The sequence below is a fragment of the Eschscholzia californica genome, unplaced genomic scaffold, assembly GCF_041429995.1.
Source record: "Eschscholzia californica isolate CP2 unplaced genomic scaffold, dmEscCali1.0.p SCAF_1, whole genome shotgun sequence".
Lineage (NCBI taxonomy): Eukaryota > Viridiplantae > Streptophyta > Magnoliopsida > Ranunculales > Papaveraceae > Eschscholzia > Eschscholzia californica.
In genome coordinates, this window is record NW_028238198.1 from 74,667,208 (window position 1) to 74,738,622 (window position 71,415).

The following is a 71,415-nucleotide window of genomic DNA, read 5'->3' on the forward strand; positions in this document are numbered from 1 at the left end:
GCCAAGTATGGAGAAATGCATGATTTCACTAAGAAAAGTAAATACTATGAAATTCTTATAAGAAAAGTGTGGTCTAAGACTTTGTAGGTTGGTCTTCACAATAAAATTCACAAGGGTATCCATTTGACCCTTTCCTAATGCATTTTTATACAAAATCTTAGGTTCTCGGTGCCTAATTGTATGCCTCAACTTCAATTAAACAATTGACTGGATTAGCCAATGAGGACAGAGGGCTGGTATATGTACATACCCCAAAGACCTATTTGGCTTGGGGAAAACATCATATTGGCCTACATAAACCCAACCCTAATTTCAAACCAACAGCTGGAAGGCAAAATTCTGAGTATGCGTTCGACTCGAGAACATGAGATTGTCATACTATACATTTAAAATTTTTGATCGGTAATACTCTCTTAATTTTTTTAATCTTTGTAAGCACCATAGTTTCTTGATGGTAACACTACTCGAAGAAGAGCGGTGGTGTCGGTCACTCAGTGGACGGTCCTGAGTTACTTGGACGACTTGGCGGCTACCATTACTAATAAGTATTACCTTCTCGCACAATGTTAATACTGAATGTTGGAAACATGAACCCTTTATGTTACTAGCGTTCTCTTACTAATTAGTATCATCACTGTTCCATGGATCTTCCTAGTCACGGATCACTGGATTCATGTGTACACTCAACACGGATCATGTGATCCGTTGGCCCTTCTATAGGGCCTCGGATCACTGGACCCGTGACCTAAGAGATGACCGGACGGATCAGGTGATCCTTCTGGTCCTTCGTGTCGCCAATTTTTGATACTTCTTTATTTTTATTTTGAAAAGAAATAGAGCTTTTTTTTATTTTGGAAGAAGATGCGAACAAAGTTAAAAACTGGTGCTTATAGAGCTAACAGCCTATTGGCCCGGTACCTTTAGAAGCACCCTTCTCCAAGGCATAGAATCACAGCCTATTGGCCCGGTACCTTTAGAAGCACCCTTCTCCAAGGCATAGAATCGCAGCCGTTGACTGCTTCAATCACCACCATACAATCTCCTTCAAATATAGCACCCCAACTTCTTTCTTCCAAACCTAGTAGAACTGCTAACGTCATCGCCTCAACTTCACTTTCCATTGCCGTGCGAGCCTTCTCTGATCACCAAACCTGTTAGGTTTTTTTGATTAAGGCCGCTGCTGAGTATCCACCATTTCGGCGCTGTTGGTTGTTATTTTTATTTCTCATTTTTCCATCCCTCTCTTCCTCTCTGTCTCTGCTTAGTTTCTTTTTTATTTATTTTTTGCTGTTGATAGTTTCATTTCGAACCTTTGTTGATTTGTTGGTTGATTTGGTGTTTTTTAAGTTTTAGGAGTAAGATCCGATGATGGCATGTAATCTTTGAGACCTGATTATCTCTGATTTGATGAAATCTATAAGCATTTTCTGAGGATCATCATATATAAAGTTATTTAGGATTGATTTATTTGTAATTCTCAATTAGGGCGAATATTTTTTTTTATTCTATTTTGGTGTTTGATTCATATGTCGGATCTGAAAACTAGGGTTTCTGGTAAATGATGAAGAATGCACTGGGCTCTGAGTAGATTAATCTGCAATATTGATGGAAATGCAGCCTAGAAAGCTAATTCTGATACCCTTTTATTTTTAATTACTAATAAATGATTTTGTTGATAAAACAAATTTGAATCATGCTTATTGACGGTCTAGTGCTGATTAGAAGAATAAACATCAGGACTTAACATATTCATAAGCTATATTTCTGTAGCCACTACGTGTTTCAGTTTTCCCTCTTTTCATTCAAAAGAGAAAGCATTCGCAAAGAGGCTTATATTTCTTCACAGGTTATCCCTACAACTGTTTAGGTCTAAGCATAGACATTTTTTGCCGATAATTTTTCTTCTTAGGGTCCGTTTGATACGTGAGAAAAGTGGAAAATCAGTTTCTGCTGTTTGATTGGTCCTTAAGAGTGAGAAAACTGAATTCTTATGAAAAAAAAAGTGGAAAAAAAGGTGTTTTATTTGCCCACAAAAAAGGTGGGAAAATTCCCACCCTCTCCCATAACGCGCTCTCTTTCCTCATCCGGCTCTCTCTCAAACTCTCAGGTTTCTCCTTCACATCTTGGCGTACGAATCTACACCATTTATCCAAAAACTCATAAAAAAAAGAACAAGATGAACAAGTTATAACAAAAAACAAATAGAAACCCTAATTCAACTGAATTTTGGGTCAAGAATGATCAAGACGAACAAATTAAAACAAAAAACAAAGAAAACCTTAAAACTTTGTTTCAACCGACCTTTGCGTCAATGGAGTTGTGCTTTAATCTAGCTGAACGAACTCTAAACGATTTTGTGAAGAGGATAGGTAACCTGCTTTGTAGGTAGTTCTTCGATCTTCATCTCTCTCTGTGCTCTGCGTTTTCTCTCTCTAGTCTTACGGTTTATTGAGAGCAATGGGATTTTGGGAAGAAAAGCTGCTGAAATTCTAAAGGCACCCCTCAATGCCTAACACTACATAACCTTCTAAAGGCACTCTCTTGATTTTCTAACTTCCCCGTTAAACACCTAAACTTTGGTTTCACATATGAACAACTTAGTTTTCTTATCCCCGTTCGAAAAACTTAGTTTTCTCATCCAAGTACTTTCTCACTTATCAAACGGACCCTTACATTTCTTCTCGCACACTCATGATCTTTCTTTGGTTTGTGTGTGTTAAACTTTTTTTCCATCTAATCTTTCTCTCTCACTGTATCTCGAGGCCCAAGGGAGAGAGATTTGAGAGAGATCATACATGGGAACCAGAGATCGAGAAGTAATGTTTCACTTGTTTTAAGTGTTATAGGTTACTTAGTGGCAAACTTTTTTGTTGAGGGACTTATTGGCAAACTTGATAGTAAGTTTGTAGAGGAAGGAAGCGCTTTTAATAACACTTACGGGAGGCAAGTATAAAAATTCCTTTTGAATTTTGGAGAATTATGACCTAAGTAATCATCACCTAAGTAATCTGACCTCTTTCATAAAAAAAAAAGTAATCTGACCTAACTAATTTGGTCTAAAAATGTAAATAGATAGAGAGATCTGATGGATTGTGGGCCAGCGCTTTGGGGAAAGCTAAATAGTTTCTGGGGTGTGAAGACTTGGTCAAAAATTGGTCAATTTTGTTTGACAATTTTATTTAGGGGGAAAGCAAAATACTTCTCCACCTCACCTCTAAGTAAGGAGAGGGAAGAAGCGAAAAAGCAAAACGTAAAGCTATAGTTGAAATCAGAACTGAAGTTTACCAAATAACGATGTCAATCGTACGCCACACAAATGGGTTATTGTTCTCACATATCCTGGTGATATTTATCGAGGATGTTCATGTCAATCTCATAAAACCTCACAATGAGACTTCTCGGAGATTTTTAATCAGTTATGATTTCTACTAGTAACAATTACAGTATATAGTTACATGTTTTTAATTCAAGTAGGTCAGTAAGTCTTTCTTACCATTAGTAACAATTTAATTAGGGTGCCAATACGTGGACAACTGTTTTTTTTATATTGACAACTATTTTCGAGTCCGGTGCGAGTCAATTATGCTTGACTTAGTTGACTTTGATTTAATAAGGGGACAACTCCATAAAGTCTTAAATACTATAACAGTTAATAACTTGTGGACCATTAACAAAATAATAGTTCAAAATTGAAAACCTAAGTTGTCTTCTTCATCATCATCTTCCTTCTTATTCTTATTCTTATTCTTGTACTGCTACTAAAAGTAAACTATAGTTTCCACCACTTCCTTTTGTTTTTTATCAAACCCTAGATGAATGAAGAAGATAAAACTCATCAATCTGCACTCCCCTTATTTTTTAGTAAACTATAGTTTCTACCACTTCTCTTTGTTTTTTTAGTGAACTATAGTTTTTACTACTTCTCATTGTTTTAATCAAATCCTAGAAGGGTTTAATCAAACCCTAAAAGGGTTTTAATCAAACCCTACATTGATGAGGTAAAACTCTAACTTTTTTAATTTTATTTTGTATTTGCGTTTGGGTAGTTTGAAAGAATACAAAACGATTTTAAGGCAAAAAATCAAAGTGAAGAAGAAATTCCCAGAATTTCGTGGGAAATCCACGAAAATATGCTAGATTTTCAAGGTAAGTTTTCTTCTGTCTTGCCAAATTTTCGTAGGAAATTTACGAAATTGGCAAGTCATTTTTTTTTTTTTACAAAAGCTCAGAAATTAAGATATCTCGTGTTTTGTCGATTTTCCACGAAGCACGAGCAACTCTACTTGTTTGTAAGAAAATTTAGGGTTTTGAAATTTTTGATTTCTAGGGTTTAAAAGTTTAACGGGTTTTAGAGTTTTTATATGTGATCTTTCTGGTTAGGAATATCATTCAACAATTCCCTTTTCTTTGTTTGATGTCATAATCTTCTCCAAAAAAATTCTCTCTCTAAAATTTTGGGTTGATGATGAAGATGAAGTAGTAGAAGAAGACCAAACTTACTTAGGGTTTATGGAAAAAGAGGGAAGTGTTAAAATAATACATCTAATTATAAGAGGACTTGAGTGAAAATAATAGGGGCCATATAGGAATTAACTCTTTTCAATTCCAGTTGGTCATAGTTGTCTTCCTTTTTTTTTTGTTAAACTATATTCATAAAACTTAAACCATAATGTTATTACAGTATTTATTAGCTAAGATACAAGGGACATTTCTCCACACTTTATTCTTTCCTTTTTTCCTGGCCCATCTAGCCAGAAGATCTGCATGAGAATTTAACTCTCATCTGGTGTGCGTGAATCTGATCGTCTGGAATTCCTTCTTTAATTCATAGTTGTCTTCCTTACCATCAATAACAATTAAATCAAGAATAATGAATGGGTTTTATGTTTTTAATTCAAGTAGGTCAAATACGTCTTTTTGATTAATATTCTTTGTGCCAGTAACAATCATTCTTGTCATTTTCTTTGGGTCTCAGACTTAGAATTTTAGTTAAGGCTACACACTAGGCAATGCTATATTATAGCGTTCTATTGGCCTCAATCCGTGCTCTTCAATCACAACATGGATTAAGCCCGGTCCAGATACCTTCAGACTTGACTAGTCCCTGATGTCTGAAGAGAGAAAACGGGTTTGCATAAAAAAGATGGATGCCCCGTTTTCCACAACCAAAAAAGTCAAGAGAAATGTCTAAAAGGAAATCGTCATCCATCCCATAACCAAAAGCTCCCACAATAATTTCGTCAAAAGGTTTCATAAAGATTTTGAATCTAACCTTTGGTCTGTGTTCTTCTTTTTAAACATGCCTTCAAATCCATAATTATTTTTTATTATATAACAGCGAGAACTGAAAAGAAGGAAATGCATATTTAATGTCCTCGAAGCCTTTTAATTAGTTTAATTCCTTATCAAAAAGAGAACTAACACAAGAATAAGACCAAATAGGTGGAACTCTTCCCTCCCTTTGTTTTTCTTTATTAGGGTTGTTTTCTTTATCTCATCATCATCCACAATAGTTTGGCACTTATGACTATTCTAAGTATAGATTGGATGTGATGGGATTATGTACAGTTTCCAAAATATTATTAGTGATCCATGAGTGTTTCAGACCAATGCTTTGCGTGGGTAATGGATGTTCCAATAAATTAAATTATATCTCTTTTCCCCATTATGAACAAATAGCCGTTAATTTTAATATATTTGCCCATCTTATTTGACTTAAAAAGAGAGAGGTAATCACCTAGCAAAGTATGAAAAATACCAACATCTTTTCATTTTGTAATAAAAGGGAAATTGATTTATTTTGTGTTCTTGAATAATAAATTCGATAATCCAATTGTTTTACATGAATAATTCTCACATGGAAGATGATGCTAGTAAGTAAATATATACTTTCAACAAAAAAAAAAAATAGTAAGTAAATATATAATATAATGTTTATACTTTATAGCATCTCTGCTTGTCACCAATTAATTTTGATCTAACTTCAAATACAAGTATTCAACATGGTAAAAATCAAAGGGTAACTACTAAATATACTCACAATTAGTGGCTAACATATTCAGGTGGTGAGTTTGTGATATACTCTGCCTACATAGATGTAGATTTTTTATTTGAAAAAAAAATTAGATTAGAATATAAGTTTATGAAATTGTAAATGGAAAAATAAATGGCGGTGCCTCATTACATGGGAATCACTTGACCTATTATTTATAAAACTTACAAAACTTGTTTCTCCTCTGTTACGTCCAATTTCTCTATGTGAAGTGAAACATATGGTTTATTACTTGTTTATATATTATAGGGCGATTAGAAATAACAATACTTTAGTAAGGTGCTGTTTGTTTTTTGTTTTTGATCTGAATCTGAATTTCGCTGAATCTGAATTCGCTGAATTGGATTGGTTGAATCTGAAATGTTGAATTATTTTAGAAGTTAGTTTGTTTGTTTTTAAATCTGAATTATCAAATCTGAATTCTAATTTTGACATTTGTACCCCTGTTTTTATTTTTGACAAACAAACCTAAGCCCTAATTTCTCATACTCCCTAGTCCAATATAAAAACAAAAAGAAAACCTAAACTCTATCCTCTCTGTCTTCATCCTTCTACCGTCTATCTCCCTCCCTCTCTCCAACAGAATATCATCTATGGTTTGATAATTAGGGAAGTAAGTTTTTCAACATTTGATGATATGCTTGAGGAAATGAGATTTTGTACGGAGAAAACAATTAGGGATGAAGATTTTCTTCGTCACGTAAGAGGAGGTATGTTGAGTGAGATGATATTCCGATGGAGAAAAGGTGAAATCGAAGAACTTGAAGAAGAAGGAGAAGACAACAACTGAAATGATGAGATGAAAAAAGAACTTCTTCTGAACTTTCATGGTGGTCTTTGAATACTCAAGTCCGATTTCTGACCTTGTATTTGTATGTACGAAAATCCGGCGAGGGTTTGTTAGGGCGTCCAAGATCTAGGGTTTCAAATGCTATTTCAGTAAAGGGTGTATCTAAGATCTAGGTTTTTTTGTATTGAAAGATCTATGGTTTTTTGTATGGAAAGATCTAGGGTTTTTTGTATGGAAAGATCTAGGGTTTTGTTGAAACCTAACCAGATTTATCAAACATTAGGGTTTCTAATAATCCCCTATTTTCTTGTAAATCTATAGTTGAGTTTTTAGGGTTTATTGGTGGTGGTTGTGGTCTGACTTAGGTGGTGGCGGGGTGGTCTGACTTTGGTGGTGGTGGCGGTCTGACTTTTGGTGGTGGTGGCGGTGGTCTGACTTTTGGCGGTGGTGGCGGTGGTCTGACTTTTGGCGGTGGTGGCGGTGGTCTGACTTTTGGCGGTGGTGGCGGTGGTCTAACTTTGGTGACGGCGGTGGTCTGACTTTGGTGGTGGCGGCGGTGGTCTAACTTTGGTGGTGGTGGTGGTGGTGGTGGTGGTCTGACTTTGGTGGAGGTGGTCTGACTTTGGTGGAGGTGGTCTGACTTTGGTGGAGGTGGTCTGAATGGGGTGTTAAGAAATATTTGGATGAGAATTTTTGGAAATCAAAGTGGGTATAAGGGTCATTTGACCTATTTCAGCATTTGAGTCTCTTTTTCAGACTTGTTTTGAAGTCTGAAATATGTGGGCTCTTTTTCAGCCCATTCAGACCACAATCTAATTCAGCTACATTTTCAGATTTTATTAAATTAAAAAACAAACATCTGAAATCTGAAATCTAATTCAGCTACAGTTTCAATTCAGATTTCAGATCTGAAAAAAGTAAAAAACAAACAGCACCTAAGAAAACAAGTGGGCGTGTTTATACAAGTTTGTCTTTATACCATTACAATGATGTTTGTGATGACGAATTATTGATTGCTACAAGATTTGTTAAATATATGTTGTGCTAGTTAGGACTTAGGGCCTGTGGGTTTGATGTTAAGAAATAAGAGTAATGACTTTGAAGTCCTCGTAAAAATTGATAATTAATTAGTCCAACAAATTATTTTATAAAAATTAAGTACTGAGAAAAACAGGAAGGAATAAACCTGATAAATAATGTGTTTAATGACAAAAAAAAATCATGAGTTAAGTTTGATGTCCTTATCATTCAAATTTTATTCATTTCATGTAAATTATAAAATACTAGAAGAAAATTAAAAATTTCGATGCAACATGATAGTTTCCACCATTGAACATGATTTTTATTTGATATGTATCACTTTGGCCTCTTATAATATTATCCTCGGCGGTGTCTTGTCCACTAAATAAATATGAGCTGTTCAATCAGAATTTTTCCACATTAATTCCAATGTGCACCGAATTCTTTTCAAATTTCATAGGTACATCTTCATGAACCTAGGAAATAAAAACAGAAGTGCAGTAGTTAACCCAAATTTCCCCATTCATAATAGTACGTAATAAAAGAAGAAGGTTGAAAGTCATATTTCATTGAGCATAATGGTTTCAATCACTAACTTTTAATATATACTTACGAATTGGAGTTAAAGGAAGATACCTAAAAAAACCTAATATGCTGATGTTTGATATTGGAATGTCCGTATGTTCTATCCGTTCAGGAAAATATATCCAGTACATATATAGTGTTCAAATATTACCTAAAAAAATTTAAAAGGTAAAATGGTCTTTGGTTTTGTAAAGTTTAGGTGTAAGTTTATGATGGTATCATAATCTTTTTTTTGTTGAAGATGATGGTATGGTAATTGACTCCATTTTTTCCCTTTGTTGAAAGTGTTGAATTAGATATGATGATATTTACTTTCTATTTTTAGATTTTGTGGCTCATGTGCCCTATTTATCTAAGTAGTTGGTAAGTCTTGAATGCAAACAACTTGGGTAAAGGTGTCTGAACTGTTTCTACATTGTAGCATTCAATCGGATATGGTCTCTGTATATGGAGAATACTGGCGAGATATCCTGGAATCATCCTATGATTCCATCTTGCAGACACCCTTGTTTCTTTCAGAAATTTTGGGTGTGTGTTTAACCCATTTTAAGTGTTACAAGAAGTTAGATACGAGCTTCATCTTTATAGCTACCAGACGGACTCTCAAGATTAAATATGGTATCTTACTCAAGAAGAGCTGCCAGCCTTGCAAGCTACAGAACGAAGACTGCTCTACAAACAGAAGTTATACAATGCACCTCTTCAGTTATGATATTTTGATGTATTACGTTACTTACTGTATTTATGTTTTTCCTCTTAGTTTACTGTAAAAGACTCTTTTATGTTAATGTATTCCCTTCAACAAAAAAAAAAAAAAAAACTTGTGTAAAATATATATATGCATAAAATAAGTCCATACTTAGACATTTCTAGTATAAGATATTCCAAATAACTGTTGTCTCTTGAACTAGAAAATTCAGATTAAGACAAGATCAATAACATGTGATACTTTCAACAAAAACTAAATAAAAAAAATAAGATGGCATAAGTACGATAGCCGCCGAATTTAAGTCTTGAAAGAAACGAGTCTAAAATCCAGCTGAATAGTGCTCTAAAATCCAACTAAATTAATGACCTAAAGTCAATCTAATTACATTATTTACCTTTACCGAAATTCAGTAAACCAATAGTTTCACTTCCATTGGGAATTGAACTTAGGACCTCTAAAGTTTAGGAATACATGCATTACCAATTGAGCTATCAGTTGTGGACAATTTTTTTGTTTGTTTGAGAAGCCCCACCTTTTCGAGATTGGCTGAAAAAACATTCGAGAAGAAACTATAAGTAGATTTCGGGGAAGAAAGGAAGTCTAGGGTTTTCATGTGAAGGTTTCTAGGGTTTCGATCTAAAAGTTTCTAACCTCCACTCTTTAGGTAACGAACGAAAATCCCAACTTCTTCGCTATTCTTCCTTCTATCTGACTGCTACGTTTCTTCCTCTAAAAATTCAACCCCAACAAACTATGGTCGGTTTGAGGTTCTTTGAATTCAACCTGCTCAAAGATAAACCACAGTGTGTTTCTTTCTTACTTTTGGTAATGCGTGATCAATTAAACTAGTTATCAAGAACTTTTCTTGTTTTTTTTTTTGCCTTTTTGGTTTCATTACTAATTTCTTGAATTTGATTTGATAATGGGTGTTTAATGTATAGGTATGAACTTAAGGTCCTGCCGTCCTGGAATTAGCAAGGATTGAAAGAAATTTTCAAGATAAAAGTACAAATTCCATCTTTGAAGTGTTTAAATTTTCTTCTTTCGTGGTTTCTTCTTCCCTCGACTAGGGCTTTTCTTCAGTCTACTTGAGTTGTTCGCCTAGGTTCCCTCAAGCTAGAACTGGTGAAACTAGAGGAAATCAACTTTCAAACCTTCAACAACATAGTCAAAATAGGTAATTAAGATATATCTGACTATATAGATACAAAAACATACAATATTCTTCAAAAAATTATCTCTAGATAACAACAGATTTGAGTACATGCAAATAGTAAGAAAAAACAAAGGAGAGGGCAAATTGCTACTAGGGTTGGGGAAAAAGTCCGCAAACCCCGAAACCCGCCACGGGTACCCGTGTACGTTAGAGCACGCGGGTACCCGAAATCCGAAGGCGGGTTAGCCAGACCGACCCGATGAAATCAACGGGTCGGGTACGGGTTTTGAAGTGCTACACGACATCCCGCCCGATAATCTTTACCCAACATACCCCGCTTAATAATGTCATCTATTTATACGATAATACCTATACACATTATATGTATACTTGCTTATATGTATTTATGTATGCATGTATAACATATATATATATATATACATTTTTTAAGTATTTGAAGTGTATAATATATATATATATATATATATATATATATATATATATATATATACATATATTGTTGTCCAAGTGCGGAGTGCCCTTGACACAACATTGTTAAGAGAAACCTAATTAAATTTTAGTTTCGATACCATCGAAATAGAAATATTTTGGTCATTTCGACCGAGATATTTTGAAACTTTAGTGAAAACCCGATACTCGAGAAATCCGAAAAGTTTGACGGACTTGGAACAACCCGATGAATGACATGAACCCGACCGATCCAACCCGGACTGATTCCCAGCCCTAATTGCTACAGGTAGCCACGATTCTTTCGGATCTCACCTTCCCCTCCCAAGGTTTACTCAATCCAACAACCATCCAATTTTTAATACCAAAAAACCTAACTTAGCCAACTCATTTTCTCTCTATAAAAGCCACTTTTCCAAGTTAACAAAACTTTCTTTCCAGTCGTTTCTCCTTTATTTCGTAAATCCCGTTCCTTGTTTTCTTCCTATTTTAATCCCCCATTTGCTTCTAGGGTTCTTCACCTTTCTTGCTCTTTCAATCAAGACGACCTCGTCCAGCTAAGTTTCTTCTTCATTTTAGATTCATATCTGGTTTATATTTCCAAAGTTTTATTTGGGTTTTACATTTCAGATTCAAAGCTAGGTTTTTTTTTTTCTCTTTCAGTTATTATTCGTGATCGTGAATCAAACTACTTATTCTTGTAACGATCTTCAATGATTTTAGGTTTATTTGATTTGAAATCCTCTACCTGATCTTTATGAATTACTCAACTCTTTTACGCCGGATACGCCTTCTTCAATCATTCTCAGTTGTTTTACTCTACTGGTTTTACAATTTCTCTTGAACTGGTTCTTCTTTCTATTTGATTCCCATTTTTTGCAAATACCCACATTAGCTCATTCAAATTCATAATCTGGGTTAATGAGTAAAAGGACTATATCAATGGCTCAAACTATGAGTTCAGGATCAGAGGGAGGAGATCCACATATGGTTCTTGATGAAAGGAAAAAGAGAAGAATGTTATCGAATCGAGAATCGGCTAGACGATCCAGAATGAGGAAGCAACAGCACTTGGATGATCTGATTAACCAAGTAACTCAATTGCAAAAAGAAAACAATGAAATTGTGAAGAGTATCAATGATATTACAGAGATTCACATCAAGGTTGAATCAGAGAACAACATTTTGAGAGCTCAAATGACAGAATTGACTGATAGATTGCAATCTCTGAATTCTGTATTGAGAATTATAGAGGAGGTTAGTGGGTTTCAAGTGGATATCCCAGAAATTCCTGATCCTCTTCTTAAACCCTGGCAGTTTCCTTGCCCATCACAACTAATCATGGCATCTGCTGATATGTTTCAGTATTGAATTTGAATCATCTTTCAGCAGCTAAGTTGGGTGAGAAAAAGTTATGTTCTTGTTCTAGTTTTTATTTCCCTTAGTCTATTATGTATTAGTATTTTGAACCTGTTTAGTGTTTTAAGTTGAATCTTAGGGTTGGTAGTGGTCATGCTGTTCTTATCTATTTATGAGTATATGGTGTTTTACTAGTTGGGTATGAAAGTGGTGGTGTTTCTGTATTTGGATTTGCATATAATATATAGTTGGATGCTTATAAAATAGTTTCGTGATTCTAACGTTTTAAGTTCCATTCATTCTAAAATCTTGTTCATTTAAAGCTCTAAACACGGGTTATTCTTCTGTTTTGAATCACCAAAACAAATACTGATATACTACATCAAGGGAAATATTTATAAACATAAAACACATGTTTGAGTAGTCGTTTCGGGTACATCTTCCTTCGTTCCTAGTGAACTTGAACAAGGGAGTTGCTTGGTTGTGGGTGATGTTGCCGGAGCATACATATTTCTTGGGTTTTAAGTTTCAGATGGAAATCTCGGCCGAGTTCAATTAGGATATCTCAGAACTTGTAAGTTAGTTATGATTGATGAAACTAAACGCGAAACCAGTTTAAGAGTAACTAGTACTGTTTATATAGATGATGAATATGAATATCTTCTACTTAAATAAGTACTTAGTTTGCAGTTTCTTTCATTCAATTTAACATCTAAAAGAAGAACAAGATAAACATAAATATCAAGTTTAGAGAGATAAAGTACTGTGCAACCCCCCTCAGGCCCTCCTCACAAGGCATCATCCATAGCAGCAGCAACTGGAACTTTCAATTAATCGTCATATGTTCGGCACTCATCAGTCTCTGGGTTGTCCTTGCAGTAGGCTTCCAAAGGATCAGTTTGCTTCTGTTTGAGTCGTTCGTCACTCGCAGCAGCGCTAATTTCCTCCACCTCGTCCCATGCAGCGACACACTCACCGCTGACAGGGTCACCTGCACAGACCTCTTCAGCATTCTTGACACTGTCTGCTACTTGGTTGGATAAGCTATCTGGTGCAGCCATGGCTAGGATGCTCATTCGACTACCTTTGAACTGGTTCGCTGGCTTCCATGGGTTGTTCAAGAATGGAGGAGAATTGATGGTTTTGGTGGTTGATCCTGCCTTGGCTATCACTGTTGCAGCAGTGAAACTTACTCCTGCAAGTGTTGTTGCCATTGTTACTGAAAGAATGAGTGATATGTGTGTTGGTGAAGGCAGGGGTGGTGGTGGTAATGAAGAGAGGGGTTAGAGAGAGAAAGAGATAGAGTGATATATGGTAAACAAAGAAATTTTGATTGGGTTGCCTGTCATTTATGTTCATACATTTCTTATCAGATATTGCACCAATCATTTACAGACACGCAAGGCAAAGAAAGGAGGTGAACTAAATATCTTCTAAATTTTGTACTTCAATATTTTGCCCTTCACTATGTTTGCCCTAGTTTTGTGAAGGGGAGTTATCACTTATCAATGGGAGGGGAGTTTCTTTGTTTTTTTGGGTTTTGGGATTCATACAGCAAGAAAGAGCTATTTGGAGAGCTGAATTTTTGTTATTTAGAGATATTTTTAAATCTGGTCCAAAATACTTAACAATTACGAAAAGGGCCTTATTATCAACCAGATAGAACAATAACACCCCAAATCCGACAAGTCAATTAGACAATAACTTCCTATTCCTACAAGTCGTAGTTCATCTCTAATGATTATCTCCGATCACCATCTTCAATCACTATTTCTGATCACTATCTCCGATCACCATCTCCGGTCATCTTTTCTGGCGGCTCTCCCTATCCTTCCACCTCCCCTCCCACTCTTTATAAGGAATTTTGTTGAATAAAGTATGACAAGGTAACCATTATAATAGGGAGTTCCTTGAGAGGACAACTAGACTCAAAAAGTTCTGGTGGTTCCTACATTTCATGATTGTTGTTGTCTTATTAATCTCCTATTTAACAAACTCATTCTGAATACTATCGCAGTAGAACTAGATTCAACGATCATTCGTATATTGAGAATTCATTACATCACTGAGCCACTAGTGTATATTGAGGATTCAGCTTTTTTGTAGTTTTCAGTTACAAAGGCCCACTTTCTCCATACTGTCACAGGAACGAAATGACACTCATTGCACTTTCTCCATAGTTAAGACTTAAGAAATTGGAGCTCCGACTGATAAACTCGTCAACAAATTTAATGAGCTCAGCAATTCATGGAGTAATCTTCCAAAAGTCCATCAATGACCAAACTAATGAGGTAACTTCGTGCAATGATTCTCACTCGCCATCTAATAAAAACGAAGCCATTTCATTCAACTGTTCATAGATCTCTAAACTCTGAGGATGAGAATGATCACCTGCAGTAAACTCATGGATAGAACCATGCAACTCAATAGAACTACACCCAGGTATTTTTCTCACTCCTATTGCTTTCATGGTTTTTCTAAGCTTTCCAACATCTTTCCACCTTTTACGAATTGCATAAATGTTCGATAAAAGAACATAATTACCATCATTTAGTGGCTCTAGTTCAATTAGTTTCTTCCCTACTTGTTCTCCCAGTTCAAAATCCCCATGAATTCTACAAGCACCAAGTAGAGCTCTCCATATATTACCATCAGCATCCATCGGCATTCTCTCTATGACATCTTTTGCATCATTCAACAGACCTGCACGACCAAGAAGATCGACTAAACACCCATAATGCTCGATAGCTGGTTCCAACTTATAATCCTCCACCATACTGTGAAAAACTCGTAACCCACCATCAACAAGACCTGAATGACTACACGCAGATAAAACCGAAATGAAAGTAATCTCATTCGGTTTTGTTCTCGTACCCAACATCTCCGAGAATAGCTCAAGAACTTCTTCTCCACGCGAGTGAATTGCTAATCCTCCTAATAAGGCGTTCCATAAAAACACCTTTTTGATCGAGGACTCTCGAAATATTTGAAGAGCAAGATCAATTCTACCACATTTGCTATACATATCTACTAGAGCAGTAGATAAATAAGCATCAATTTCAATTCTATTTTTGTCGATATATGTATGAATCCAACGTCCTTGATCAAGAGCTCCTAAGCTAGAACAAGCAGAGAGTAAAGTTGTCATTGTTACCTTATCCATCTTAACCTTTGCGACTTGCATTTCTTTGAAAAGAGTTAGAGCTTCCTTGTTACAACCAGCATTTACATATCCACTAATCATCGCACTCCAAGAGATTGTGTTTCGTTCCGGCATTTCTTCAAACAAACGAGACGCCTCACATAATAAACCAGCATTGGCATAACCCACAAGCATTATAGTCCAAGAAACAATATCTCTTTGAGGCATTTCATCAAACAGAACCTTTGCATTATCTAGTTGTCCTGATTTCACATACCCATCAAGCAAACAATTCCAAGATACAATATCTGGGTTATCAATTTTATTGAATACTGATTTTACCACAGAACCCACTTCTCCAATCTTCACATAGAAATCCATTAAAGAGTTCCAAGAATGAGTACCAAATTGGGTTGGGTATTTAACCATCTGGGCATGAGCTTGTTTCCCCTCAAAAACAGCAAACAATTTAGAACAAGCAGAAAATACGAAAGTAAAAGTAAATTCATCAGGATCAACAGAATCTTCACATAACATTCGATAGTAAATAACAAATGCTTCTCTATAATACCCTCGATTCAAATAGGCTCTGATCATGGTATTAAATATAAAAGAATTAAGAGGAAAATCAATATTGTCAAAGAGATTTTGAGCATAAATGATAGTTTCTGGTTCATTAGAGGAGGCCAAGGACAAGAGGAGTCGACCGAAAGCGTGTTTTTCGCGAATAAGAGAGGTTTTGATGAGAAGGGAGTGAATTTGAATGAATTCGTCAACATGACGAGAGATTTGAAGGAGATAAATTGAGGGATGTGGTTTATTGGGTGGATATTTTCTTTGAGGGGTTACTATGACTGTGGTTTTAATGGGTTTTGTGAAGGGAGGAAGAGAAGATGCAGCAGAGAGGTTCATCTCCTGATAAGTGTCAACTGTCAAGACTTGGAAATATGGTAGTTAAGTTGGTTGGCTCTTGAACTTTTCTTTATTTAGGGGAAGTTTTTAAGAGGGCCTCTTGTAAGTGTTAAAACGCGGCAATTTTCCTTGCCAATTTTGCCTTGAGGGGTGTCTTTAACACTAATATAGGGCGCTTCTAAAAACTTCCCTTATCTCCAGGGGACTGGTGTAAACAGTTACACGTTACATAATTATTTATTAGTATGGTTTGATATGCAAAACCATCCCCGCCATGGGCAAACCCAATTACTTTGGTTAATTTTCTTCCTTTTATAAAGTGTATTGGTGAATTCGATTTTTGGAGATGTTCCTGCAAGCATGGAGCACTAAGAGTCTAGGATTAGTGGGTTATATTCCAAATGAGAAACCTATTGAAATCATAGCACCATTGTTCATGTAGACAGATTTTACCACTTATTTTTTGTTCATGTACTAGGTATAGCCCGTGCCTTCGGCACGGTGCCTTCGGCACGGTGCCTTCTATTTTCAAAGTGAAATATATTTTTCTTATTGGTCTCAAAACTTTGAAAATAAATACTGTATTACGAATAACATTATTTTCATAAATGCGACCAAAAGAAAATACGTCAAAATGGAATATGTTACACGGTAGAAATTTCTCGCAACATCCACAATAAGAGAACATAATGGAAAAACTTATAAAACATATGGTGTAATTGATAGGATTTAAATTATTTCGGAGGTAGAGAGATGGAATAGATGTGTACGTTCAATGAGATTGTATTCCTAACTCATGCGATCTTATTTTAGACACTTTATAAAATTAAGATTACAAAGAAATCGAATAGACTTTTGAACATGTCGTTCATAAGGTATAAGAAAACAAACAACACGTTACACGGATAACACATAAAACATACCCAAGTCATGTTTTACCATTTTCTTCGTCTCTTCAAGACCTCAAAACTCAAACACCAAATGTCTTCAAGCAGGGAATATAATTCGCTTCGCCTGCTCATCTGTATACCACACATCATTGAACATAACCTTTCGGGAAAATCAACCTAAAGATAAAAAGTACAGAAAAAAAGAGAAGGGCAAAGGCTACACTTGCTTCGGGTCATAAACGATATACTCATTATACTCTAGAAGATTGTCTTTGTGCTCATAGGTGACAAGTCTGTTATACACCCCCCAAAATCACCCTTCCATGTGAAGCACTGTTAATGTACATGATCTCTGGGGTACTAACCTATGTGGTTTCATCGCCCAAAGTAGCAACAACCAGAATGAGGTATATTCTGAGTCTATCAACTCCCGTGAACCCATACCTAGCAGTCTCGGCTGAAGTGTCATGGCATACTATTACCATCCCAAACTACTTTTTCAAGGCCCACATTTGTCATATAAATGATGGATAACACTTTTGGTGGAGAGAGTTTAGTTTGTTGTACCACATACCAAGGGAGAGGGTGGAAACAAATTGCTTGAACCCTTGTTCAAATCCCTCTCCACCACACATCCCTCTCCACTTCACCTCTCTCTCTCTCGCCAACTCACCATTACTTTCTCCCATGAAGGTCTCCAACTTCCAACCGGCGAGCTACAAATTTTTTTTTTCTCTCTCTCTCTAAAAACTCCGGCGAAGGGGGTTTCCCTTCAGCGGAGTCGGTCTGTTCTTGAACAGATCGATCTGGTCTTTTCAAGAACAGACCTTGAAGGTCTGCTCGTGAACAAACCTTCAAAGTTCTGTTCGTGAACAAACCGGCTCCGGCGAAGGGAAACCCCCTTCGCCGAGGTTTTTAGAGAGAGAGAGAGATGAGAGAAAAAAAAATATTTTTTTTTGACGGAGAAGGTAATGGTGAGTTGGAGAGAGAGAGAAGTGAGTTGGAGAGAGAGAGAGGTGAGTTGGAGAGTGAGAGAGAGGTGAGTTGGAAAGAGAGATGAGGTGGAGAGAGATGTGTGTGGAGAGGGAAATGAGGTGGAATTAAGGTTTTATTTTTTATTTTATTTTCAAAAAATATTTAAAGGAAGGATAGTTAGGACATTTACATCAAAAAATGAGACCATATTTGAATTTACAGGAAATAGGAGGTCATAAAGAAAGTTGGTCACAAAGTAGGGGGGCAAATAGAAATTAACTCTAAATATAACAATGCCTTACATTTAGGGTATCTTCAGTTCTATACTTTACACATTTCCCACCTCCCCCTATGCATGAGAATAGTCATATGGACAAAGAGAACAATCTGAGCAGGAATATAATGAAGAATTATTAGGACACACCTGGATCCATGACCCGACCCGATCCTACTCGGCCACCTGAGTGCCCGATCAGCTTAGATCTAGATAGAGTAACACGGTTATAGATAGGCCAGTGCTTTGAGGAAAGCTAAATAGTTTCCGGGGAAATATATTTTATGGGAAATATGGTTCAAAATAAAAAAACTCTCCACCTCACCTCCCTCCACCTCACCTCACCTCCCTCCACCTCACTCCTCTCTCTCTCCACCTCATCTTCTCTCTCTCTTCTCCGATTAGGTCGCTGGCCGGAAAATTTTCCGGCCGGCGACCATGAAAAAAATAATAATTTTGGCCACTCTCTATCTAGAAACTCCGACGAAGGGGCTTCCCTTCGCCGGAGTTTCTAGAGAGAGAGAGAGAGAAGATGAGGTGGAGAGAGAGAGAGAGAGGTGAGGTGGGGGTTTTTTATTTTTCCCTCTAACAACTTACAAAACAAAATTGTCAAACAAAATTGACAAACTTTTGACCAAGTCTTCACACCCCGGAAACTATTTTGCTTTCCCCAAAGCGCTGGCCTTATAGATATTGTATCTTTGATATACATACCTTGATTTCGTATGCATACGAAATGATATAGGTCTTCTCCTTCTTGTCTCTCTTGATCTCCTTGTTTCCCAAGCATGTAGAGATCTTGGTAAATCTTATAAGTAATATTTTCTGTATAAGAAGTTATGTTCAATTGATCTCGTAGATATCTCAGAAGACTTCAGAAGTCACCTGTAAAAAGCTTCTAACTCTAGAAGCTAAAACAGTAACATTGGAACAAAAAGTATTGAATATAGTAGTTTTTTCAACAAAAGCTGGCCAAAATGATAAAAAGATGGTAGAAGAGAAAAAATAATTATTGAAAATTGTTAATGTCCCATGACCCGTCCTATTCTATGTTTTTTTATGGTCGGTAGGAAGGATATCAACGTCCTATTGTAGTTGAATTATTTGCTTCTAAAAAGGGGCCGATACAACATTCATCTCCCTCAGTCAATCATTTTACAATTTTTCAACAACGAATCGAAAACAATTAACATTAACCTCATTTCCTACAAATTTGAATTCTAACACTTAAAACCTAGATATAAAAAACTAGACTAGATAAAACCTTGACCCCATAAAAGTCAATTTCTATGCTTTCATCGTTCACGTTCACAATCGAAGATTCAAGAAATGGAAAAATAGTTGTCTAAAATTGACTTTCAATTAGATTCCCATTAGTAGTCCCATTGCTATAAAATGGACCTTCCATTCATTCCAAAATAAGATTGCATCGTTTTCGACAAAAACCCATGTATAATATAACTTGACCAAGCTCAAAAATTTGCAAAAGTTCATATAGTGGTCATTGATGGGTTGTAACGGGCTTTTCTTATTTTTCAGTACTATATCGATGATCATACTGAATTATGGGCTTCTTTCGATTACTGCAGAGCCCGTATAGAATAACCATAGATGTTATGGAGCTAATTACACTTTTAACAGTACATATCAAACCAATCTCATAAACTTCCTTCTTCCTTCTTTATCTACACCAAACAACAAGACAATTATCAAGAATGGTTATCGAACAGCCATAGCCGGCCAGGCCCCAGATAAAGTTTATGGGTCATTTCAATGTAGAGGTGATATTACAGAAGAAAAATGTCAAGAACATGTTAAAATAGCATCAGCAGAGATTATACAAGATGATAGATGTCCGAAGTCTAAGAGAGCAATAATATGGTATGATGAATGTATGTTAAGATATTCAAGTCACCCGTATTTCTCTATCATGGAACAAAAGCCTGAAATTTATCTCTCAAATATTTATAAATTCTCAAATTATACAGATAAGGTTCTTAAGATATTAGGTGGGTTAATGGATGATTTTGTGAGAGAAGCTATTTCTAATGGTTCTTCTTCTACTAAGTTTGCTATTGGTGAAAGAAATTTAACAAACTCTATCGAAAAGATATATGGATTAGTACAATGTACTCCTGATATATCCTTGAGTGATTGCAATTTGTGTCTCCGAAAAGCTATCGCCATTCTACCAAGATGTTGTAATGTGAGGAAAGGTGGGAGAGTTCTTCGTCCGAGTTGTTATTTTCGGTACGAGATATACCCATTTTTTCAATCTAAGGTGATTGATGAACTACAACCACCTCGTCCACAATCACCATCAACTAATACTATTATAACAAAATGTAAGTATTTTGATCTTCAAGCACTGTTTTTTCGAAAACTTTAAGTGCACTGCTAATACCATTTTATTGCAGCGAAGGGAAAGAGACCGTCAAAAGTTATCGTTATTATAGTTGTTGTTTCCATGACTACATTCTTATCAACCTTAATCATACCGTATCTTTACTTACGAAGAAGAAAAGCAATGAAGAAATTTGATTGTAAGTACGGCATCTAATATTCACCAAATAATATACTAGATAGAATGACTTAGTTAGTTGATATACATTTTTGTTGTTATTGTTCTTTGGTAGCTAAAGATGTTCAAGAGATTCAAAGTGCCGAGTCTTTAAGATTCAAATTCAGTAGAATAAGAGCTGCCACAAATAACTTCTCCTGCGATAATAAGCTCGGCCAAGGTGGTTTCGGTCCTGTTTACAAGGTACTTTAAAAACTCTGGCAGTAAAGAAGAAAATTTCATTATTGTTGAGCTAGAATTGGTAGAAATTCTTGTCGTAGTCTAAACTTTTCAGTTCAATCTCAGGGTAAACTTTCAGATGGGCAGGAAATAGCTGTGAAGAGGCTATCGAGATATTCAGGTCAAGGTGAACAAGAATTCAAGAACGAAATCGTATTACTAGTCAAGCTTCAACACAAGAATCTTGTGAAGCTTCTTGGATTTTGCTTACATGGAGAAGAAAAGCTACTAATCTATGAATTTGTGTCAAATGCAAGCCTCGATCGATTCATATTTAGTTTGTATTCTATGTTCTCTTCTATTTCTTATATCACACAATGACAAAGTTGAGATATGTATCGTAGTATTTATCTAATTGTTTGGTTGGATAACCGGCGCAGAGCCAAGCGAGCACACACATTTGGATTGGGATCGAAGGTACAAGATTATAGGTGGGATAGCAAGAGGTCTTGTCTATCTTCATGAGGATTCTCGCCTTAAGATTATTCATCGAGACCTCAAAGCCAGTAACATATTACTAGACACTAACATGAACCCCAAGATCTCGGATTTTGGTATGGCCAGGATTTTTATGGTGGACCAAACTCAAGCTAGTACAAGCAAAGTTGTCGGAACATAGTAAGTGTGTATAATATATGATATATATATGAGCATTAAGAACTCTAATGGTTCTTCGTTGTATGTTACTTTTTCTCAAATAATAGTTGGTTCATTTGGCGCACAGTGGATATATGGCACCAGAGTATGCAATGCAAGGACACTTCTCAGTGAAATCAGACGTCTTCAGTTTCGGTGTCTTAGTTTTGGAGATCCTCAGTGGACAAAAAAACAACTCTTTCCATAGACCGGGAGTTTCTGAAGATCTTCTCAGCTACGTGAGTAACCAAAATTTTCTGGTCCTTTTAGCCAACGACAAATTACGAAGTTAAATTTTTTATACTAACAAACTAGTGAATATTGCAGGCGTGGAGACAATGGAAGAAAGGGACATCTTTAGAGGTTTTGGATCCTGTATTGAGGGACTGTTATTCGAGTAGCCAAGTGATGAAATGTTTCCACATTGGGTTATTATGTGTTCAAGAAGATGTTTCCGAGAGACCCACAATGAAGTTAGTGGTTCATATGCTCAATGACTACTCTCTGACTCTTGCAACGCCTTCATCGCCACCACCATTTTTTGAGCATACTGAGAACGAGTCATCTTCATTGCCACCACCATTTTTGGAGCATACTGAGAACCAGTCGCCTTCCCATCATGAGAAGGATACAATCACTGCGAACCTTGGATGAACAATGACAACCTTTAGATCCTTTCACAATCACAATAGTATAACTGAGTTAAGGACATATACTTACACAAATACACACACGCACATATATATATATGATCTATTATATAAAACAGAAGGAAAAACGGTGACTGGGACAAACATCCTTTTTTAATAAAGGATATTGTCTAGAAGCCCTTCTCGAAATTTAAAATATAGTCCTTCGTAGAGATAAAGTTACCTATTTAGAAAACAATAATCTTTTCCTTCTTAGAAATTAAAATAACTAATTTAAGAAAAAATCTATTATATAAAACAGAAGGAAAAACGGTGACTTGGACAAACATCCTTTTTTAATAAAGGATATTGTCTAGAAGCCCTTCTCGAAATTTAAAATATAGTCCTTCGTAGAGATAAAGTTACCTATTTAGAAAACAATAATCTTTTCCTTCTTAGAAATTAAAATAACTAATTTAAGAAAAAAAATAAACAAAATAAATTTCAAGGGTTAAAAAAAGAAACAAAAAAAACAAAAAAGAAACAAATAATAACTAATAAAAATCTCTCTCTCAATAAAATATAATAATAAATTTCGTAACATTAGATTGATACAAGTGTCCGTGCCGTAGGGCACGGGATATTATTTGTTAAATATAGTCCTTTTTTAATAAGGGATATTGTCTAGAAACCCTTCTCAAAATTCTAAATATAGTCCTTCGTAGAAATAAAGTTACCTAATTAAAAAACAATAATCCTTTCCTTCTTAGAAATAAAATAACTAATTTAATAAAAGAAGAAACAAAATAAATTTCAGAGGCTAAAAAAAAGAAATTAAATCTCTCGCTCTCTCAATAAAATAATAACTAATTTAAGAGAAAAGAAACAAAAAAAATAATAACTAATAAAAATCTCTCTCTCAATAAAATACAACAATAAATTTCGTAACATTTGATTGATACAAGTGTCCGTGCCCTAGGGCACGGGATATACGCTAGTTTATATATAATTTACAATCATGCCTAGATATTTACACGGTTGTTACACTTACGTGAAAGAGAATATATATAAGCATAGAAGAAATAACTAACAAAAAATTCATCTCTATTCTTGAATTGAAATTGTATAAGGAAATGTTGTCTAAAATACCAAGGGTAGTGGGACTCAGTAACTTTCACTTATGGGGGCACATTTTATTTGTACTAAATAAAGATTTGACTAGTTCAACAAAAAAAAAAAAAAAAGATTTGACTAAATGAACAGGTAAATATTCACAACACCTCACCAAGTTTTCATTTTTTACACAAATTTAGCTGAGAAAATTCTCAATTTTTTAAAAATTTAGTATTTTTTTTCAATTTATCCTAATATGAATATGAAAAGTAGTAATTCGCTCAAAAAATTTTAAAATAAAAGCGAAAAACATAAATTAAAAACTAAACAAAGTGAAACTAAAATCAAATATCGTTACTTGATTAAAGAGATGCGAGTGTGATAGGAAAAAATGGTGTATTTAAAGTTCCCATGAAATAAAAGTGTCTCAAAGAGTTGAGTTTAGAGTAAATATAAACCCGTTGATTGCAAGGAACCCACGGGTCCTTGGTGGGTTCACCTCTGAATTCGAGGGTACTTGTGTTTCAGTTCCTTCCAAAAGGATTATATTCAAAATGAGAAATCTATTGAAATCATAGCACCATTGTTCATGTAGACAGATTTTACCACTTATTTTTTGTTCATGTATTGCTTTTTTTTTTTTTGTTGAAAGATGTTCATGTATTGCTTGTTTGGTTTTACTTTTACATCATAGCACCATGGTTTTCGGGAAAGTGTAGTGTTCAAACAACATTACATAGCATTCATGTTTTTGGGGTTTGCACTAAAATTTTATCGAGGCACGGGCTATTACTAGTAATAATTAAGTCATAATACATACAGGGAGATGCTAGAGTGCCCAGTTTTTTGGGCATTTTAATGCCCAGCTGATGTGGAATCACTAAAAGAAAAGGTTTTTTCAAAGTTTGACTACGGTGAGGACCGCTTTTGTTTCTAAATGAGGAAATATGTCACCCTCTAAGTACCAATTTCTAAGTCACTCTATCATTTCCCATACATTAATATCAATAACAAAAGGTTACACATCGATTAACATATTACCATAGGTTAAACAAAATTAATTCATCTCCAGTTATATATAGATTAGCTCAACCTCTGTACACAAAGAGTATATTTTTTGTCATTTTCTACATAAAGATCTTTAACAATTTATCTTTACATTAACAAATACATATATAGCGTTAGGATCAAAGAAAAGTACCGACATTAAGATTTGTGTCAATAATTTGTCCGTCATAGGGCATGGGTCACAAACTTACCGTTGACCCAGTTGACTAGAGACGGTCGTTAACAACCGTTAGTTTGTGACCCAAATCTTAATTCTGGTACTTTTTCATTAACCCTAGCGCTAACTTAACCTTTTGATCATTGAAATATGGGTGTTTTAAGGAAAAATGGTGAAAGATTTGTGGGTTTTAGAGGTGTACACATTTCAATGGAGAACTCGTCAGATTTTAGAACTTGTTAAACGTATAACGGAGCCTTACCCTAAGCTAGATCTTCCACCATATTTAGCACTATAAAAGACATGAACCTTGACCGACGAACCCGCTAGCAGAGAGTCATGGACACCAACGACCTATGTTGGTAGAAAGACAAATTGTGTTATTAGAACAAAAAGAAAGTGATCTAGAGAATTTGTGAGAAAAAAATCTCATGCTTCGAGGCACTAGTACAACAATTTCGCATTAGAAAGACGCAACGATTTGAGGGCGCACATTAAGTGGAGAGTAAAACATGTTCCCTCTACGATCGGTATATTGAATTCGATTAACATTCATGTTTTTAAATTATATTATAGTGCTAGATAGATCAATCTGCTTTTACTTTGGCATTAAAACTTACTTCTAAGATATTTAGTGTTAGGGTCAACGTATAGTACCAACATTAGAATTTGGGTCACGTACTAACGGTTGTTAACGACTGTCTCTAGTAAACTAGGTCAACGATTAGTCTTGACCCATACCATATAACGGACAAACTCTTGACCCAAGTACTAATGTCAGTACTTTTCTTTGACCCTAACACTAGATATTCCAAAAAAAAAATTAAAAATACAATATTGGTAAAATAAGTTACTATTCATCTTCAACAATTACTTGATCTTCTTCCTCTTGTAAATCATCAAATTCTTTTTGAAGTTCCTCCACGTAGGTGGTTTGTCTAGTCTCAAAATCATACAAATCCTTCACACATATAAGTGCTTCAAAAATATCAAAATTGAACTGACTTCTTCTATCACTTAAAACCCGTGAACATGCAATAAAAGCCGACTCCGACACAACGGTTGATGTGGGGGAAGAACGTCAATCACGCGCCATTATTTTTAGAATTGGCTAACAAATCCCATTGGTTCTCCCCCAGTATAGAACATTGAAGTTTTCATCAAATTTAGTTTTGCCTATTGTCTAAAGCATCTTGTGAATAACTATTAAACTCATAATATCCAACATTACTTTGATTACCTTGATTTTCTCATTGGCTATGACCAAGTACTAAGTGTCACCATGCACTAATAGAGATACTAAATGAAGCAACATTTTCATCATCTTCAACCCTTGGTTTATTGATGCCTTGATGCCTCCATGACCTCCATTCTCAACACCTAGATAATAAGATGTATTTCTGCTGATTTATAACTTGTTCGATTGAATAATTGGATATTGGTTGGAACTTTTTTCAAAAGTTTCAAATAGTTATCTAAGAAGTTTACATGGCCGAGTTTACAAAAAGACTACGTCTTGGTAAAAATGTTCTTTCTCCTACCAGGTTTGCTTGTAATTGTACTGCAACTATAAACCAAGGAGGTGAATAATAGACAACATTTTTATTAAGTTGGATTTAGGTGCTGTTTGTTTTTTTTTGTGCATCTGAATCTGAATTGGCTGAATCTGAATTGGTTGAGCTGAATTGGTTGAATCTGAATTGGGTGAATTATCTTAGAACTAAGATGTTTGTTTTCAACATCTTAAACATTAGGTCTGAATTGCTCTTTTTACATTTATGCCCTCATTGATATTTATAAGGGAAAATAGAAGAAAACCCTAGCTTTTAACTTTTTACTTTCTCTCTTTCTCCTTCTCTCTCCTGCCCTCTTTTTCTCCAAACGGCTGGTGATCCTCTCACCTTTCTCATCCAAAATCATCATGGCGACAACAAGTTGAGAGATGATCAACGTAGAGGGGGAGAGTGATTTTTAGTAGAAGAAGACAATAATATCCAGATCTGGCAATGATGTTGCCATTAATGGAGTGAGGTAACAGTAGCTACTTCTATTCTGTCTCCTCTCTCTCTCTCTAGATGTTAGTCAGAGTTAGATCGACGCCGGATCTGGCAAGGATTTCGAACCTTCAAGTGGCGGTGGTGGTGTGTTATGATGTGCTTGTAATCGGTGTTATGTGGTCTTATTTTTTGTGTGGCTCGTGGTGGTGGTGGTGGTGTACTCGTGGTGGTGGTGGTGGTGTACTCGTGGTGGTGGTGTACTGGTGCTGTGGTGGTGTACTGGTGCTGTAGTGGTGGTGGTGGTGGTGGTGGTGGTGTATTGTTTGTGATTTGTGGTGGTGGTGGTGGTGATGACGGGGCGTGACTTGTGGTGGTGATGGCGGGGCGTGACTTGTGGTGTGTTATGTTTGTGGCGGCGGCGGCGGTAGTGGTAAAATGTCTAGAATCAGACAGAAGATTTTCTTAGGGGGTATAAACGTCATTTCATAGCAATTCAGAAGTTGGATATTTTTTCAGACTTGTTTGAAGTCTGAAATTAATGGGCTATTTTTCAGCTCATTTAGACAAAGTTCCAGTTCAGCTCAATTTTCAGATTTTCTTAAATTTAAAAACAAACATCTGAAATCTGAATTGGATTCCAATTCAGATTTCAGATCTGAAAAAATGAAAAAACAAACAGCACCTTAGTCTCAATCTTTAGTACCTGTGACTAGGGGGGAGCCTTGTTTTGCTTTTATAATTTAGACTACTAATGACAACTTATACTGCTAAATTTCAGTAGTTGGTACTTGAGCACCAAGTAAACGACATTTTGACCTAATATTAGTCGGTTGACTCCTTAGTAGCCTATGTATTTCCTGTTCATATTTTCCGAGTCATTTCTCATCGATCACCCAATATTAAAGTATGCATCAAAAGTGGTTATACTCGATTCTAAATCAAGAAATAAATTCTTAGTGGATTGATCACAGATGGTCTACTTCGTGCTTCATTCTAGAGATGGTGAATATAGGAGCCTAAATGAGGTATTTAACATTACAATCCATAAATATGGCATATTAAGGTAACAAAAAAAGGAGAACCTAGGATCAGCTAACAAAGTGCATATGACATAGTTCAACAAAAAAAAAAAATGCATATGACATGTAAATGAGGTAGACCTAGCCGCAAATCCATCTGAATTGACCCTAATATGAACTCTTGATTCTGAACTTAGATGCTGAAAGCTGGGAACTATGTAGTCTATTTTCTTTCATTGATCTGCGAAGTCAAAGCCTGAAAAAAATTGGGGTTAATTCCGTTTTGGCCCCCGATTTGTGACCAACTGGCCGTTTTAGCCCCCATAAGTGTCCGGCAGTTCGTTTTGGCCCCAAGGGCTAAATTTTTGACGAAATTATCCTCGGGGGCCAAAACAGAATTATTTGTGAAAAAGGTTAAAAACAAAAAAAAACCACATCACACCTTTCTTTATCATCCACCTCATCTTATCACTCCTCCACCACACCACCTCCTCTCCACCTCACCCTTCTTCTCCGGCAAGATGTTGCCGGCCGGAATAAAAAATTCCGGCCGGCCACTTTTTAAAAAAAAAAAAAATTTCTCTCTCTTCTTCATCTCCTTCTTTCTCTCTCTTCTTCATCTCCTTCTTTCTTTCTTCTTCTTTCTTTCTTCTTCTTTCTTTACCTCTCTCTCTCTCTAACCCTTCTATTTCTCTCTCTCTAACCCCTCTCTCTCTTTCCCTATAACTCCGGCGAAGGGGCGGAGCCCCTTCGCCGGAGAACCAGACCTTGAAGGTCTGGTTGGAAACCAGACCTTCAAGGTCTGGTTTGAAACCAGATTCGGTCTGGTTTCAAACCAGACCGAGATCTGGTTTCTACAACCAGATCCCGGTCTGGTTTGAAACCAGATCGGAATCTGGTTTCTAACACCAGATTCCGATCTGGTTTCAAACCAGACCGGGATCTGGTTGTAGAAACCAGATCTCGGTCTGGTTTGAAACCAGACCGAATCTGGTTTCAAACCAGACCTTGAAGGTCTGGTTTCCAACCAGACCTTCAAGGTCTGGTTCTCCGGCGAAGGGGCTCCGCCCCTTCGCCGGAGTTATAGGGAGAGAGAGAGAGGGGTTAGAGAGAGAGAAATAGAAGGGTTAGAGAGAGAGAGAGGTAAAGAAAGAAGAAGAAAGAAAGAAGAAGAAAGAAAGAAGGAGATGAAGAAGAGAGAGAAAGAAGGAGATGAAGAAGAGAGAGAAATAAAAAAAAAAAAAAAAAAAATTTATTTTGGTAAAGGTGGCCGGCCGGAATTTTTTATTCCGGCCGGCAACCTTTCGCCGGAGAAGAAGGGTGAGGTGGACAGAGTGATGTGTCAATTGTTAGATGAGGTGGACAAAGAAAAAGAAAAAAAATAAATTACAGAAATGCCATGGGGGTATAATTGGGAGGTTGGAAAACATTTGGGGCCATTTAGGAATTTTTTGGGGCCAAAACGAACTGCCGGACACTTATGGGGGCTAAAACGGCCAGTTGGTCACAAATCGGGGGCCAAAACGGAATTAACCCAAAAAATTGTAAATGTTCTTATTTAATGGACCATTTTAACAGAAAGACTAATGGTGCATATTTTTTCTTGTAGTAACTTATATTTGTCAATAAATGAAATGTCGATTTTGGTGGAAATTTCGGTCGGTCAAAATGTGGTAACGGTTCGTGAAAATATTTCTGTCAGTGTGGAAATTTATAAAACCACATATATGATTTAAATGTGTCGGAATTGTATACAATACTAAAATAACATTGTTACTGGGAGTAGTTAGAAATAGTTGACATAGGGGGCAAACATAAAAATATTAACAGAATTATATTACAATTCGTTAGTTTAGGGGTTAATTTGCAATCTCACAGTTAGTTCAGGGGGGGAAACTCAACGACTTCTTAATAAGACAGTTATAACATGGGGTAAATTACAAATCTAAAAAACTTCTGAAGTAAATATTTGGGGCGCGTTTAATATTTTCACAGGCGTCTTTAACAATTACATGGGCGTCTTCAAAAGTTATTGAGGGGCGCCTCTATAATTTCTGAAATACAGATTAGGGTTTATGTACTTTAGATTTAGGTCTCTTCTCTAACTCTGTCTTCCTCGATAGACTTCTAAGTCAATCTAGGGCTTTCTGAAATCCAAGCAAAATCACTATAAGTTTCATAATTTTTTGGGGGTTTTCAATGGGAAAGATGATAATAATGAAATGGAGAAGAAATTTTAAAGAAAAGTTTGAAGAAATCGACATGAAATTGAAAAGAAAAACTGAAGTAAATTAAGGTATGTTATATCTTCATGTCGAAAACTTTCTGAAAAATCTCGAAATTTTTTCATGTTTCGACCGAAATCTTACACACGAAGTTTCTTTAAGCACATCCTTCCATTAAGAGAGAAAAGGGATTAAGATATTACCAAAGCTTAGCAGCCTCCTCCACCACCGCCACAACCTCCTCCACCACCGCCACAGCCTCCTCCACCAGCACAGCAGCCTCCTCCACCACCAGCACAGCAGCCTCCTCCTCCACCAGCAGCAGCAGTAGTATTGGTGACAGCAGCAGCATTGTCCATAGCAGCAGCACCGGAAAGCATAATAACAACACCACCATCTCTAGTACTACTGTCGACGGTAGTTGCTTTGTCGCATTTACATACTACACATGCAACCCCTAATATTCCTGTAACCACACAAACAGCAAGTATAATAAGAAGAGTAACTAGGTCTTTCTCCATATTCTTGTAAGTCTCTTCTTTCTGTCCAGCAAGTATAAGATAAGTATACTAAGATCCATAACTAGTTGTTGTAGAAGTGTTCAATAACCCTTTCTATAAAAGGTTAGTTGGCAGAGTTTGGAAAAAAGACTAGTTTTTTTTTTCTCTAAATGTAATTCAACTCTTAATGTAGGAGGCTAAATAAAGTCCATAATATCACAGTGACATAAAGATAGCATAGTTAGATAACACAAGAATGGTCACATAGCTTCTCATAAATAAGCACTCAATACATGTAAATTAGCAAACCATGTGTATGAGAACAGGGTGTGAAATAAGCAGGTAAAAAATCATAATTCGAAGCTGATTGAAGGTATATTACAGTATATTCTTAGACTTCAGTTTCTTCAATTCACAATTGGATGTGGAGCTGCGAACACTGTACCTAACATGACATTCTTGTTTCAGCTGAGCACGCATACATGTTGCGCTTTACGCTTTTTTTTTTACTGTCGTATGCCTATTTTGTTGCAGTTCGGACTGCCTTGGTAGCCATTAATGCCAAACATCCCAGATGGTGCATTAGGCTTGCTAGACTAGAAGGAAGTCAGGAACAAAGGTGTGTTGGCCACTCAATCACCTGAATCAGCTCCTAAAGGACCCCCCGAACGTCAAAAAATAATTGATTGAAGAGGTTTGTTTGGCGATTTGTATTTTGTTTTTCTCTCTAGGTTCTTTTGTGCTTTCTGGTAACGTCTTCATTTACACACCTCTGGTCACACAGCTACACAAGGAGCTTCCAGTTCCCCACAAGCCTCAGACGAGCAATCAATCAACAATGGTAATGTCCAACCCGGTCTCCAAAATGTTGGAAGTACCCGAAACCTAAGCCCTGATACCATTGGCAGGATTGTTGAAAACCCTCGGGAAATCTATGTGAATGCTAATACTGGTCCTTTGAATCACATTCAGTGCCAGATTAACAGTATCAAGACAAGTACCCACGACATATCCCAGGGCCAGAACAACAGTTACAACACCAACATCCACCAAAGGTCATCTCTTCACATTAGCTGCAGTCAGTCTTGCCATTGCTTTTCTTCTATACAAGAATTAGTTCAAATTCAGTGGTCATGATATTGGTTCACTGGGTAATTTGTAGATGTATATATGTAAGGCTATAAGCACACCTTATTATAAACTTATTCAAAGAAGAACACTTGTATTATGCCATTCGAAGTTCGCAATTATACTACTGTTATATAACTGAAATTCAAACATATAAGTATTGGGAGTCAACAATTTGGCCTATTGAACCTGTGTCATATAGTTCATAAATGTGTTAGATATGCAATGTTGCAGGTTGATAGTATGACATGACAAGAAGCTAACTTGTTCATGAGTAGAGTCCAAACCAAATAATATAGCTTTCTTTTGATTTAATGCGAACCAACCCTTGGTCTCATCTCTTAACCTCCTCTATAACCATAATAACCCAAAGTTCAGGCTGACAGCAACTCTTTAAAAATCCAACTTTCAACTTACGCGGAGCTCAAAATGGTGTCATCTACAAGAGTACTCAAAGTTGATAAAGCTTATATTCAGTTTTGTGCCACATTGTTGAAGTGAGAAAAAAGAGAGCTTATAAATAGAAGGGTGCGAGTATGATTAAAACATACTTAACTAGACGGTGTCACTGGATGATCAAGAAGTTCATTACTACTTTTCTCATACTCTAGAGTCTGGGGAGTGGAGACGCTTAGGATAAAATAAAAGATGGATGAAGAAATTGAATCCAACTCTTTGTTCCCAGTGCCACTAAATGTTGTTTATTAAAGAGGAGTATTAATTGCATTCATGAACTTCTATTTGCTTCTTTCTCTATATAAGTTCACTCCCTTCTCTACTTGACCTTTTCATCAAGCAAAGCAAACCTAGAACTGTTATAGCTCCAATATATCAATCACTTAAGCTAATAACCAAGATTTTTAAGATGGAGAAAAAGGGGAGTACGTGGTTGTTCATATGGGAGGAGCTGCTCCTCGACTAGATCGTCATGCGGGTTGACTACTACTACTACTACTACTACTACAAAGAAAGATATTGAAGTTCCGATTCCAATGGCTGCACCTAAGAAAGAGCATGCAAGTGTTCTGAAGAAGGAAACATTTACTGTTGATCAGTATCAAGTCAAAGCAAGCTTCAACACTGGAAATGCTGAAACGGCGACAACTGCTGCTGCTGCTGCAGTGAATCCATCCAAGATTGAAGAAGAAAGCAGTGTCAAGAAAGAAAATGTACTTGTAGTCAAGGGTTCATCTGGTAGATTTGCTTTAAAATGACATTTTTGCAATCTAAATTAAGGTTTCAAGTAATGAAGTACTGTTATTATTGTTAGTTTTCTGTGTTGGGGGTTTAGGGGAATGAGGTAGTAGTTTCTGAAATGTCATTTGGTGGTGGTGGTACTGTTTTGGGATCTAAATCAGGGTCAGCTATCTTGTTTAAGTTATAAGGTCTCTCTCTTAGTATATAAATGTAAGTCAGTTACTTCAAGTCTAATGTGGTACTCCGTGGGAATCTGATGTGTTTGTTCTAATATGCGCTTAATATTGTATCTAAAAATGCTACAGCCGGGAACAATAATACAACCTGGAGATGTAGTACACGCTTTCTTTTTAACCAAACCGAGCTTACAATGTATGTGAAGCGTCACAAGACCAAACCAAGCTTAAGCGTCACAAAAGAAATTCCATTGATGAATAGATGTTGCTTTTGGCTAACTTTGGTCCCACATTTTTGTCACACTGAAATAACACATTTTTTATTCAATTAAGTACCTCTGATACTACATTAACAACATAATATTACTCGGTTTTAACTAGATAGAGAAGATGAAGAATATAGCCTGGATAGGAACATATCAGTCGACATGCTTAACCACGGTTACTGGACATGTAGCGTGGCTCACGACATAGTTGCTAACACTGCCCATTATAACCCTACAAAACAACAACCCATCAATTCAGATTCACATTCAAGGGCGAGGAAATCTAGAAACATGGTTGGTAGTTTTGAACTGAAAAAATAATAGTACGTTATTTTTATTGTTTAAATACAAGTAAAAATGGAACCTTTTGATCTTCCCAAGTCCTCTGTTTCCAATTATGATACAACTGAGAGGAATGTTATCAATTGCTTCGCAAAGTTTTTCACGAGGGTCTCCCCAATAGATCTTCATCACCACAACAATCTACCCATAAGAATAAACTCATAAGTCATTAGCTTTTTGGTTTTTCTCTAGGAAGAAACTTTGAATTTACGTTTCTATATAACCGAGTATACCTCTTTCTGCCTTGCCACGCAGTTGAGCATGTCTAAGGTTTCCGCATCTGGTTTCACCCCATATTTCTTCATGACTTGGGCATCCGAAAACTCACTTAAAGGGATCAATGCTGCAGTTTTAACAAATACTCATCAATGAAAGAACGACGGAAGTCATGGATAATCTGCTTAACCATTTTAGTTCACATAATTTTAGCCCAATTGTATGAATGCATTATGCAAGAAACTATATTACTCGATTAGCTAATTGTTCACCCTCTATTCCACCAAGTTCATTTAAGCTCTAGTATAAATTGGTTCATATGATACAAAGTGTGAGAACAATCCCTCCACGGGGGAATCCTTACTGACCTTGTAAACTTTCGACACCTATCTAATCTGCGCTCATTGTCAATTATTTTACAGTTGGTTGTCCATAATTAATCTGGAGTACGAAGAAGTAAGCCTACATATTCTAGAGGACCTAGACCCAAAACACTACTCGTACAAAATAAAATAAAATGAAACAACGTCGTGTGGTGCTTCACGTCACCAAATAAAATGAAACAATGACGGGCTAAACGTGCGTATTATTAAAATAGTCTCACTTGAATAAATGAAATGGAGTAAATAAAGTCCACTCCTCTCCACTAGTTAGAATTGGGTATTATTGCCTCTTGATTTATAACAGTCCGACTTCACATCAATGATATTATGGTATTATTGCCTCTTGATTTAAAAAAAACCCTGTTTCCAGTTTGCTGCCGTTATATTCTGTTCCCAGTTTTTCCTTTTGTTGCAAAATTTTCTAGTTTCCAATTGCAAATATAAAATATCTTTAGACTAGGCATCTTCTATCTTATACTAGAAATAAGATCAAACACAAACATATTGCCAAATCCCAACTATTAAATTCGGTGAAACAAATCTTTCTTAATTATATACATGTTTCCTATGACAAAATAATATTGTACCCATAAGAGAATATGAATTTCCTATTTTTAATAAAATTCCATAAATATTAAACACAAATCTATCACTATATAAACAAGTAAATCCCATTAATTAGTTCATAAAGAGAAAAAGTAACAAAAAAGAAAGATCAATCAATCAATGGCGTCGTCTCATCCCACCAAGAAAGTAGAATTCTACGAGTTCCTTCAAAGCAAGGAGAGGGAAGACGCGAAAAAACCAAAACGTAAAGGTATAGTTGAAATCAGAACTGAGGGTTTACCAAATAATGATGACAATCGTAAGCCACACAAATGCGTTATTGATCTCACATATCCTGGTGATATTTATCGAGGATGTTCCTGTCAATCTCATAAAACCTCACAATGAAACTAGACTTCTCAGATATTTTTAATCAGTTATGATTTACTAGTAAAATTTATATTTTTTTTATGAGAATAGTAAAATTTATATAGTTATGTGTATTTAATTCAAGTAGGTTATTATGTTTTTCTTACCATTAGTAACAATTTAATTAATAATAATGAATGGGTTTTATGTTTTTAATTCAAGTAGGTCAATATCTCCTTCCATTACTCTCTCCATCACTACTAAAATCTCTCTCTATATAAAAGTTTGTGCGTTTTGGCTCTGAATCAAAGTTGTAGAAGCAAAGACACCGGCGCCATAATTTCTACAACTTCATTAAAAAAACGAGAAGAGAATAGAATAATTCTGTAATCCAAAACGGCAAGGGAAATAATTGGTCCTTTTGGCATGACTACAAGAGGATCACTTTTTTTTTTTTTCTTTTGCATTGGGAGGATTAGATATTTCCGTCCAATTTCCCTATCCCTTTGACATCAATTCTTTGGAAAAAAAAATTAGATACATGATACAACAAGGTTCAATATATATTTTTTTGTTGAATTAACAAGGTTCAATATATAGGTTAGGAAAAAAAAAATTTCTTGAAAGCAAAACTTCATTAGATGCCAAAGGCTAATAGTTCATACAATGCCAAAGGCTAATAGGTTAGGAAAGTCGGGAGGTTGGACAAGTCTTAAGGCCAACAATTTAATGTTTCTATGTAAACCCATTTTCTGGTGGGAAATGGTGAAAAATGTAATATATTTACATCAACAAGACTTGGTTCTTATTCCAAAAAATAACTAAAAGACATTTTTCTAACAAGGTAAATGAAGAGTTTCAACAACAACAAAAAAAAAACAATGTAAATGGAGAGAGTGGATAGCCCTAGCAAATTAAATAGACTAAGATTTAAGGGTTCTGTATACCTAAAAATGTGAAAAAACACTTTAATCTGTTTTCTTTTTATCTTAGAAATTTTGAAATTTATACAATCGTTAAGTATAATAGAAGTCTAATTTGGTAGAAAGTATGAAGAATTAGTGATTTATCATTTGCTTATTAGGACACATTATAGAAAGACTTTTAAATTTGAAATGTTTCATCTATGTAATTTGCTTAGGGATAACAATAATAATAACTTTAATTGCAGTAGTAGTGCAACAGATTCATCTAACTAGTATTTTGCTAAACTCATGGAAGTGAAATACAAAAATAACTAAAACAGAATTTCAAATATACAATTTAAAACTATCTACATCCTAACATCTAACCCTACAAAAAAAATTAAATCGACCTAATAGTAGTCGTTTTTCAATTAAAAAAACAGTGAGACCTCATATAAGTAAATTGTGATGTAACTTATCTTTCTGGATAAATTAATGCAGTTCTTGAACAGTAATGAATTGCATAAACAGAAGAGGTTAAAAAAAAGTCAGAAAATTTAAAGGAACTTGCTATTGATGTCATTGAGCACTTTCCGATCGTCACTAACCTAACATATCTCTATATCAAAAGAGACTGACCTCTACCTAGCTAAATCTTCTTCAACTCCAATCGTTTCTCTATATACATGAGTAATGTGAAAGTATTCTATCATTACTTGAGCTTCTGATGATTCTCTAAAAACGAAACTGATCAAAATGTTAAGATACTAAAATGATTTCGAGTAAAGATTGCAGAATGAAAGCTGAAAGTAAAAAAGAAAAGTATCCCTACCAAACCATCGACCACATGAAGCAGAATTGACATTGTATATTACACATCACCTCATATATTTTCACTGTTTTACAACTTAATGAAGTACTAGATTGTAGCTAAATGTTCAGCAGTGCAGAAAAACCGAAAAACTTTTACGAAAGAAATTGCTCAACTCGGCTTCATAAAAACTTCCTATTGAGGAAACCGAAGAAGACAGAAGCGTATTAATCCACTAGCTCACGTATAAAATATACAATGATTTCCAACGTGCAAAGAGATGAAGACTATCGGTAGAAAAAAAAAATGGGACTGTGAAACCGAGGACTGATTCTAATTCGCCGGGGAGGAAAGAAAAAAAAAATACCGCCTTCTCCTATTTCGTTTCCAATTCATCTAGGCCTTTGCCACCTTTGGTTGTTCTTTGAGTTTTCGTGCTAGAGGGTCTGATAAGATCAGAAGCTATACCTGAATATGTATCACAGAAGGCTCATCGTCCTTCATGCAGATCTTCGGAGAAAACTGATGTCTGAAACAGGTTATCGTGATCAAAAGTAGTAAGACCAGAGTATGGGCCAGAAGAAAACATTGATGAATTCCTATCTGATTCGTAGTTAGCAGATGATTGCCCGAGGTTGAGCCTGCAGGTATTGGATGTGGTTAACATGGAATCTTGATACTCAGTGATGCTTTGGACCATTTTAAGGGACTGCACTACTTCTCCCATTGTTGGCCGCTGGCTAGCCTCAGGGGCAACACAAGCTGCTGCAATTGTGCAAACACGTGAGAAGTCTTCCTTTGGGTATTTGCCAGCAAGCTTTGGATCAGCAAGTTCCTCTAGACGATCTTTATCTCTGAGAATTGGTCTGGCCTTCAAGCAGCAAAACCAGTCATTTAACATTTGCAAGTAATGAAGAGATCACAATTCAAGCATAATGCCTTGCCCAAAAATTGACACAGCGGGGAACACCCTAAAAACTTATAAAAGAGAGTCAAATCGGACAGAACCTACTCTGTAAATCGGGATGGTCACACTTATTAAAACGTGTCATATATATATATATATATACCTGCAACTCTGCAAGACTATAACAATTTACAATCCTAAGCACGACGGAAGCATAAAATTTATAAACTGTTGGGCCTACCCTGGTGCTTACTTTTGGGTGGGTTATCACGATAACGAACTATAAATCGCTTGATTATTTGAATTATTTATCGTTTTTGGACTTTCAAACTGTTACACTATATATTACATTTTTAAATTACAAAATTATCTTACAATCACCAAATATACTTTAAAGTTTAAGGATTTCGAAGAAGACGGATCTATAATAACATTGAGAATATTTACTTTTTTGCTTTCCTGCCGCTCCTGCAGCCCAATAAGTTAGACATAGAGGTACACTTTTCGCCCATTAAATAGTTGTTGCAAAAGTAGGACATAAGTAGATCTACATTAGGGACTTCTTAATCTCTTAGATCTAGTCTATTGAAATGATTACAAAGCCGAACAACATAATCATTGGTATTTTGTATATTTAATCAAAGGTATTGAAATGCACTAGCTAACAAACAAGCTCAACATGTGCGGTCATACGCAATAAATACATGATTGCAATCTCTTGTGTGGACAAACCAAGTTCCAACAAGGGGAAAGTCAATTAACATTGGCAAAACTTATGGCGTATGAAGCAGATATGAAATGAAATTACAGCTGCTGTTTGAAGTTAAAATTAGGATGGCCTTACCCAAGTTACAAGGTTTTCCTTGCCTGAAGGTTGTGACATATCTACAGGTGTTTTTCCAGTTAATAGCTCAAGAAGGACAACACCATAGCTATAAACATCGCTCTTTACAAGTAGATGTCCAGTCATGGCATACTCTGGGGCTACATACCTTAAAATTACATTTTCCATGATATTAGCACTTGAGACTAGAGTATGCATAGGAAATATATACATAATAAATATATATGCATTTGTGGAGAGAGAGAGAGAAAGATACCCAAATGTGCCCATTACGCGAGTAGAAAGATAATTCCCTTGTCCTTCTGGTGCCTGTTTGGCCAGACCAAAATCAGCAACTTTAGCATGAAAACTATTTTCTAGCAATATATTTGATGCCTTGAAGTCCCTGTGAATGACACAGGGTTGTGAGTCCTCATGTAGGTAGGCAAGTCCTCTAGCAGCATCAAGGGCTATCTTCATTCTGGTGTCCCAGTCCAAAGGACAATTTATACCCAAGGGACCTGAAAAACAATAAGACATCCTATATTTTCTTAAAGAAGCTCAGCTCAAATACACCACTTAAAGCAGCAAATACGAGAAAGTGGGTTACCATGTAGCCAGGCCTCTAAGCTACCATTCGGGATAAGCTCGTAACAGAGAAGGTTTTGTGACGACTCCCGGTTGCTGTAGTAACCAACAAGTTTGACAAGATTACGATGATGCAGCCTACTCAGCATCTGGACTTCAACTAAGAATTCCTTGTCACCTTGTTGTCCGCCATTTGTGAGCTTCTTTATGGCAACAGGTGTACCATCAGCCAGTACACCCTTAAAAACCTTGCCAAATCCACCCTCACCAAGCACACTTTCAGCTTCGAAGTTATTTGTTGCTTCTTTTAGCTCTCTATATGAGAAAAACCGGGTACTTGCAGGATTTGCTATAGACCCTTCTCCTATTGGAACCACATCAGTACTCCCTGGCTTTACTGCAAGATAAACTCCGAAAAGCTTAATATTCCCGTCCAAGGAAATAAAGAAATGCAGATTTACTAATCAAAACTTGTGGTCCTTGGCTCCTTGCTGCCGTAATTGAGCTGAATATTTTTTAAATGGTTTACTCAGGTTGAGTAGTACAAGTACATATCTGTCCTCACAATGTTAAGCCACAGTAACTGCCTCAGAAACTGAATAGACTCAAAGTAATAGTATTGCATTTGTCACCACACGAATCAGTAATAGCGGTCCAACGACTAGCTGAGGTTCAATCAATAACTCTACAAGAGGAAGCTTCACTCAAAAAACAGCAAAATAATGAAAGTAGGGGGATGGGACAACATGGCAATTTTCTATGTTTCTTTCTTTGTGTGGTAGTTTTCTAAATTTTCAGTGACAAGTTAATCTAATACTCAAGTTTTTCGTCTAAGGTTTTACACTACCCTAAAGAGAAAAAAAAAAAAAAGAACGAGAGGAAGAGTAATTATGCATGTTATAATTCTTAACAGCACTGAGTAAGGTGAGCCAGAAAGGCATATCTAAACACATACTTGCTTCTTTGATGGGTTCACTCTTCATTACCAGATCTGATGTGCATGAATAGATTACTAGTACGCATATAGTGACAATGATCAAAATGCCAGCTCCTGTGCCAAGAATAGGAAGAAAGCTCGAATGACTCCCTTTGCTTGTAGCGATTGATGTCGAAGGAGATGATAGATTAGGAAGGGCAGCTATAGGTGATGTAGCTGGAGCAGCTGCTGTAAGATGCAAAACCAAGTCACCAGTCAATTTAAAATTTTGAATAAGTACAACAAAGTCAATTATCAGTGTCAGTAGTTAGGATAGAGTTAACTTTTGACGGTATGAGAGTAAAATAACAGATGCCAGAAAAAACATGCTTCTTGTTGAAGGGTTTTATATATATTGGAGACGTAAGAATTACCTTGAGAAGGACCATGTGGCTGAAACCACGTCAATTTGAGAAGTTTGTAGTCCCCCACAAGGGTAGGATTGAGATGAATCTTATGTGTAGCAAGTGAAGTATTTATAGCGTTCATGTTAGTTGCAGAGAAACTAATTCCTGTATGTGGAGTAACATACATTGAGATATTCAGCATTGATAAGCTGACCATATAGAAGTTGAAGATTTGAAACTGAGAATCCCGCAACCTAAGCTGAGAAGCTAATTCCTCCAAAAAGGGAGTCCAATTCAAGCTAATAGAAACATTCAGCAGAAGAAGTTCAAGCTTTATCGGATACACACAGTGGCAACCTTTACTCCCCTGTTTAGGCACCATGTCTTGTTGACAACAATCTGAAGAAATGATTAGTCAAATGGCACAGTTAAGACAAAAACAAAATTAGTGTTGTCAAATCTGTCTATATGAGTCTAGTAAGTTACTAACGCCCAGCTTTCTCGGTTCTATATCACATTTTTTAGTTTTTTTTTTCAGTTTTGAACTATGTAAGCTCGCTGAATCAAGTGAAATAATAGAAAGAAAATGCTAAAACTGTATCTTACCTGAGTTGTTTGGAGACAATGGTGGTTTAGCTAATCCAGTAGGAACTATACCAGCAGAGGAAGGTGCTGGTGCGACAGCTGCTAGATGGGGAGGTAAGAGGTCATTACTTGGAACAGGAAAATGGGTCCTCTTCATTGATGGTCTTGATAAATGTGAACTTGAAGGAGGATGACCTGAAGTCGTCAACGAACCATAATCCGGAGGCTGAGCCGGTGTTAGAGCACGTGATAGTGAGCCATGTGGCAAGAAATGCTTATGGTGTGGTCTACGAAAAAATGGAAGGTTAGGAGGATGAATTTCCGTAGGAGGAGAAGAAATTGGAGCGCTAATAGAAGAAGCCAATGGTGCTTCTGATGAACGAAACGGAAGTTTTGCATCTGAAGTGAATGCCATACAAGAAACAAGTATCAAATATTCCAATGTCACCCATCGAACCTTTTTCAGCACATCTGCCATTAAATTTTGTAAAGAAAAAATTTTCAAAATAATAATTCATAATCAATATCTACAGCAAGAGATGTCCATGAACTCAGACAAAGTAGAAGCTTATATACCAGCATTGTTAACTATAAATGCTTTCATGTGGTATTCTGAGGACATGTTCCGTGATGGGGAGAATATATTATAACCTAAGTTCTTACTAGATTAGGGGAATATGGCATGAAATGGTTCTCATTATGTCATTTTATTTTTGTGGAAAATCACAAATGAAGTAGAAAACCAAATTTTTTAATCTATTAATAGGACTAGAATTCACTTTTACCAAACACAACTTTAAGCTAACAAAAGATGTAATTCCAAAGAAATAACATCTTCAGAGTAACCTAGAAACAATGCCATAATAAGTGGAAAAAAAATGTAACGTTTTTATCAATATTTTGACACTCAAATGTGTAACGTTTAATTAGTTAAACAAAGATTAGCTACATAAACCCTAAAATCAACTCTACTTTCCAAAAACCTAACAATTTATTAGCAGCATGACAGAAGGAAACATCACCAATAAGGATTTGAAATAACAAGTATACCTTCAGACGAGGAGAAGAAGAAGAAGAAGAATGATGAAACAGAGAAATCAGATAGCTTCCACATTGTTTCTAGTTTCTCTCTCTAGAATTTCCTTTACTTTCTCTCTCTCTCTCTCTAACAGTCCCGACTTTCAAGGAGGGAGGAAGGAAGGAGAGAGCTGAACAGAAACGCAGGTTTTAGTACTAGTGGCCTACTGGTACTGGGTACTACTCTTTAGATTTAATGTTTTCTAACATGCGCTTTTAACGGAAATATACAAATTTACATACCTAACTAGAATAACGGATTGACGTCAACGTTTATAAATCTCCAAAGAATAATTGTTTTCATTTATGGCACCAATATTCCTGCCTCCTATTTTTTTTTTGCTGTACGCACTCCACTGTAGTAGTCATTGACTCCCTAAATCCTGTTCGATTGATAAGAAAATCTTTAGTCCGAGTTTTATTAAACTAGATAGCCTTAGAGCATCTCAAATGCAACTCTCAAATTCAAAGTGCCACCTAAGATTATTTGAGATTTTTGTAACAAATTCTCTCTAATAAAACACTGAATTTGGATATCAAAATGATATGGCATCATTTATTATTGAGATATCTCAAGAACAAACTCAATATTTGGGATTTCTTTTGAGGATCTCAATCGGTCACTCAATATTAAAAGCAAATCTTCCCATTTAAGAAATGACACCTAAGAGCATCTCCAATACAAAACTCAAAAAATTGAATCGTCCTATGTATCAAGGCTCAATTGAGTTTCTCTTTCCTAGATTTCAATATTGAGATACTCATTCAAAAGACATCTTCAATGCATTGGAGATGCTCTAAGTTATTTTAAGTTTTTAGAGTGTTGCATTGGAGATGTCATTTGAATTGAGCATCTGAATATTGACATGTAGGAAAGAAACTCTCAATTGAGCCTCGACATATAGGACGATTTGAAAAAATTTTGAGTTTTGCATTGGAGATGCTCTTAGGTGTCATTTCCGAGATGGGTAGATTTGTTTTTAATATTGAGTGACCGATTGAGATCCTCAAAAGAAATCTCAAATATTGAGTTTCTTCTTAAGATATCTCAACATTAAATGATGTCACGTCATTTTGAGATCCAAATTTAGTGTTTCATTGGAGAGAGTTTTTTACAAAAAAACTCAAATAATTCTAGGTGTTGCATTTGAGATGCTCTAAGGCTATCTAGTTTATAAAACCTCAACCTATAGATTTTCTCATCAATCGAACAGGATTTAGAGAGTCAATCACTCTAGTAGAGCTACTACAGTGGAGCGCATATAGCAAAATAAAATAAAATAGGAGTTCATTAATATTAGTGCCATAAATGAAACAATTATTCTTTGCAGATTCATAGATTTTCTCATCAATCCTAAGTAGCACTTTGAGTTTTTCAATTTGAGTGTTGCATTGGAGATGCTCTAAGTTATTTTAAGTTTTTAGAGTGTTGTTGTAGAGATGTTATTTGAATTGAGTATCTCAATATTGACATGTAGGCAAGAAACTCTCAACTGAGCCTCGACGCGTAGAACAATTTGAACTTCTTTTTGAGTTTTGCATTGGAGACGCTCTTAAAAAAGTAAGCATACTCTCACACTGCATCGGGTTAGAGCCTCAGAGCCCTTGTCGGGATTTCGGGTCGGTTCTAGTCTGAGGCCTGACTCTAGATTTCGGACAGGTTCCAGTTTGAGGTTTTGCTTAAGATCTCAGACTAAACAGTCTAAAACCTTTCCTATGGTCTCAGATGGTCCAGTCAGAGACCCCTCGGGCCAGTTCAAGATCTGAGTGATTCGAAATTTTCAAAAATCGAGAACTAATTACTACTTACAAGTCACTCGAGATCAACCTAAAATCCATGACAACCATTTTTCAAGGATTTAACTACTTTAAAAAAAGTCGATCAAAAGATAAAAAAAAATTAGAATTGGTTTGAAATTGTGATCTTTTGAAGCTTTTATAATCTATTTCTTCAGTGAACGAACTAATGATGATGCCCATCAAAGGAACACGAAGAAATCTAAGATTTTTCATGAAGATTTTGTAAAAAAAAGTGAAGTGAAAGAAAATATTTATGTTTTTCTACAAAGAATGAAAAGAGTAATAAAGCATATTTTTACAAAAAATAAATAAGTAAAATGAAATATATATATATATTCTTTTATTTGTTTAAAATTATTCTAGTTTTTTGTTGCGAATTTACAAGTTCCTCCCAATAAAACCAATCACAACAAACCACAAGAACTTGTTATTTACACAATTGCCTTACTTCTTAATTCTAGAGACGAAGTCCTCGTTCTCTTTACAAAAAGGTCAGCATTTTGAAGAAACAAGAAAGAAAGTCGGTTATAATTTTATTAAAGTAAGTTTTGTCATTCGAGGTAACAAAACTTCGTCTTTTATTTAACCCATCTTTGGTCATCACCTTTGGCTACTATCTTCTGCTACCATCTTCGATCATCACCACGACACCATCACCATTTTATCTCTGTTCTTTCTCTTTTCTCTTTCTTTCCTTTCTTCTCCCTCCACTCTTCCCACTGCTCCATTTATCTTTTCTCTCACTCTCTCTCTCTCTTCGAACATATAAAGAGAGGGAATAAGAGAATAACGAGAGGAGGAAGAAATTAAGGAAGGGGGAGGATATATAACTAGAGGTGGTGATGAAGAAGATGTCCTTCGACCAAAGATGCGTACGGGAAATTTGTCGGATATGACAATTGATGAAGAAGATCATCAAGTCCGAACGATTAAGGGGTCGTAGTGTTTAGGTAGAAACTAACTACGATCTTCTTATTACAAAGTAATTCGCGGCTAACTTCGACCGGATCCTACATCGGGTTACACAAAAGAATGTCTATTTGATCGGATGATATTCAAATGGGACTTTTAGGAAACCTAATTAGGGTTGGGCTCTAACTTAGGACTCTATGTAAGGTCTCTTAGGGACTTGAATAAGGTGTGAAATTTCTCAAGAAGCTTTCAACCCCTACAACATCAAGTAGAGAGAGAAAGAGAGATAATTCCCAAGTTGTCTAACTAGTCATAAAGAAGAAGGTGTTCTTCATATGAAACCACTATTGGAGTTCTAGCTAGCTACAAAGTGGGAGATCTAATTGATCATTCGGGTGTCTTGAGTAGAGGAACAACACTTGGAGCTATTGGTTTTCGCATTTGGTGGGAGGTTGGAGAGAATATTTAACGATTAAGGTAATCTTAAACTCTTAGTTAATTATTAGCTTATGCATGATGATCTTGGGACCTACTAGTGTTAGACATGAGATGTCTGAGATTCCTCTTAGAACACTAGGTGACACCACAACCTTACAGTGGCGTCGGAGCCTCTTGCACATAGCTAATTTTTGCTAAGTTTCGGACTAATCCATGATTGATTAGATAGATAGTCATGTCTAAAAGTGTTTTAGGCCTCAATTTGATGATTTTGAATGTGATTTAAAAGTTATCAAATTGATTTTCAAAGTTGATGATTGAAAAGAGTTTCAAAAGATTCGATTTTGATTTATTTCGGTATTGAAAAGTGTTTTCAAAAGAATTGTTCTTCATTGATTATTAGTACTCGTTTGAAACAATTTTTTTGGGTTTTAGAAGTTTCTAAATTGCTGGGGACAACAGCTTTCGAAGAAAAAATAAAATTAAAAGTTGCAAGGATATGCAACTTAAGAAGTTGCTAAAAACTGGTAGGGAAGCGTCCGTCCAGCCGCATGCAAGTCTCGGCCGTGCTGGCTGAGACCGTTTCAGAATTAGAATCTGGAACGTGCAAACGCGGTTCATGGTCGCGTCTGGGACGCGACAAGGTCAACCGAGACCGTCTGGGACGTGCAAACTAGTACCTTTAGACCACCCTAATAAGACACCCCTACGACCAAATAAAATACAAGACAAGCATGAACAACAGGTCGTGGGTGTTATGAATTCATAAAGAAACCAATCTTCAATTCACTAAACACGTAAAACAATTCATGTTTCTTTTTAACCATGAGACACTCGGATCATGATTGTATTTGTTTGCGGGGCATTTGCCTAATTTTGGCTAAAAACACCAATATTTACTCAAAATTAATTTAAATCGGGAAGGCCCAATGACTAATGAAAGGGGTTGGGAGCCCTTGGGGGAGCCTAACTCGGGGGTTTCCCTAGAGGGGTAATTTCTAAAAAGGTCAAAATAATATTGAAAATGAGTAGAAAAGCACAAAACATTTGAAAATTATTATTCAGGTCAAAAAGTGTTTAAATACTAAAATACCCTTTTTTGTCATTTTGTGTAACTAAATTCTTTTATTTTTCTTTAAACTTTAAATCGATATAACTTTTGTTTGAGATGTCGGATTTCTATAAAAATTATATATTTAGAAATGATTTTTCATTGGCTTTCTAACAAGATCCATTTTCAATACTTTTTTTTTTTGTTTTTTTAAAAACCCAGAAAAAAACGGTGTTTTTTTCCTTTACGTTTTTCTGCAAACGTGTTTGCAACAAGCTGTTATGTAAACGTGTTTGCAACAATCTGTTCTGCAAACGTGTTTCCAACAATATATTCTGCAAACGTGTTTGCATCAATCTGATCTGCAAACATGTGCTTGCATAATGTAAACTGCAAACATGTGCTTGCATAATGTATATCTGCAAATATATATTTGCATAATGTAAAACTGCAGACAATATTCCCAAACTTAATTTGCAAGTTTTGTAGAATATAATCTTGAGTTGCATATCTTGCAAACTGGATTTGCAAATCAAAAATATAAAACTAAGAGTATGTGTTTAAGAAATCTTGAGTTTAGAATTGATTTCATCATTCATCATATAAATCTCATGAAGAGATTATGTGGTCCACTTTAAGAGCATACCTTCAAAATTCTTATTGTTTTCTACTTTCAGATCAAATGTTTAATGAACATCTAGATATATCCAATTTTTGAGACATGGCATTATAACACACTTGCCTCGTCTTCCCGTGGTTTGAATTTCATCATCTTCTTAATCTTTCCCTACCACACTTAGGTCCAAAAATATTGAAGTCAGAAAACATACAGTCAAAAATACCCTTTGTCATTTTGTGTAACTAATTTTTTATTTTTTTTTCTTTAAATTTTAAATTTATATAACTTTTTCTTGAGATGTCGGATTTCTATGAAACTTATATATTTAGAAAGGATTTTTCATTAGCTTTCTAACGAGATTCGCATTCGATACCTTTTTCGAAAAAAAATCAGAAAAATCGGCGCTTTTTTCTGACCGTTTTTTTGCAAATTGGGTTTGCACTTTTTTTTTTACAATTTGCAATTTTTTTTTTGCAAACTAAATTTGCAATTTTTCTTCTGCAAACTGAGTTTGTATTATTTCTTCTGCAACTCGAATTTGCATTTTGCAAACTGAACTCGCGTTCTGCAAACTGAACTCGCGTTCTGAAAACTAAATTTGCAATTTTTCTTCTGCAAACTGAGTTTGCATTATTTCTCTTGCAACCCGAATTTGCAATTGCAATATTGCGAACTCAGTTTCAACTTGCGTTTTGCAAACTGAACTTGCACAAGTTTATAACTGCAATTTGGATCTGGTTCTAAAATGTTATTGGAGAAGAAGAAGAAAAATCGAATAAGAAGAAGATTCGAAGAAGACTAAGAAGTAGAACACAAAGACAATCAGAAAAAAAAAAGTGTGTTCTATTAATAAAATTTTCTCTCGTTCATTCGACCTTTCGTAGAAGAAAATCTCAATTCCTAAAGACATACTTCAATTGGAAACTGAATTCCATAATAAGGAACATAGCCCAAGGATCAAAGATATATCTAAGAGTGATAAAGGTAACAACTTAATGAAAACAGGTGGTATAATCAATAATGGTGAGAATGGGAATTCTACTCCCCTGAACCCTCCCCTCCAACTATAAATCCATAAGTCAAGCAAGATAAAAGGAATTTTTTTCCAAAAAAAGTAAAAACCCTATCATCACAAAGCATCAATTTCACTTCAAAAAAACTAAATCTTTAACAAGTAACAAATCAAAATTTCCTTTATCAACAGTAGTAACACAACAGTGAAATATGTAAGTATAACTTCTGCAAGTCTATTTCTTGTTCTTCTTTGTTGCCTTTGTCTCTTGATCCATCAAGATTTAAACTAATATCACCTCTACCACAAAAACTGAAACAAGCATAAAATTGATATGTACATAGGGCAAAATGTTTGCTTTTTTCCAGAGAGAAGGTGTGTTCTACAGTTTACTAACTTAGTGGGAATGTAGGAGAAGCTGGGGAGATTGAAACTGAAAGGTGAGCAGTAGAGAGAGAAACTTATTTCACTGATGGTGAACAGAGAACGAGTTCATGAGGTGATGAGGAACCCAATAAATCGATTTCACTGAAGAGTTATGATCGGTAAAAACGTCCATGATTCTGATTATCTTCTTTCTAAATTATAACTTTCATCTTAAAAACAAAAAATCAATGATTGATGAAGAAGAAGAAGAAGATGCATCGAAGAAGAAGAATAGAGAAAAAGTTGTAAAAGCCCTAATATTTCTGGTTTTTCTAGAGTGAGAAAGTTTAATGGGTAAGGGTAATTTAGGAAGGAAAAAATTAGAAAATGACCTGATTGATAATTATGTATATTATTTTGAACTTTCTGTATCATTACCCATGATATTCCGGGAATTTTTAGTGTATAGAGAAATATGCAGGCTTTTTTAGTTATTATAATAATATTTTCAACTCAAAGAGTCATTTTCCCTTCCCTAGACCCACAACCCTATCATCTTTGTTGAACATCACTTTACCCCTCCTTTTTGCATCATCTGTGTGTTACCTTTAGCCTAGTTGTTTCATAACACACATGGAATATCTAAACAATAGGTTAACAAGATATCTTACAAAAGTATTTTTGTAGGAATATGTGGGTGCCTAATGTACATTTCTTAATAAGCTATAGCACTGTTATAGGTGGTGCCTATAGATATATAACAATATCTCAATTGGGTGTATAGTTAAAAGGGAAATTTTAAATGCAATCACCATCTGAAGCGATTTTCTAGAATAGAAAATTGAATTCTTATAAGCGCCCCAGTTTTTGAAATAAGAACTTCATAGGGGCCTAAACGCAGAGGTGCCTAGATTTTATGAACATCAGGCTCGGGGTCGTCTATAGGCGCCTCAATTTTATGCTTAAGGGTAAACATTTTAGAGGTCCCTAAAGGAGTTAAAAGTTGGGACCTGTTGGTGCATGTTCGAAAAATAAATAATTTTTTAATGTGTGTCTACTAGAAGTTGAACCTTTAATCCGTTCACATGATCTAAAATCTTTACCACTAAGTTACAACTTGTGTTTTAATCTGTTTAAAAGATATAATTATTTCGAAAATGACTCACAAAAGCTAAACATTAGGCTCTTGATTATGTTGGCGCCTGTCTGAAATCATTGAATTATTATAAGCACCCCAATTGTTAAATGCATTCACCATTTTGATATATACACTCACATCTAAAGTGTTTGAAATAAAAATTGAATTATTATAAGCACCCCAATTTTTGGAATTTAAAATTTATAGGAGCCTAAACGTGGAGGTTCCTAAATTGTATGAACATCAGGGTATCCATATAGGGAATATGACTCGTTGGATTCAAAAACTTATTATAATAAGTTGGTAGCCCAGGTTCGAATCCCAGAGAAGGTGGAATCTTTGGTTATTTGAATTGGGGTTACTAGGGTGTAAATAATGTTGTTGGGCTTTAGGCCATGTCTTGTTGGGTTATAGGCCCGGTTCTGTTAGTGTTCAGTGGGCGGTTATCGAGCTTATCACATCTATGATGTATCAAGTGCCAAATGTAACGACTTACGTAGATCGTAGTCGACTTCAAAAAAAAAAAAAAAAAAACCGAAAAAGCCATCATCTTTTCATATTAACCAAAAGTTGTCATAATATTATTGATAATGATACATAAGGTTTGGAATAATATAGGTAATTATCGATCAGGTCATTTTCTATTTTTTTTTAGTTCCAAAACTACCCTTTAACTTTAAAACACTCCTATTTCCCTTGTTACAAAAATATACCGTACTTATGTCTTTACTTTTACTTTCTCTTTCTAGAATACCATGACCTTCGTCTTCTTCAACTTCTTCTCCATCAAGTAGTGTACAGTGTTCGATTTGATCCTGAAAGACGACGTTCTCATGGTTGAATTCGTATCTCAACTAATTTAATCACTTTTCTCTACTTATGACTGGTAACTCATTTTCAAATGTATATGGATAAAATGTAAAAAAGTTGCTTGGTAGTTTTTTATTTGCTTCTTAAGCAATTAGGGTTTTTGATTGCCTCTTCAAATAAGTAGGTTTCACTCTTTGTAATTGCAGAACTGGTTTTCGAATGCTTCTTCTTGGAAGTAGTGCCAATTTGGTTACTACCTGCTACTTATTTGTGAAACAATTAGGTTTTCTAATGTCTTTGGTAACCAACCAGTTCTCACAGGGGATGTAAGAATGCTTAATTAGCTTGAGAAAAATAAAGTGTGTGATTACTTTTGCAAGAAACATGGATTCGCATTACTGTGTTTAACCTTAATGAGTTCATTGAAGAAGGCAAGAAGAGTAACTAACCCTAATTTAGTCTACTTCTTAAGGAAGAATTTCAATTTCCGATTTTTATTTTATTTCTTTGATGTTGAATGTGGATTTGTTGAATGTAGACGTAAGTTGTTCGATGAAATGTTTGAAAGAGATGTGATTCATTGAACTTCTTTCATTGTGCTTATGCCCAAAAAAAGAGAAATGGAAAGGGCTGTTTAGTTGCTTGGAATAGACCTCCATGAAAAATCATATGGGCTGTTTACTATTGATACTGATTCTTCTCTGCCATGCTTACTAATACACTCAATTTGAAGCCACTATTTGAAGAGATAGGAAAAAATCTCCAAAAAGGTGAGTATTGAATCATTATTCAGTCCCATTGTTGATTTTTGTTATTGTTCATGAATGCGCTAGTAATTGTAAATTGAAATGATCAACTAAATATTCTACCTACTTCTAAAAAAATATTCTTTTATTATTGATGAGTGATGTCCAATATGACTACAAAGGTAATTGTTTGTGCGTTTGTCTTAGTCCGTCTATTCTAATTCAGCAGTGTGTAAAGTCCTTGAGTGTCTTAGTCCGTCTATTCTAATTCAGCAGTGTGTAAAGTCCTTGAGTATGTTGATGCAGAAACTCACAGTGCAAATTGAACAATGGAGGAAAGTTGCTGATGCAGCAGCAACTGTACTGTCCGGAGTAGATATGAAAGGGAGAGTTGCTGAGAGATGTGGGTCAACGGACAAACAACTCTTTGATGTTGGATTTTTGGTTTCCACCCTTTACCATTAACACACGATGATTTTGAAGATGGATTTGACAGTGGAAAAAAGAAAGGCTCTGGAATTCGAATGTTCGACGACTTAAGCAACTTCAGTACCTTAGTGACTGCATTTTTCATTTGTTTCCTATCTCGCTTGCTTCTTTTTAAGGTTCTGAAAATATTTCGCAATAGCATCTCTAGTTTTTATTGTATTGTTCTTATTCGAAGAATGGTACTTTTGTCTATAAGAATTTAGTTTATCAGTATATTTCTTGTTATTTTGTCGAATCGTGAAAACAACTTCGATAGCTTGTTCTTTTGCAGTGAAAATTTTGAATAATTTGATGCATCAACCAATTGAGCTAGATCGAGTGGTTCGAACATCCCAATAGTTTATATTCTCGATTTGCAAATCGAGTTTGCAGGATATGCAAATCGTGTTTGCAATCTATATTTTGCAAACACAGTTTGCAATTTACATTATGCAAACACATGTTTGCAAATCAGATTGTTGCAAACACTTTTGCAGAACAGATTTTTGCAAACACGTATGCATAACAGATTTTTGCAAACACGTTTGCATAATAGATTGTTGCAAACACGTTTGCATAACAGATTGTTGCAAACACGTTTGCAGAAAAACGTAAAGGAAAAAAAACGACGTTTTTTCTGGTTTTTTTTTTTTGAAAAAAAAGTATTGAAAGTGGATCTTGTTAGAAAGCTAATGAAAAATCATTTCTAAATATATAATTTTTATAGAAATGACATCTCAAACAAAAGTTACATCGATTTAAAATTTAAAGAAAAATAAAAAAAAATTAGTTACACAAAATGACAAAAAAGGGTATTTTAGTATTTGCACACTTTTTGACCTAAATAATAATTTTCAAATGTTTTGTGCTTTTCTACTTATTTTCAATATTATTTGGACCTTTTTACAAATTACCTCAATTAATTAATGGTTTTTGTCTTTTGTCCAAGTTGGCAGGACGGTTTATGAGACGGTTCATGTAGACTTATTCTATTGTAAACAAGGTCATGCTAGTGGGTTTTTTTTTCTTTTTTTCTTTTTTGTTGAAGAGAAGATGCATAAAACACTAACTACTAAGTAGAACATGAAATTATCTCCTAGGGATTGTGCCAAGCGCGTTTCAGCTGATTTTTTCAGTTCCATTTGGCCAACAAGTCAGCCATCTTGTTATTTAGTCTCGTCGTGTAAGAGAATATGATGTTGTTTTTTGAGATTAAGGATATCTTCGAGTTGCTTGACTGATTTTCATTAAATTAATTTACCAGCTTCGTGGAGATCACATTGAGATAATCACTTTCTATTTGGAGATGATCAATCCTTAATTGAATCACCCAAAGCATAGCATAACGAATCGCTAAACATTCACATTCTTCCGGGTTTTTGCCTCTGACTGTAACTGATAATGCTGCTACAAAGTTTGCTTTGTCAACATGCATAATACATCTGATTCATGCCATCTCTGTCAGCTTCGTGAAAGATGCATCTACATTAGTTTTGAGGAATGGTGTTGTTGGCGAGATCCACTTCAATTGATTAATAGTTTCGTTACTGTTGCAATATAACATATACAATAATTACCAATAAATTTACCAATCTTGTCTCTAACTGGTAGGCTGGTCGTACAACATTTTCATAGGAAGAGCTTTATTCTATGAGTCGTGTTGATATTCCAGATAAAATTCCAGTTTGCACCCTCATTTTGGTGAGTATATCCTGTCATTATTAGGTTATGGTACATCGAATTGATGGTGTAGTTACCTGATTTCCTTAACGCTCATCTTACTGTATCTTCTTTGTGTTACTGCAGGTGAATACTTGAATGGCATTAGCAATATCATTAGTAAAACACTGACTCATTAGATTTATGTTCCACATGTTACTATGTTTGAGTTGGGCCACCTAATTGAGGTTGACATTTCTGATGTTAGGAATATGAGGGAGGTGATCAGGGTTCCAATAATCATGCTAGATATCAATTTGCGTGCCTTGATTGACATCCCAGAAGATCAGGCGGGAAACTTGGTTGAAGTGTTTACAAATGGATTTCCAAAAACACACTAGAAAATATTTACAACCTTAAACAAAATTTTAAAACCTTTAGTGAGGCTTTTGGCAAAATGATTAACTATACTAAATCCACGATTTTTTTCTCAAAAAACTCTCACCTTAAATTCAAGCGGATGATTATCTGCAATCTTAAAGTTCAGCAATCTTCTTCTCTTGACAAATATCTTGGTACCAACCTTTTCATTGGGGCTAACAAAAAACAAACACTTTCTACCCTTATATCCTAGATTCAAAATAAACTTTCTAAGCGGCAAAAGAATTTCTTATCCCAAGCTGGTCGTTCAGTGTTTATCTCCACAATTGCAGGGGTCGTGGGTTTTGTTGATGTTCATTTTTTTTCCAGTAGCGAGAAAACATAAGCCCCCTAGATAGAGTTTTTCTTTTTTGTTGGCCTCTATTTTATGACTAATTTCTTTTTTGGTTTCATGGGTTGGAGGTAGGGCTGAGAAAACGGTCCGGAACCCCGCGATCCGGCCCGCTCGGCCCGAACCGCGAGAGACCGATGACCGAACCTAACCCGAGCTGGGCGTGCCCGATGTCTCGGGCTTATTGGGTCGGGACTCGGACAGGAGCTCAAATCCGAGTCCCGGCCCGTAAAGCCCGTCCGCTACCCGAGCCCGATGGGAGCCCGATAGATGAGCCCGATATAAACGCCCGATAGGTTGCCCGAAATAGAGCCCGAGATCAAGCCCGAACAGATCCGCGTGTTTTTATTAAATCCAACGGCTGTGATTAAATAATATCTCAGCTGTTGGATTAAATCCACCCACACTATAAATACCCCCTTTTTATTCAGAGACAACCATAAACCTAAACACTACCACCGCCACCTCTCTCTCTTTCCGCCCCCACCTCTCTCTCTTTCCGCCTCCACCTCTCTCTCTTTCCGCCTCTCTCTCTCTTTCCGCCTGCACCTCTCTCTTTCCGCCTCTCTCTCTCTCCCTTTTCCAGAAGTATGAACCCTAAAATACTCCATTATCTTCTGTTACTTACTCCATCATTTGGATAAGCAGCTAATTAGTTTGTCTTTTTTGTTTCTGCAATCAATGGCTTGTGGATATATTGAAAGTTGATATAGTATGTGATTATTATTACGTATTATTATTATTATTTTAGACATTTATCTAACATAGAAATATTGGACTGAGTTATTGAAGCAACTGAGTTGCCTACTAAACTCTTGTATTACTTTTGATTATTGCCTCAGATACACATCTTCTATCCACTGGTGGATATGAAAAGATCCTCCGAGTCTTTGATTTGAACCGTCCAGATGCCTCTCCGAGAGAAGTTGATAAGTCTCCCGGCCCAATCAGAACTGTCGCATGGCTTCATAGTGATCAAGCGATATTAAGTTCGTGTACTGATCTTGGCGGTGTGAGGTATGTCGATGTCATTAAAAACATGTTATTAAACTAGATTTTGTTCAGTTGGACTTTACTAGTAATACCTAAAAATGTGGGTATATATATGATGTAGATATTCATTTTGACATATTCATGTTTGATTTGCTTCAAACATTGGTATGGTAGTGAATTTTGTAAATCTTTCATCCAGTTTAAGTGTTGAAAAGATTTCAAAACTGTTTGGATATGACAGAAAATCCATATTTCGTAATTATTGGGGTTTTTAGTAGCTTAGTTTCAAAAGGACGCAACAACTAACTGATGATTTCGTAGTATGTTGCTATGGACATGATATTCTTCTTTTTTTGTGGCTGTCTATGCTGCTCTTGGGAAGTTGGTTTTTGTAAACCATAGATAAATATAAACTATTTCATAGTGACTTCATCTGAGATATAGTTTCGAGCAGTTCTACTATCGTGTCTCATGTTGTGCTTTAGTTGATTCTGTTGGTTTCGGTATACCGATTCAACGAGTTGACTCAGCGAGTCTATAACCGAATCACTGGTGAAACTGGTTACTACTTTGATTTTATTTGTAAATTAATCAAAAACACTTTCTTTCCAAATTAATGGAGAAAAACTAAGGAATAAAACAACTCAATATCTTTCGTATTTCTAACCGACAATGTCTGTTATCCAGAACAGATGATTCGTAGTCGAATCTCACTATCGATTTAAGATTGGAAAGAGGAATTGTATCCTTCTGTGTTTACTGATTTATTACTTTAAAAAATCAACACACTTCTGATTTGGAAAATCAGAATGTCTTTGATTAAGAAATCAGATAGACTAAAAAGAAAAAGAAAATCGGAGGATTAGAAGAAGAATAATTTTTTAAATCGAGGCGAGGTATTCCTCTTTCCTTAAGACAATTGACGCCCTGTATAGTACCAAACAGTTACCGGCGTTTGTCTCCCAGGATACAATGATTAACCTTTCGATTCAATGGTACTTCGAATCAGAAAGCAGTCGAACTTGAAAATATACTAACCTCTGACTTATGCAAATGGACCAAACTTCTTGCTTATGAAACTCCTTGAAAACTCTGCTAAATCTTTCTCTTAGACACTCTAATATGATCTTCTAACAATGCTTGACACTCTGGAAAAAACGGATTGAAATTTGGAGTTGATTTGGGTCCTATAAATAGGTTTCGAATAGATGCATTCATAAGGGACAGGTCTGTTGGCTTTTAGGGACGCATCTGTTGGAAAGAAACGTGACGGATCACTTCTTAGCAACGGTTTCTGTCGGCAACAATGAGGACCGTCAGATCTCGCTCAAGATCTCGGGAGGAACGCCTGCCATCAGATCTGGCCGTGTCCGCTTTGCGTAAATGGTCCCTAAACCAACTTTTCCTTATTGCGACTTAGTCCCTAAATCAACCAAACATCGATCAAACTTCGGACTTGAATATCTCATTCATCCGGAATTGGATTTGAGTGATTCTTGAGTCTAAACTTAAGAGCTCGACGAGACGAACGCAATGGCATGCTCCGTTTCTGAGTTTGACGACTTTAACCGATCCAAAATCGGCTCCGATTCCAACAGATTCATACATAGTCTACTATGACTACATGGGTACTGACTCTATCTTGTTTAGCTCGTTTGGACTGTTTCTTAAGCATGTTTAATCATCATTCTCTTTCTAACTCTTGCATCATAATCACTCAGTACATTCTAATGAAAAATTATGACCTTGTCTCAAGAAATCAAACGATTATAGTTGGATTAATGAAATGTGCTTCTGGTTTTTCTTATCAGGTACATCGATAGTATGGATGTTGTTGCAGTGGAATTCACATCAACCTCATTCTATCCCAAAATCAGATTAAAACCTAAGTAGTTCTTGACGGCTTATTCTATTTCTTTGTTCATCTTCCTTATTTTCATTCTTTTAACTTGATTCTGATGAACTTATGATGCAGGCGCATACGGGTCGGGCCCGCAAACCCGCGCGTCCGAGGCCTAGTCGGCCATTCTAGAAGTTTAGGAGAGTCCTAGTTTAGAAGGATTCATAATGAAACTAGGTTTAGGAAGTTTTTATTATTTTGATATTTCTTTTATTTAGGAAAGTCCAGTTTGAGCCTATCTAGGAAAGTCTAATATCCTATAAAAGGATGTCCAGTCTGTCTTTATTTCACATATATTGAAGAGAAAAACCATTGAAGTTAATTGAGTTTTAGTTTATTTTACCGTTTTCTTTACCGTTCTTCGTTTATTTTATTGTTCTTATTTTAATTCCGCTGCGTCTACATCAAGTGGTATTCAGAGCCATCAAAATTCTGGAATTTTTTTTATTTCTCAAAAAAAAAAAAAAAAAAATCTATGGATACATCTCCTCTTGAATGTTGGAAAAATTTTCCACGTTTATGTTGGGATCCAATTAGAGATACAATTCAATTTTATATGGATCGGAAGGATGAAAGAAAAATTCATCAAGTTTCTAAAATTCCGCTCTTCGAAGGTCAATTCCATATAAATTTCTGGATTCAACGCATGGAAGATTGGTTCAGAAATCAAGAAGTTCATGACAATGATAAAGTTTTTTTGGTTGAACAACATATGTCCGAAAGAATTTATGACCAATTCAATGCAATGCAATGGAGACTCATTGACGAAGGAAAACAAATCATAGACGATTGGACGACGTTGAAAAGCATCCTCAGGTATGATTTTCTTCCTCTCGATGAATATTTGTCATGTGTCGAAACACAAATTGATTCTGGATGACAACCATCTCATATTCTCTCGACCACCATTGTTACCGAAGAAGTTCTTGACAAGATGAACAAAATTCTCTCAATGACCGAGGAAGAAGAAAGAAGTAATTTTTCTTCATCAAACCTAAATCCTATTCGTGATATGAAGAAATCATGTTCGGACCAATTATTCGAGTCATATACAATTCCGGGAGAAGATATCCTCGTTTCGAATCATAAAATTTTCCTCATCAATTATTTCCCACATTGTCTCTTTCTCTATCACCTCTCCATCAACAAAATTTTCTTCAGACAATGAAAACAGAAGTTGATGAATCTTCCTTAGAGGAAGAAGAAGATATTCGTAAACCCCCACTTAATTGGCAAGAAATTGTTGCCTCACGTGAAGAAGAACGATCGACAGGTAATTGGGAAGAAGATAAAAAAATAATTGCTAGGATGAAATTATGCAAGAAGTTTTGTTATGGGGAAGAATGTCCATATGGGGATAGATGTAATTTCCTTCATAAGTATTGCCATAAGTATTGGTCCTACAAGTCCTGTTACTAACAACCAGAGACTAATGGCATATTAAATTCTCATGTTGATCTCAACTTGGGAGTTCCAAAACCAGTCTTTTGGAAGACAAGGATCTGTACTAAGTGGGAAACGACGGGTCAATGTAATCACTTTGCCCACGGACTAGTACAACTACAGAAGTATGACGGCCAAATGGAAGTGGAAACGAATAATGCAAGCATGGCAACATCAAAATATCCTAACTCTGCCATTGCAGCACCAAGTGGTCCAGGTCGGGCCAGTTACCGGGCGGTCTAGCCAACCCGAGTGTCACGGGCCGGGCCTCAACCCGGGTTGGCTATACAAGGGCCCAGCCCGGGACCGGGTATAGACCCAGGCCTGGCCGGGTCGGGTTGAGTCCGGGCCGGGCCGGTCCAGCCCGAATTTCATATAATTTTTTTTTTCTTTTTAAAAATTTGAAAAACCAAAATTTAAATACAAAAAATATAAATCTATAGTTTATTTTAAATATATAAATTAAAAGTTTAGAGACGATTGTCTTTAAATAATGACATGATTTACAAATGACTTTTGGAAAGATTTTAGAAATATTTATTAGTTAATAGGATATGATTTTGATAAATAAGTATAGAAAAGATTTTTAGAAAGAGTTTTTTGAATTGATTTTAGAAATTACTTTGTGGAAATAATTAATAGAGGGTGACTTACATAAATAAATTAATAAGTTTAGGAAAGATTTTATTGAAAAGATTTTTGGTAAATGATTTTAGAAATTATATTTTGAAAATAATTAGTAGATGATGATTTACATAAATAGGTTAACAAGTTTAAGAAAGATTTTTGAAAAGATTTCGTGAAAGTGATTTCAGAATTACGTTTTGGAAATAATATAGAGGATGATTTAAACAGAAAAGTCAAGTTAGGAAAGACTTTTCGAAAATATTTTATGAAAATAAATCTTTTAGGAATGATTTTGTTGGATAAATCTTTTCGGAAAGGAATGTTTTCAATTTATCTATGGAATTTTTAAAAATAAGGAATGAAAAGAAAAACAAAAAAAAAAAAATAGAAAGTAATCTAAAGCATATATAATTAAGAAATTAAATTTGCAAAACAATAAATATATTTTAGATCCTGACTCAAATTTTATGCATATTGGTCATGAATATCAGATCCGTTATTCACAAATTTGTCGCTTTTAACAAATCAAATATTCCTTACAAATATTTCTAAATTCAAAAGAATAACATCATAACTACATGCCTCTTAACATTTTAGGAAAGTGATGTGATTGTAGAAAGTGACAGAGAGAAATTTGTCAATATAAAGAGATGGGCAGGCAGTCCGCAAATTAGAGAAGGTAAAAGTTGAAAGTATGAAGAGAAATAATAGCATTGCTAGATCTGTGATCATTTGTTTGTTGGTGTTTGTAATATTGGTTGATGAGTGTTTTTCAAAAGATATTTTCCATACCGTTGTAACTCTTACTAACCAACTAGAGACACAGTTGACTCTCCATTGCAAATCCGCAGACGACGATTTAGGTGAACATCTACTTGACAATGGTCAATCTTTTCACTTTGACTTTATCGCAAACCTTTTCGGAGGGACGTTGTTCTGGTGCAAAATGCAGTGGTACGACAACCAAGCGGGTAAATGGATTCAGGGTGCACATGACGTTTTCTACGACAGGAAAGACGTTGATATTTGTCAGAACTGCCAATGGTTTTTCAGGAGAGACGGTAGTTATCGATATAATGAAGTAAATCATGTTCTTGAATTGATTTATAAATGGTGATGCAGATATGTCATAATAATTAGAAATACAAACTTACGAATAAAATTTTGAATTTAAATGATCTTTTTTAATTATACTTGTTTTTATTTAAATATTTTTAAATGTCAGCTTATGATATTCAGCATCACTTGACTTAGTCTAGTCACTTGGACTAAACTTTTGTTGAAACCAACCCAAAAAACAAAAATGGAGAAAGGGAACAAGAAGATCACCTCATTAGTGTGTTACTAGGTTTCTTCCCTGTCCTACGGACGGGGAAGATCCCTCTTGGCTAACGCCTGAGAAAATAAATAAATTTAGATTACAACATTCTTGGAAAGAGAATAAAGAAGATAATGGAGAATAAATAGGGAGAGATGGGAAATAATAGATTTGTTGTTTTGGCCTCTTACTTTGTGGCTGGCCCCTGTTTTAAGGGAAAATGGGAAATAATTTTTTTTTTTTTTTTCTGACCAATTATTTAACGACATCTTATTTCATATTCTCAAATGTACCTTTGTCTAATTATTTTCTCACTCTACCCTATTGTTTTGGTGGACTCATACATGGACAACTATATTTCTTAAGTGGACAAACAAATTAGGGGCAAGTTAATTTAGCTTGAGGCAACTATATCCAAAAATTTAGAATTAAAATATTCAAACTCTATTTTTTTCTTCTTTATGATCATCATCTTTATGACTTCCGGCGACCAACCCTGAATCCGGCAAGCACCATGTTCTGCAATGACTACCGACCATGTTCAGAATTTCAATCTTCATCAGGATTAGAATCTTTTTATTTTTTGAAGTTTGTCGATGGCATTAAAGATTTATAGTCAAAGAAGGGATGAATTTTCCCTAAAAGTGTCAATTTGTCTACATAAAAAGCTTTTCCTCTAACAAAATTTCTTCTTGATCCAATTCAATAGAATACCTAGATTTCATGATAAGAGAGAGAGTTAGTACTGGTTCAGAAAAAATGGTTCTCACATTTTTTTTAGGGTTTTCTTTGATGAGGATTAAAGAGATGAGATACCTTTGACGCACTTACTTGATTAGAATGATTTAAAAGTCAATTCATGTAATAGTATCACTGTAGAAGAAGATAATAAGATTAAACAATCCCATCTTCTAGACCTTTGGGTAGAATAAGGAATCAAAATTTAAGATCCACCATAAGAGTTGGATTAACTACAATCCAACAAACCCTAACACCAAAGCAACAACATGTTGAAACCCACTCCATTGCTGAAACTATTCATCGAAATCATCAAACAAACCTTCAATAAGTGGTAGTCACGACTTAAAATAGGTTGAAGATGGTGATGAAGATATGGAAGAAAAAGATAAATGAGTATTTAGTGTTAATCCCTAGATTTAGTTGTCTCAGAGTTAGTTTAGTTACCCCTAAACTGTGGTTGTCCACCTAAAAAATTTGATTGTCCGTATGTCGGTGGCCATTATTGTTCTTGTTTTTATCATTTTTCATTACTAATATCAATCTCCCTCTCGCTCATGTATTCTTTTTTTTTATGGGTCTCCATTTATAAAGTTTAAATTTATTCTATAAAAGACAACGGCAAATTCCTCTATTTAAATATATATTGCAACGTTTTGTACTCTCTTGGAATTCCATCTCCAATACGGATGCCCTAATTTGCTCCCCCAAAAATATTACAGCTTTTTCGTGTCAATACCTAGCATGATCCTCGATCGGTGAACAATGATTAGAGGTTTGATTGTATATTATATAGTATGATTTTATTGTTTTCACTGAAGAAATTAATCAGGATATTAATTTACCGCCTTAAATAGAGAATAATAGTCGACCAATGTGCAAAGATGGAGATGAGAGCGAGATAGAATTAAAAGAAGGGCTTTTGGTATAGGAAGAGCACTATTTAGTAAAGGCAGTGCATTAGAAAGGTCAATTTATGTATTTGCTCTTCCTTTACTAAATCAGTTTAGGGAGGGCGTTATAAGGATCATTTAATAAATAGTGCCAAAATAGAAGGACTTAGATAAAAATTAATAATAAATCTAATATTTTATTCACTTGTAGTTTCTCTGACATAAACAATCAAAACCCTAATATCGTCACTACTATCAACATCACCATTAGTATTAAAAACTTGCAAAGTTTACCATCACTGTAGTCTTAGTTTCGAGCTTTTAATGATTCCTCAAGATCTCATGGATGAGGAACCACCGTTAATGAAGGAGGCAACTTACATCAAGAAAGAAGATTCTTTTCACTTAAACGTAGACATCGACTTAAACAAGGACATCGACTTATACGAAGTTACCGACTTAAACAAAGACATTTATAATGAAGATAATATGTCTCGGGTAAAGAAATATCATTTTCTTGTCTTCCTCTATGGTTGAACAAACGTTTTAGGGTTTTAGGTCGTTTTTTTCGTAAAGAATTTTCGGTTGGATCGTTTGAAAAAAGACAACAAATTTCGGTAGGATCGGCTGAAAAAGACAACAAATTTCGGTCTTAACGGTTGAAAAAGATGACAAATTTCGGTTGGGTCGATTGAAAAAGATGACAAATTTCGGTCGGTCCCGCTGAAAATAGTAATAAATTTCGGCTGAGATGGCTGAAATTAGTCTGTTTTTTCAACCGCCCTGACCGAATTTTTTTAAAATTTTTAGTTGGTATCCATGAATTTTATTTATGCTAAGCGAAATTTCTTTTATGGGAATGTCGCTTATATATTTTTTGAGTTACATCCTTGTTTGTATTCTTCATTGCGATATTGATACTTGAAATCTTCAAAAGTTACTTTAATCAGTGTTAAGACCCTAAAAATCTATGGAGAAATCAAGCAATAACAAGAATTACAAACTCTCTATGGAGATGAGTGTTGTGTTAGTCATCTAGGGTTTAGATCGAACATGATTCTCTCTTCTCTCTCGAAGGCTTTTAGTCGAACAGGAGGATACTCTCTTCTCTCTCTTTTGGTCCAAAATAGTTTGATGGGAGGGACCAAAGTATAAATTTGGAATATTAAAAAAAAATGTTTATCCCTCCCTATTCTAAAAAGAGTGCTCTCCCTATCTAATGCACTGCATTTTCTAAAAAATGCTCTCCCTGTACCAAAATCCAAAAGAAGCCTTTTTGAGTTAACAGCCCAAAAAGGACGGTGTTAATGTGAGTAAGGTCCTAGGCTTATTTGGAAATAAGGAGGGGGTCCAACGCGTCAGATTTTAGTGGGCCCGAGATAAAAAAGTACAGCAGGAATTGGGGGGAATTGTGCCTAACTATTTTAATACCCCTTATACCCTTTTTATCTTTTTCTTCTTTATTCACATCTACATCTCTCTCTCAAATTTATACAGTTCCCTCTTCTTTGTCTCTCTCATCACACTTTCTCTTGGTAAAGCAAAGAAGTTCTGACTTCCGGTTAAGTTCAGATCGGATGTTTTTTTTTTAACGGTGAAAAGTTCTGAGTTCCGATCTAGAGTTATGGATTTAAAGTTGCTTGATTTTGAATGTTAAGGAATTTAAGTTTGATTTTCCCCCAAATGAGTCTTCCTGAAAGGGGGAAAACAAGGAAAAAGGACTCAGCTATCCGATTTCTGAACGGATTTTTCACCTGTTATTCTCCCCTTTGTTTGTCCAGTTTTGGGTATTTTGGTTTTTCTCCTTTCTTCCTCTCCATCTTGTTTGTTTTTTGGATTTTGATTTCTGTATGTTTTGCTTTTGGGTTGTTTGAGTCTAGTTTTGGTCAAATATAAGATCAATTTTCTATTTTAAAATGAATGAAAGTTTAAATCTTTTGCTCATTAGTCTACCTTGAGATGAAGTTTTTGGGCACATCTACGCTTTTCTTCATTTTTTCTTATGTTGGATGATGAATTAAACATTTTTCTACTATTCATAAATTTCTATACTTTGTATTTGGAAGGTTTTGATGTTTTTGTTAATCTTTGTGCATGGGTAGTTTTGAGTTGAACTCTGACTTTACTCTAATGGTGAATGTGTTTTCATGATTTAAGATGGTTTTGATATTCTGTCATTTAGGATTTGAGTATCTAAAACTCAAGATTGAAACTTCAGGTTCCCGTTGACGACGAAGATGAAAGGTTTTCAGATACAATTAAGCAAGACAAATCCGACCCTAATTTTATTGCTCCTTATACTTCTTCGTCAACCAAACTTATAGGCTTTAGGAAACTGGCGGTGCTTTAGTTTTAGAGTTTCACTGGTTCTTTGTTTATTGCCACAGATGCTTCTTCTACAAAATATCGAAGAGAGAAATCGTTGGGACTTAGATATTGTACCATTTTTTGTTAAATTTAACGTCATAGATTTACCTTTACGTGTTGAAATGTAGTGTACATTCCTCAGTTCCCGCTACATTTTACCGTTCCCAATCCGTTCCCACTTTTCTTTATTATGTGGAAGTTCAGTGTACATTTTTTATTTTCATTCGCCTCATATTTCTATCTTTTTCCTTATTTTGTCAAGGTTGCAACGTGAAATCTTTTTCTTAAACAGAGATTTCATAGATTTTGGAGAAATTTCCAATTTAGGTTTAGAAACAGAGCTTACAGTGGAGAATGAAGATTTGATAAATGTTTAAATTTCCAATTTAAGAGTTATCCTTAACTTGATTTGCGTTGACTATTTTATTTTATTTTACTAAAAAATTCCCGGTACACAAGAAAATTTCCGATACCTAACATCCTAAAGTTTCCTACAAATATTTTACTAGTGTCTAGTACATAACCAAATGAAAATTACATAAAATAATTCCGGTACATAAGAAAATTTTCAATATAAAAGTGTCACGTACAGAACCAAAGGGTGCATAAAACAATTCCTGGTACACAAGAAAATCCCCAGTATAAAAGTGTTTAGTAAATAACCAAATGGCTAGTAAATAAAACAATTCCTGGTACACGAGATAATTCACAGTACAAAAGTGACCTAGAAACATAAAAAAATGTATAATACATATAACAATTCCCAGTAAACAAGAAAATTCCCTGTGAAAAATGTTTAGTAAATAACCAAATGTCCTGTACATTTCAAAATTCCTGGTTCATGTTAAGAAGGCAGAGTACATAAAAAGTTATACTATGCATCGTAAATTCGTAAATGTCCAGTAAATATCATTTATATTACCACATTTAGATGATTACTATATGAAATATAATTATTTTATTTATAGTACATTCGTAATATCCAGTACATTTCAAAATTTTCTTGTGCATGTTACGAAAGCAAAGTATAGAAAAAGTTACATTATTCACCATACATTCGTGAATGTCCAGTAAATATCATATATATTCCCACATTTAAATAATTATGTAGAGTGTATAGAGTCACACCTAACATCTTAAAGTTTCCTTCGAATATTTTACTAGTGTTCAGTACATAACCAAATGGCAAGTACATAAAACAATTTCCGGTAAACAAGAAAATTCCTAGTACAAAAAGTGTCTGATACATAACTAAATGACTTGTACATAAAACAATTCCTGGCATAAAAAATATTCCCAGAACAAAAGTGTCTCGTACATAACCAAATGCCTAGTACATAGAAAAATTCCTGGTACACAAGAAAAATCCGAGTACAAAAGTGTCTAGTACATAACCAAATGGTCAGTACATAAAATAATTCCCAGTGTTAACAATAGAGAGATGAAGAAGAAATGAAACAGAGATGAAGCACGGCTAGGGTTTCTCAGAGAAGCAGAGAAGGGAAAGTGAGATTAGGTTTTTAAGAAAACCTTGTATACTTCAACCCTAGTCGTCTGGTCAAAGTCAATAAGAGATGACTCAACTAAATAAGGTCTTGTGCAGACTAAAGGCACCCAATGAATCCTGGAGGCAGCCACCTGATGAAGTCTGAAGGCAGCCACAATTCTGAAAAAGGATTAAAGAAGATTGTTAGTTAATAACTAATTCTAGTTAGATAGTTACAAATCTATTATAATAACAGAATTCTATCTTTCTCTCTCTCTAAAGTGTATAAATACACATTTGTAATCAAAATCACAATTATTGGAAATAAAATTGGAGATTGAGTAATTCTTACATGGTATCAGTCTAGTGTTAAGATCCTCATTTAGGGTTTTGCTCAATCTCAAAGAACAATCACAAAATTTAACATCTCGCAAGATCAAACATCAACAAAAAGAAGAACAAATCAATCAAAAGATCATAAAGAAGAAGATTGATTTACAAAATAGTTAACAAGATATCAAATTCAAAGGTTACTTACTGTTTTTTCATCAAAGATCACTAGCTTTTATCAATGGCTTCCGCGATTCAAGGTATTCTTCCACCTATCTCTGCTGTTACTAACTTCATCACTGAAAAGTTAGATGATTCTAACTATCTAATGTGGCGTGATCAAGTGGAAACAATGTTGAAAACTCATGAACTCATAGGTTTTGTTAATGGTTCAATTGAAGAACCACCTCAATTAAAATTCATACAAGGAATTGAACAGGTAAACCCTGATTTCCAACAATGGAGATCAAGGGAAAGTTTTGTTATGTCCTACCTTAAAAGTACTCTTTCTAAGTCAATTTATTATGACATTTATGGCTTACAATCTGCAAAAACTATATGGGAGTATCTTGATCTAACTAATAATGAAGGATTAGAATCAAAGAAAGATCAATTAAGAAGAAAATTGCAAAATTTAAGGAAGGGAGATGCTTCAATAACTGAATATTTGAGAGAAATCAAACAAATATCAGACTCCTTAATGACAGTTCAAGATAAAGTTTCTGATTCAGAACTAGTTAGAATAGCTATTCATGGACTTCCATCTGAGTATGATCAATTCACTATTGCTTTAAGAGCTAATAATGAGCTCTTGTCTCTAGCTCAATTAAAATCCAGACTCATACAACATGAGCAATGGCTATCAACTAAGGATTCTATTCATGAAGTTTATTATATAAACAAAGTATATCATAAACAGGTGCCAAAGGGCAAGCCTTCACCAACATTTTATAGAAATCAGGTCTATAAGAAGGATACTTCTGCTACTGTACAACCAAGTAATCAAAACAGGAATAATAGGCAGAAGACTTTGATTTTACCTCTGTTCCTTGTGGCATTTGCAAGAGATGGGGTCATTCAGCAAGGGTTTGCTATTTTAGATACAAACCAAACAAATCTCAATCTGGGTATCACACTGAAGAGCAATTATCATCACAAGATCATGTTATTGATCCAAATTCTAAAGATTCCATGTCTTTTCCTTATGAGGAAGAACCTCTACTTGAATGCAACAATGCTATGGTGTTCAATTATGGACATAGTGATGATGAAGATGTATTCCAAGAGTGTCACACATCAATAAAATGTGCTAACTCTGAAGAAATTTTTCTAGATTGTGAGAATTTTGATCTAGAATTAGTTTCTCATTCAGATACATGCTATGTTGCAAGTTCTCAGTCAGATCTATCAATCTCTAAAGACAAAGCTTGGTTGGCTGACACAGGAGCAAGTAGTCATATGACTTATGCTGCTAAGAACCTTATTTCTCCTCAAAATTACAAAGAGTCAGAGGCTGTCATGGTTGGAAGTGGTAAATTTCTACCAATTGAGAGCACAGGTACTTCTAAGCTCTCCACTTCCACATGTGTTTTTGACTTAAACAAGGTTTTATGTGTTCCAAATTTGAAAAGAAACTTACTTTCTATTTCAAAATTCACAAAAGATAACTCAGTCTCTGTTGAGTTTATGCATAGTATAAAGGACATTTGGTCTAAAAGGATTTTAGCTGAGGGACCAGTCAAAAACAATCTCTATCCTATTGAAGTACAACAAAATTTCTATTCAGATAAGTCTGAGTCACCTCATCTAACTCAGACTGCACTGCCCTATGATACCTGGCATGCTAGGCTAGGTCATTCTCATCATGGTGTTCTGAGTTAATTAAGCAAGGAACATAAAATAGTGCTATCCACAACAAGTACTAAGAATTTTTGCAAGTCATGTGAATTGGGAAAAAGCAAATGTTTACCTTTTTCTACCTCCAGCAGCACCACCAATACTCCTTTACATTTGGTGCATTGTGATATTTGGGGACCAACCCCTATCACTACTCCAAATGGTGCCAAGTATTACATACTATTTCTAGATGATTTCAGTAGATATAGCTGGATTTATGCTATGAAAGTTAGATCTGATAGTGTGAAATATTTTCAACACTTCAAATCCACAAATGAAAATCTTCTCAAGGTAAAGATTGTCTATTTCCAATCTGATGGTGTTCCTGAACTACAAAAGGGAGAATTCAGGTCTTTTTTGGACTCCAATGGTATTATTTTCAGAAGTTCATGTCCTAATACCCCACAGCAAAATGGGAAAGCAGAGAGAAAACACAGACATATCACAGAATTGGGTAATACTCTCTCCTTTCATTGTTCTTTACCAAAATATTTGTGGTTTGATGCTTTCAACACTGCTGTTTATATCATTAACAGACTACCCACAACCACACTTCATGATTTATCACCTTTTGAAGCACTTTTTCATATGACACCTGATTATTCAAGTCTTAGAATATTTGGGTGTGCTTGCTATCCTCATCTAGGTGATCTTAGAAAGGATAAACTTAGTCCCAAGAGTGTTCAGTGTATCTTTTTGGGATATAGTAATGAGCACAAGGGTTATAGGTGTTATGACTTTATCACCAAAAGACTCTATATTTCCAGACATGTTACTTTTGATGAAGGTCATTTTCCATTTACCAACATCTCTAAGCAACAATCTAGGTGCGATCAGAATATTGAGCCATTTATTTCACTACCATTACCACCTCTGATTACTGAACAACCCTCAAACCAAGAATTAGGTTCATCTAGTACATTACCTAGCCCACCAGCTAATTCTGGTTCTAGGGAGCTACCTACCGATGAGATAAGGACACCTAACTCTTCTATCTCACAAGGGCAACTACATGCTGAACAAATCATCACTAGAGGCAGGAATGGTATAATCAAATCAAAACAATTACCCTCTGATTTTGTGGCTCATTTTTCCTCACCTCACACATTAAATATAGCCTATCTGTCAATCTTGCACTTACCCACTGAACCAAACACTTATAAAGAAGCAGCAAAGAATATTGAGTGGTGCAAAGCAATGAATGATGAGTTCTTAGCTTTACAACAGAACAAGACTTGGTCTCTTGTTCCTTATGACAGTAAGATGAATGTGTTGGGTTGCAAGTGGGTCTACAAGTTAAAGCAAAAGAGTGATGGTACCATTGAAAGGTACAAGGCAAGATTGGTGGCCAAAGGTTTTCATCAACAAGAGGGTGTTGATTTTGCAGAAACCTTTAGCCCTGTGGTTAAGGCAAGTACTATTAGGCTTATTCTTACCATAGCAGTCACTAAATCTTGTTACATCAAACAGTTAGATGTATCAAATGCCTTTCTTCATGGAGTTTTAGAGGAAAATGTTTATATGATCCAACCACTAGGTTTTATTGACAAAGAAAAGGAGGATTATGTCTGCCATTTGCACAAGGCTCTCTATGGTCTTAAGCAAGCTCCTAGGGCTTGGTTCAATAGGTTTGCTACCTTTCTCTATCAGTATGGCTTTAAGAAGAGCAAAACAGATCACTCCATGTTTGTGTTTCATTCTAATATGGACATGTTAGTTCTTCTACTATATGTAGATGATATAATACTCACAGGGAGCTCTAGTTCTATGATCACACAACTTATCACTAATCTTAGTGTTGCTTTCAAGATGAAAGACTTAGGGTCTTTATCTTATTTTTTGGTTATAGAGGTCTCCTCTTATCTCAACAACAAAAGCATGATATTAACTCAAAAGAAGTATACTCTGCAACTACTACAGAAAGCCTCTTTACTGGATTCCAAGCCATCAAAGTTACCTGTCTCAAGTGGCCAAAGAGTCTCCATTTCAGATGGTGTTGAACTTCCAAGTTCTACTGAATACAGAAGCTTAGTTGGTGCTCTTCAGTACCTCACCTTAACTCGGCTAGACATCTCATTTGCAGTGAATTACACAGCCCAATTCATGCATAAACCAACCGAAAAACACTCGGTTATTGTCAAGAAAATATTAAGATACTTAAAGGGTTCTGTAGGATCAGGTATTAGGATATCATCAGGAGATTTATCCATGCTTTATGCATATTCTGACTCGGATTGGGTTGGATGTCCAGATTCGAGAAAGTTAACAGGAGGGTTTTGTGTATTTCTCGGATCTAGTCTTATCTCATGGAGTTCTAAGAAACAGGCTACGGTTGCTAAATCATCGTCTGAAGCAGAATACAAGTCAATATCAACTACAGCAACAGAACTAGTATGGATTTCTTACCTTATGGATGAGCTTCGATTCTCCTTGAAGAAACCATATCTGCTTCACTGTGACAATATAAGTGCGAAGCATTTAGCCTCGAATCCCATTTTTCATGCTCGGACGAAGCATATAGAAGTCGATTACCACTATGTCAGAGATCTTGTCTCCGATGGCTCGATTTCGATTCAGTACATTCTTACCAAGGACCAAATCGCCGATATATTCACTAAGGATTTATCTCTTGAGGTTTTCTCTCGTTTAAGGGACAAACTGATGGTTCATTGTTCCTCTTCACCATCGGTTTGAGGGGGGCTATTAACAATAGAGAGATGAAGAAGAAATGAAATAGAGATGAAGCACGGCTAGGGTTTCTCAAAGAAGCAGAGAAGGGAAAGTGAGATTAGGTTTTTAAGAAAACCTTATATACTTCAACCCTAGTCGTCTGGTCAAAGCAATAAGAGATGACTCAACTAAATAAGGTCTTGTGCAGACTAAAGGCACCTGATGAAGTCTGAAGGCAGCCACCTGATGAAGTCTGAAGGCAGCCACAATTCTGAAAAAGGATTAAAGAAGATTGTTAGTTAATAACTAATTCTAGTTAGGTAGTTACAAATCTGTTATAATAACAGAATTCTATCTTTCTCTCTCTAAAGTGTATAAATACACATTTGTAATCAAAATCACAATTATTGGAAATAAAATTGGAGATTGAGTAATTCTTACACCCAGTAAACAAGATAAATCCCGGTACAAAAGACAATTCCTAGTACAAACGTGTCCAGTAAATAAAAAAAAATGTACCGTACAAATAAAAATGTACAGTACGAATAAAAATGTACAGTACGAATAAAAATGTCCCATAAATTTTCTTTGAAAGTAATTTATGTTTTGGAAGGAATGTCCAACTCTCCATCATATAAGGAGAAAATGTTTGAGAGAAAGAAAGAAGTTAATATTGGAGAGAGAAAAAATGTTAAAAAAAAATTTAGAGATAGAATCCAATCAATGGAAAACTACCAAAAAATATTGGAAACAAACTAATGAAAAACTACCAAGAATGAGAAAAATTTCTCTTTGTACAGTTTGTTATCAAAACGTAATTGTTACTAAACCAGAAAAAAAAATTT

General features: G+C 35.3%; 5 protein-coding genes, 1 long non-coding RNA gene, 2 other non-coding genes and 1 pseudogene across 19 annotated transcripts; 5 read left to right on the forward strand and 4 right to left on the reverse strand.

The window, feature by feature from the left end:
- Nucleotides 1-1,361: 1,361 nt before the first annotated feature.
- Nucleotides 1,362-1,435, forward strand: LOC147569097 (small nucleolar RNA R66). The gene has a single exon (XR_015231616.1). It is a non-coding gene; the product is annotated as a small nucleolar RNA R66 (small nucleolar RNA).
- A 119-nt stretch (nt 1,436-1,554) lies between these two features.
- On the forward strand, nt 1,555-1,639 carry LOC147569098 (small nucleolar RNA snoR118). Its single transcript, XR_015231656.1, has one exon. It is a non-coding gene; the product is annotated as a small nucleolar RNA snoR118 (small nucleolar RNA).
- A 9,370-nt stretch (nt 1,640-11,009) lies between these two features.
- LOC147569099 (bZIP transcription factor 53-like) lies at nt 11,010-12,438 on the forward strand. The gene has a single exon (XM_086655548.1). The coding sequence runs from the start codon at nt 11,702-11,704 to the stop codon at nt 12,149-12,151; it is 450 nt and encodes a 149-aa protein (XP_086511674.1). The 5' UTR covers nt 11,010-11,701; the 3' UTR covers nt 12,152-12,438.
- A 315-nt stretch (nt 12,439-12,753) lies between these two features.
- LOC147569100 (calvin cycle protein CP12-2, chloroplastic-like) lies at nt 12,754-13,774 on the reverse strand. The gene has a single exon (XM_086655549.1). It carries the CDS (start codon nt 13,351-13,353, stop codon nt 12,970-12,972), a length of 384 nt encoding a protein of 127 aa, XP_086511675.1. The 5' UTR covers nt 13,354-13,774; the 3' UTR covers nt 12,754-12,969.
- Nucleotides 13,775-14,450: 676 nt separating this feature from the next.
- LOC147569101 (pentatricopeptide repeat-containing protein At5g66520 pseudogene) lies at nt 14,451-15,878 on the reverse strand (annotated as a pseudogene).
- Nucleotides 15,879-19,868: 3,990 nt separating this feature from the next.
- Nucleotides 19,869-22,422, forward strand: LOC147569102 (cysteine-rich receptor-like protein kinase 25). Its single transcript, XM_086655547.1, has 7 exons — nt 19,869-20,677; nt 20,750-20,875; nt 20,969-21,096; nt 21,199-21,409; nt 21,513-21,750; nt 21,857-22,007; nt 22,096-22,422. Exons 1-7 carry the CDS (start codon nt 20,227-20,229, stop codon nt 22,420-22,422), a joined length of 1,632 nt encoding a protein of 543 aa, XP_086511673.1. The 5' UTR covers nt 19,869-20,226.
- A 7,385-nt stretch (nt 22,423-29,807) lies between these two features.
- Nucleotides 29,808-31,787, forward strand: LOC147569103 (uncharacterized). Of its 2 annotated transcripts, XR_015231195.1 has the most exons (3): nt 29,808-30,503; nt 31,011-31,170; nt 31,261-31,787. It is a non-coding gene; the product is annotated as an uncharacterized LOC147569103 (long non-coding RNA). The 2 variants fall into 2 exon arrangements; XR_015231194.1 differs by having other exon boundaries at nt 29,813-31,170.
- Nucleotides 31,788-33,343: 1,556 nt separating this feature from the next.
- Nucleotides 33,344-33,898, reverse strand: LOC147569104 (universal stress protein A-like protein). The gene is made up of 3 exons (XM_086655550.1): nt 33,819-33,898; nt 33,608-33,726; nt 33,344-33,475 (listed from the first exon to the last, which is right to left on the reverse strand). The coding sequence occupies exons 1-3, from the start codon at nt 33,888-33,890 to the stop codon at nt 33,397-33,399; spliced, it is 270 nt and encodes an 89-aa protein (XP_086511676.1). The 5' UTR covers nt 33,891-33,898; the 3' UTR covers nt 33,344-33,396.
- Nucleotides 33,899-36,247: 2,349 nt separating this feature from the next.
- On the reverse strand, nt 36,248-42,366 carry LOC147569105 (receptor-like serine/threonine-protein kinase ALE2). 11 transcript variants are annotated; one of them, XR_015231196.1, is made up of 9 exons: nt 42,092-42,366; nt 41,063-41,512; nt 40,484-40,855; nt 40,089-40,298; nt 39,156-39,530; nt 38,823-39,066; nt 38,567-38,714; nt 36,910-37,686; nt 36,248-36,310 (listed from the first exon to the last, which is right to left on the reverse strand). XR_015231196.1 is itself a non-coding variant. In XM_086655551.1 (8 exons), exons 1-8 carry the CDS (start codon nt 42,153-42,155, stop codon nt 37,306-37,308), a joined length of 2,244 nt encoding a protein of 747 aa, XP_086511677.1. In that variant the 5' UTR covers nt 42,156-42,366; the 3' UTR covers nt 36,830-37,305. The 11 variants fall into 11 exon arrangements, 4 of the variants coding, with proteins under 4 accessions (XP_086511677.1, XP_086511678.1, XP_086511680.1 ...); XR_015231198.1 differs by having other exon boundaries at nt 40,089-40,295; nt 42,092-42,363; XR_015231200.1 differs by having other exon boundaries at nt 41,063-41,440; nt 42,092-42,284.
- Nucleotides 42,367-71,415: the final 29,049 nt, after the last annotated feature.

Bases quoted from the DNA above. Each gene is read 5' to 3' on its own strand.
- LOC147569099 (XM_086655548.1), top strand. From the start codon at position 11,702: ATGAGTAAAAGGACTATATCAATGGCTCAAACTATGAGTTCAGGATCA.
- LOC147569100 (XM_086655549.1), bottom strand. From the start codon at position 13,353: ATGGCAACAACACTTGCAGGAGTAAGTTTCACTGCTGCAACAGTGATA.
- LOC147569102 (XM_086655547.1), top strand. From the start codon at position 20,227: ATGTTAAGATATTCAAGTCACCCGTATTTCTCTATCATGGAACAAAAG. The intron at 20,678-20,749 runs GTAAGTATTTTG...ATTTTATTGCAG, and splicing joins TAATACTATTATAACAAAAT to CGAAGGGAAAGAGACCGTCA. The intron at 21,097-21,198 runs GTACTTTAAAAA...GTTCAATCTCAG, and splicing joins GTTTCGGTCCTGTTTACAAG to GGTAAACTTTCAGATGGGCA.
- LOC147569104 (XM_086655550.1), bottom strand. From the start codon at position 33,890: ATGAAGAAATATGGGGTGAAACCAGATGCGGAAACCTTAGACATGCTC. The intron at 33,727-33,818 runs GTATACTCGGTT...TCTTATGGGTAG, and splicing joins GCGTGGCAAGGCAGAAAGAG to ATTGTTGTGGTGATGAAGAT. The intron at 33,476-33,607 runs GTTCCATTTTTA...GTTGTTTTGTAG, and splicing joins GGACTTGGGAAGATCAAAAG to GGTTATAATGGGCAGTGTTA.
- LOC147569105 (XM_086655551.1), bottom strand. From the start codon at position 42,155: ATGTGGAAGCTATCTGATTTCTCTGTTTCATCATTCTTCTTCTTCTTC. The intron at 39,067-39,155 runs GTAACCCACTTT...ATTGTTTTTCAG, and splicing joins CTTAGAGGCCTGGCTACATG to GTCCCTTGGGTATAAATTGT. The intron at 37,687-38,566 runs GTAAGGCCATCC...TGCTGCTTGAAG, and splicing joins AGGAAAACCTTGTAACTTGG to GCCAGACCAATTCTCAGAGA.